Source organism: Cajanus cajan, chromosome 3, assembly GCF_000230855.2.
Source record: "Cajanus cajan strain Asha chromosome 3, NIPB_CcT2T_4, whole genome shotgun sequence".
NCBI classification, from domain to species: domain Eukaryota; kingdom Viridiplantae; phylum Streptophyta; class Magnoliopsida; order Fabales; family Fabaceae; genus Cajanus; species Cajanus cajan.
In genome coordinates, this window is record NC_138519.1 from 70,018,649 (window position 1) to 70,090,737 (window position 72,089).

General features: G+C 31.8%; 4 protein-coding genes across 7 annotated transcripts; 2 read left to right on the forward strand and 2 right to left on the reverse strand.

Moving 5' to 3' along the window:
• Positions 1-7,111: 7,111 nt before the first annotated feature.
• Positions 7,112-11,905, forward strand: LOC109803355 (uncharacterized). The gene is made up of 6 exons (XM_020364893.3): positions 7,112-8,230; positions 8,650-8,724; positions 9,298-9,398; positions 9,493-9,539; positions 9,640-9,713; positions 10,295-11,905. The coding sequence occupies exons 1-6, from the start codon at positions 7,742-7,744 to the stop codon at positions 10,745-10,747; spliced, it is 1,239 nt and encodes a 412-aa protein (XP_020220482.1). The 5' UTR covers positions 7,112-7,741; the 3' UTR covers positions 10,748-11,905.
• Positions 11,906-21,542: 9,637 nt separating this feature from the next.
• On the forward strand, positions 21,543-23,896 carry EMB3113 (Ribosomal protein S5 family protein). Its single transcript, XM_020356072.3, has 2 exons — positions 21,543-22,245; positions 23,470-23,896. Exons 1-2 carry the CDS (start codon positions 21,581-21,583, stop codon positions 23,717-23,719), a joined length of 915 nt encoding a protein of 304 aa, XP_020211661.1. The 5' UTR covers positions 21,543-21,580; the 3' UTR covers positions 23,720-23,896.
• A 1,164-nt stretch (positions 23,897-25,060) lies between these two features.
• Positions 25,061-26,757, reverse strand: LOC109798459 (uncharacterized). The gene is made up of 3 exons (XM_020358769.3): positions 26,546-26,757; positions 26,287-26,444; positions 25,061-25,626 (listed from the first exon to the last, which is right to left on the reverse strand). The coding sequence occupies exons 1-3, from the start codon at positions 26,630-26,632 to the stop codon at positions 25,530-25,532; spliced, it is 342 nt and encodes a 113-aa protein (XP_020214358.1). The 5' UTR covers positions 26,633-26,757; the 3' UTR covers positions 25,061-25,529.
• A 1,760-nt stretch (positions 26,758-28,517) lies between these two features.
• On the reverse strand, positions 28,518-34,343 carry LOC109813486 (nonsense-mediated mRNA decay factor SMG7-like). Of its 4 annotated transcripts, none has more exons than XM_029271161.2 (6): positions 34,063-34,343; positions 32,782-32,904; positions 32,088-32,690; positions 31,596-31,718; positions 31,290-31,498; positions 28,518-30,691 (listed from the first exon to the last, which is right to left on the reverse strand). In XM_029271161.2, the coding sequence occupies exons 2-6, from the start codon at positions 32,839-32,841 to the stop codon at positions 28,678-28,680; spliced, it is 3,009 nt and encodes a 1,002-aa protein (XP_029126994.1). In that variant the 5' UTR covers positions 32,842-32,904; positions 34,063-34,343; the 3' UTR covers positions 28,518-28,677. The 4 variants fall into 4 exon arrangements, with proteins under 4 accessions (XP_029126994.1, XP_029126991.1, XP_020233556.1 ...); XM_029271158.2 differs by having other exon boundaries at positions 32,782-32,909; XM_020377967.3 differs by having other exon boundaries at positions 32,782-32,992; positions 34,063-34,342.
• Positions 34,344-72,089: the final 37,746 nt, after the last annotated feature.

Here is a 72,089-nt window from a genome sequence, read left to right on the forward strand (position 1 = left end):
GTAAGTGACACAAAGAATAGTTTAAGCTCGCTACCAATCTCATGCCAAGTGACCATTTATGATGTCTAATGTCATATAAGAAATTTCATTACTACAAAAATGGGAGAATCACATAATACATTTATGAAACTCAATTTATAAATTTCAATCATAAACATTTTCTAAAGTCTTACTCATACATTAATAACCACTAATTACATACTTTCTCATTCAATGTTAATTATATCTTATTAGCTCTATCCTTAAGGTTCTTATAGGAACCCATAAGCACCGAAAGATTCACAATCACCTAAATTAACACACCAAACACCTATAACTATCAATCATAGTAGAGTGCATAAGAAAAATACATATAATTGTTTACATATCGCAACAAAATTGAGATTTTTGTCTCATCATTTATACGAATAGTCAACAAGGTTGAGGGTCAACCCCACTACATTGCGGATATCCCTCATCCTAAAGTGAGCTACTCACTCCCTTTTACCTCGATAAGCAATTGTGGACAACCACATACCTTTTAGGTGGTCGTTGTAACACCCCAAATTTTCTACTAATACAATGTTGATTATTATTTATTTTCATATATTTATTATAGTTAATTAAAAGGGTTTTTATAAAATATTGTAAAGGTTTTTAATAATTTAAATTATTTATGAAATTCTTTTATAAAATTCTGTTTCTTTAGGTTGGAACGGGCTATTCCAAAAGTGGAATGGGTCGTTCCAAACAATGAAAATATACTGATTTTGAAGTGGCAGAACGGACCGTTCCAAAAGTGGAACGGGCCGTTTCAATCTAGTAAAAAGACTCATTTTGATTTCTCCAGAACGGGCCGTTCCCAAAGGGAAACGGGCCGTTCCGGAATTCTAAAAATGTCTAAAAAGGTTAGTTAGAAAAGGGGCGTTCCAGTAAAGGTCAATGTGTGTAAAATGAACTTCAGAACAAGTCGTTCTACTTTTTGAAACGGGCCGTGCTGCTTTTTAAAACGGGTCGTTCTGCTTTTTGAAACGGGCCGTTCCAGTTAAGAATTTTCCATATGTTTGAAGGATCCGGAACGGGCCGTTCCGAAATCAGTACGGGCCGTTCCGGGTGCGTCAGAAGGCCTATAAATAGGGGCAAGGGGGGGTGAAAAAAATTATACTGAGTGAGAAGTGAAAATCTTAGAGAAAGAAAGAAAGAGAGAGAGAGAGAGAGAAAGAAAGAGAAAGAAAGAAAAAGGGAATCCAGAGGAGGAGGTCCTGCCCAAGTTTCAACTCCGCTTATCCAGGTAAGGGGGGAGTGAGAAACCTCGCTCGGGGGTGTGGGGATAATTGTTGGATAGTTTGATTGTCGGATATGCCCCCAATCCCTTGCCTGTTGTTCTGTTTTTCTGTTTGCTCTACTTTGTTCCTTGTTACTTTGTTCCTTGAAAGTAATAAATGAATATGGAATTAATGCTAAAAATAAATTAGTTTTAATATGAAAAAAAATGTTCTCTGTAAATTCCTGTGCGGACCTTGTGAGGAGTATTGATGACATGACCTTGTGAAATATGGACAAATGACATGAGACCTAAGAATGAACTATTGAGATAAGTTATGATTATGATAATATGAAAAATAATGACATGATGTACTAAATAAAATTATGTAATAAGTTAAATGTTGAGTCAATGAGATTATGAATGTATGACATGCATCATATGCATATATTACTCTAGGTGTGCCGCTGAGGTCGCATACCCACGATGTAACATGCTAATAAGGTGTACCTTATGGTCACCCACGATGTAACATGCTAACAAGGTGTACCTTAGGGTCACTAGTGATATAACCAGGTGTACCTTAGGGTCACCAGTGATGATATGTGAAACTTCCGTATGGCGCCACATGCATGCATTTATGAGTCGAGTTTATGACATCATTGCATGATAAATGAGTGTATATGTAATATTGATGATGTATGTGTATTGTTTACATGTGACTTATATTTGTTGTGTGTGTATGAGTGCTATCTAACCTTTATTTCTTCACCTAAAACTGAGTGAGAAGTTTCTCACTCCCTTGTTGTTCTTGTATATGTTTAAATTATGTTGCAGGTGATCATCATCATGAGGATGTTGGTGATGAGGCTTAAGGGTTCAGTTGGGCATGCTCTGATAGGATGTGACATCGGGCATAGCTAGGCTTAGTTTGGGATATTATTGTTTTAAAAGCCTTTTCTCTTCTTTTGTAATTTTGAACATTTTTTATAAAAGACCAAAATGTACATCTTTGTCATATTATTTTTATTATATGATTTGAAAGTTATAATTTAATTCCTAACTAGGAGGCACTGCCACCTTTGCTGGAATTAATCTTTATTTTCCTTTATATGATTTTTTGAGTTTTGATACTTATATGTTGACTTCTTATGATTTATGAGTTACGAATGTGAATCTTCTACCTTATAATATTTGAGACAAATATTTCATCCATGAAAGAGGTTGTTAATTATGAAAGATTTTATTTACTCAAATAGAAAAAGAATTTTTTTTATTTTACATTTATTGTGTATAAATTTTGGAGTAGAGGGTGTCTCAGTCGTCTTCTAGATCTCTCGACAGCTCCTCAATTTCTTCTAAGCATAGAGGGCAGAGCATAAGTGTTAAATAACAAGTGTAACCCTGATATGTTCACAACCCTAATTTATAAGTTTGTTTGTACCCTTATCTTCTATTTAGATAAAATATTCTCAAATAACCTACAACCTAAATCATATTTTATTTTCCAATACACTTAATTAGATGATTATTTGAAATATATATATATATATATATATATATATATATATATATAATTAAATAAATTAACTGCACTATTTCTCATAAAACTCCCTTAATTAATTAATACTTTTTATTAAGTATTTTTTTAAAAAACTTAGAGTGTTATGCATGATAATTAATCTGGTCAAACCTTGGGTCTCTTATGTTATTTGTTGGGTAACTATATGCTTTTAAACCTATTGATAAGCCTCAAAGGTTATACTCAATAACATAAGAGAAACTTATCTCACAAGCAAATGGCTCCATTATTTCCTAAAATGTAACTTTTGCACAAAAGTCAACAATGTTGGATTTATATGTTGGATCTTTATACTAACATGGCCTAATTCAAACTAAAGTCCAACAACCAATATAGGCTTAATTAAAAAAGAAGTTACAATTACAAATCCTAATATAATATTTGGATTATATGAAGTCATTTTACAAGCATAATATGTTCTTGTTAAGTCAAAAAATGACCTTAAGTTCCTCAAGTTTTAGAGTTTTAATATTAACAAACAAAATATTTTTATAAGAGAAAATATTTTCAAAAACATCTTTGAAAATATCTTTGAAAATGTTTATCAGACGAAGTGTAAGACACAATTATTTATAGAATGATATAAATTAAATGAAATATATAATTTGTCTCTTATACATTAAATGATTATATTTTTTTGAGACTAATGACAAAGCCTGTATTGAATGTTTCATTGCTTAACAAATTGAATCATAAAACCATCTTGAAATTCACAAATCTATTAAAGAGAAAAATCATGCTTTCTATTAGAACAAAGATCCATGAAATCACAGAGAAAAATAGATAAAGTCACCACTACAACTACTATATGTTGAAATTGTTTTTGCAAGTTTTGTTTGGTATGAAAAGTTGATAAATAGCCTCATTGATCAAATAAAAGGTATCATTTGGTGAAATGCATTTAATGTTCGTATTAAATGAGTTAAAAATCACCTTCCACCACAAGGAAAAATAATAAAGACAGATGAAATAAATTTGTGAGCTAGACTCAAAGTGTTACAATTAATAGTATCTTCTTCAAGCTACTATATAAGAAGATTTAAAGCTTAAGAAAAAAGATATATACATACAAATACAGACAAGAGACATATTCAAAAGAGACACACTCTATAAATTATACGTGTGTATATACTTCATTCTTTCTTTTACAAAACTTATTACACCATATTGGTTATATAACGTCTAAGTGAGACAAACACAACATTTGTGTAACCTTCATAATCATTGTTATAAGGTCGAGTCTGAAGATACTTGTTTGTAAAAGAATACTTGTTTTGAGCATAAAGATGTTTGACTGTAATAAAATACTTCTTTTGAGTTTAAAGATGCTTGACCATAAAAGAATATTTGGGTATTAAGCCTAAAGAGATTTGTTGTTAAAAGAATACTTGGGTACTTACTTGAAGAGGCAAATCAAAGAATACTTAAGGTTGAGACAGAAATGACTTGCTATATCTTTGTTTAAAGATAGTGGAACACAATATGATTGAATTAAGAACTGGACGTAGTCTCGGTGGTTAAGACGAATTAGTATAAAAATACCTAATGTTTCATCTGATTGCTCTTCGCATTTCATTTGACTAACATTATTACTTCACTATGAAAAAAATGTGAATTTTTTATACACATTATTCAACCCCATTTCTAGTATTTATCTTTTCTCCACATGTCTTCATGCCCTTTATAAGGGTGAAGTTTCTCTTTTCTTACTCTAGTTATTTGTCCTTTTATCTTAAGCCATCTCTGCTCTCCTATTTATAATAATGTCTCCAAGAGTGGATTTCCATCATTTTCTCCTCATTCCTCGATAAGACACCTTTTCATGATGGTTCTTTTTACTCACATTTGCCACCATTATCCCTTATGACTCATCGAAACCTCTCTCTATAGCAAAAGAATGATGAAAAATTGAACGTGGCAAGAAGGGACTTCTTATAGAGAGATGTTGTGATCCATCAATAGAAGATAGTTAATGTCATTTTTATCTATAATGATTATTATTTTAATTTTTTTTTTATTGATATTAGTGTTAGCAACATACTCCTTCTTATCGATTAAAATTATTTATTGATTATAAAATTAAGATAGATTAATTAAATAGGGTATGAGACCCATATAATTTTTTTTATTTCAAATATGTTCTAACCAATTAGAAGAAATACATTAAAAAAAATATTTTAGAGAATATGTTGCTAGTATTTCTTAAAAAAAAAAGTTTGTTGCTAGTAAATATTAATTCATTAATGATATATTTTTTATAAGATTTTTTAAAATAATTTTATAATAAAATGTTAGAAGAAGAAAATTTAATATTTTTTATTGGGTGTAGGTGATAAACGTGCGCTTACTTAAAGACAAATAAACCTCAATTCAAAGAAATCATATCTTCTACCAAGACATTCATTGGGGAAGCAGAAGACCTTTTGAAGGAAGCTATTCAGGAACATATGGAACTCTTTTTACTCCAGGAACAAGTAGAAAAAAATTGATTAATCATTTAATAACTTTAGAATTTAACTTTCCCATTTTTATAATTAGTATATTTTAATATTGTTTTATTTCATTTGAGTATAATTAATAAAATAAATTCGAATATAAATAGAATAAAAAAATAGAAGAACAGGATATAAATTGTATATATGTAAAAGAAAAATATCTATCCATCTATTTATATAGATAGATGGATTGTTTACTTTGTTTGAATGTGAGAATAAAAATATACGATGAAAAAATAATAAAAATAATGAGTAAATTATTAATTAATTTGATTTGATTATTAAAATAAAAGAAAGGAACGTAGAAAATAATTAAAAATTGAATTCTCTTTTGGATAGAAAAGTGATAGAAAAAAAGTGATATAATAATTTTTTTTATCCTTCATACTTTTAAAATAAGCCAAATAATTTTATAATAAAATGAAACTTTCTTAAGAAATGAGAAAGTCCATCAAGGATAATTAATACATGTATGATAGTTCATATTGAAATGAATATATCCATGTAAAATTATGAACAATAGACAATCATGTCTTGTTGTTTATTAGTGAATTGATCTATTATTGAATCCCTTAGTAATAACATTTTATGATAATGTTAGGACATAATTGCATATCACATATTTCAATTGTCTCTAACCTCTCGATTTTGACCGAAGACTTATGAAGTCATATGATGCACACCATTCAGAACTACCAACAAGTGCATCTTCTCATCCTCTATAGACTGTGAAGACAAGATAACAATTCCTTTTTTATCTTTTAAAATAAAAATTAAGCATAAAAAGATAAAAGTCCTTGTGATTTTTCAAATAAAAGAGTGAGAGTCTTCAATTAAAAATAGAGAATTAGGAGGAAAAGAATAATAAGATATGAAATATCCTAAAAAGTATTTGTACAAAATTAAAATTGCACAAAAATATATACCAAGGAGACTAGAAATTTCAATTTTTCATATTTTGCTACTCAACATTCAAAATTTTTCATGTTTTGTCACTTGATTAATTGAACACTAATGTGATACATTAACAACTATTATGATATGTTGAATGTTGACATAAACTAATGTTGTGACATGCAAACAATGATATGACTATTGACACTATTACTATCACTGTAACAATATTGGTAGTGATTATGGTAAAGATGACTATTTTCAAATTGAATGATAGTATGTTTTTTAAAATTAAAAAATAATTTATAAAAAAATATTGGTTTTGAAAATAAATATAAAAATAATTAAAAATTAAATTAAAAATCATTTTAATCAAATATATTTTATTTTGAAAATCAAATACCGATAAACACCTCAAATGACCCTATACTGGTGATATAACATTAACATGTAATGTTATAATTAAATATTCAAATATCACATTTAATGTTTGCAATGAAAAAAAATATATACTAAAAATAATATAATATTAATGTATAATGTTTATTTACTAATAAAATATTATATTAAAATTTCTAAACATTGAACAAAAACATTAAATATCATATAAAAATGGAAGAATATTAATTGTTAATTTTGAATGAATAACTAATGTTGAATATTTAATTATTATATTTTATGTTGATTGAATATTGAAAAAAATAAATATCATTTATTTTGATAGCAACATCATAATTTTTTTTTATTCTTAAAAATACTAGTACTATTAATTTTGTATCAAGATAAGTTAAAATTAGTTTGGTTTTTAAGTTTCTTTCTCTCAACGGCGCCTCTCATAAAACCACTTTAGTTTCACAGTTGGCAAACAATATACGTTTACAAAACTCACATCCCCATGCATGAATCAAACCATTGCTAATACCTCAGCAATTTTCGCATCACCCGCCGATGATCTTCATTTGTAACTGAATATCAAGTTTTGCACAGTTGTAACTCAGAAACACATGGACAGTGCTATATGATTTGGCTATATTCTCTTCTAGATGAGGACAAGATCAAATTTGCTTACTTTGTAATGCAACTCAAAGTGGGGTGCATGTTAACTTTATGAAACCAAAACGCTCCTTTAAATTATTTTGTTTCACTAGCAATTAATTTTTTCCATTTTGAACCCTTATTCTAAATTGTGTTTGAGTCTTGGCTAAGTTTCATTGATTTCATTTGCACCTTAGATTGCAATCCCAATGCCACAATCATTCATCCACTTGTCACCTTCTTCACCATGTTGTGTCACTCTTCTCCTTCACCTGTTGTTTCACTTTGTCTTTCTTTTTCTTCTTCTTCTTCACATCCGTTTCTTTTTTACGTGTTCGTCATGCCTTATTTGCATTTGTGCTTGCTTGACTGGCATTGGCGTTGTACTTTTATCCTTTTTTTTATAAAAGCCCTATACACTTACTCGCACCTCATTCATTACTTAAGTCTCAGCACCAAAATCTTTAGCATTCTAGCTTGTATCTGGCCATAATGGAAAACTTTTATGATCAATTTTTGACATCAAACACTAGCCTATCAACCACTGCCACCAACTTTGCCTCATCCTCATCAAACCCAAGCCTTACACCACCAAACATGGGTCATCCTCAAAATGTTAACTTGGTTGGTAACAATGACCAATTTGCCTATCTTGACCCTTATTCTGGTCCATATGATCAAAACCAACAGTTTCAACATGTGCAATCACTTGCCCAAGTGAATCATCCTCCTTTGTATCCTTTTCAGATGGGGCAAAGTGATGTAGCAACTACCATGTCAAATCTTGTACCTCGAGGTAGGTCACAGTTGAGTGAAGAGGAGAGGGTTAGGAGTAGGCTTGCTAGGGAGAGAAGGAGGCAAGCAAGGCAAAGGAGTAGAAGTGTTGCTCCTATGGCCCCAGTTGAAGGGACAATAAGGGAAAGACCTCACAATGTCAACCAAGGCAGAAATGCCAATATTTTTGTTACTCCAGATGGGATGGTAATTGGTTTTCTTTTAAATAATACTTTCCTACGTGCATTAAGGCTTGTTTATCGATTTCAAAATCACTTTGTTACATATATATATATATATACATATATATGTATTATATATATCTATATTTTACAATTTCTTACTATTCTAAACATATTTGAAAGTGTTTGTCACTAGTTTACATTTCTATTTTTTAAAAATTTGCCCCTTAAAAAACTTAACGATGAACTTGAAAATAAAGAAGATATGTTTCTATTTTTTAATTTTAAATTTAATAAATTTTGAACAAAATTGATTACTGAACAACGTAGATTTGTTTCAAAAATGGATTTTAAATAAAAAAAATGTGAGAATATGCCTATTTGATGGGTTTCTCTTTTGGGTATTCTAATAGTTTTGTAATTATTGTCATTATTTGAATGTAGGTGCTACTAGAGATACTCACCAAGGTGCTAAAGAATAGTGATGTTGGCCCCTTAGGTCGCATTGTGCTCCCAAAAGTAAGGTTTTTATTTTTCAATTGTTTGATTTTTTTGTCTCTTCACATTCCATCTAGAAAAGATGAAATATTGAAGTAAATGAGCCTAATTGATTGTTCATATTGATCACTAAAATGTTATTTGTGATCTAGACTACTCAATAAATATATATTTTCTTAAAAAAAGAAAAGAAATAATGGTTCTCTTTTTAGTCAAAAACATATTTGTATCACTATTTTGTAAAAAGGCCAACATTTATTGTAATGGAAATTTTCAATTTTCAATATGAATAATTTTAAATCCTTTCATAAGATTTTCTATTAGTTATTTTACTTTTTTGTACTATAAGTATTAAATATTATATATATATATATATATATATATATATATTTAAGACATTAAATATATTTTCATTTAATACATATTTTTGTTTTTAAATTATCAATGAGATTTGTAGGAGAATATAATGTTATTATTTGATTGTATGATGAATCAAAATTATATTTAATGTTGCCAAGAGATTATATACATATGTAAATATGTATGTATCCATTTTACCCATAACCAAGATAATAATACATATATGTTAAATAGAGAGAGGCTGAGATGTATCTTCCAGAACTACGGGACAGGGAAGGAATTGATGTCGTGCTTAAGGATGTGTATGCTGAGCTGAGATGGACTGTGAAATACAAGTAAAATAATTCTTTGTAAATTATACATGCTTTTATATTGGGTATTTTTTTTCTTCTTGTTTTCAAGATACTAAGTGAGTGTTAATTTGCATAGGTATTGGGTTAATGACCAAAGTAGAATGTATGTGCTTGAAAATACAGGTATAATCTCCATTTTTATTTATTGTCAACTAAAACTATAAATGTAGTTATCTTGATTTTGACATAGTAAATAAGTAGTTTTTTTTATTCAATGTAACAGGAGATTTTGTGAACCATTATGAATTACAAAGGGATGACTCCATAACCCTTTATGAAGATGAATCTAAAAATCTGGTTAGTTTTGCCTACTTAATATATAATTTAGTGAACATTTATTGTATACTAAATATAATTGGGGATGGAGGGTTCACACAATATTTATGTTTTTTCATGATCACAATTATATTTGAGATGCATAAAACACTATATTATATTCACTCTCCTTAATATTCTCATATATGTCATTAAATAAATTATTTTTAAATCATTCATATTTTGCACACAATTCACATAATATGTGCATTCATCTTTTTCTTTACGACTTTAGCTAATGGCTTAAACTTTTAAATTTCATGGCTTATTTCCTTTATAACTCATGGAAATATATGTGCCCAAATATTCTAATATAAGTGGATCTAGGTTTTTTCGAGGATCACATGATCTCAAAGAAACACGGGTTATTTAATTCTAAATTTCTTCCTTCTCTTAACCAAAATTTCAAACCTCTTTCTAACAAATAAAAGAAAAAAACATTCATGTCAATATCTATACTAGTGTGTGTGCTTTAGTGTCTAGTTTTATTTACTATATAACTTTATGTAATTTTCACCGTGATATATTTGTCTCCTGTACACCATTTTTATATGAGGAAACAGTATGTGTTGATAAAAAAAGAGGACAATCAAGAAACATCTCAACACCCAACAAACATGCAAAGGCTGCTCACACTCAGTGCTTACAACAATGGCCTCATTCAAGCATCTCATATGCACCAAGCTCAAGGTGAAGAAGAAAATGCTTCTAATAGCCTTTTGCACCAGTCCAATGCTGGAGCACATTTCGATGGTAACATAATGCAACCTCAATTACCGATCATTGCTGATGATGATGTAATGCAACATGAGTTCAATGTTGGTGATAATTTAGTGCAAGGTGAGTTATTGGACAACTTTATAGAAGAGGCACCAACTCAAGAGATGGGAGAAGTCATAATGGCCCCTATGGCTAACCAGATAAACGGTGATCAACAAACCAACTTGGATGATGTCTATGCGAACCTTGACAACATCTTAGAAATTGAGAGAAATTATCGTGGTTTTCACTTTTGATCACTTGGATTACTATAGGGGCCTTGGTCATCTTGTCAAGGTAATATTTTAAGAGTGATGTGAGATATCTTATGGTATGGAAACATGGTTCAAGACTTCAAGCTGTGGAATTGTTGGTATTGTTGTGAGCTTGCTGGGTGGTTTGCATTAAGTATTATTCTAGAGAAGCTAAGTGTAGTTGTTTGGATTCTTGTTTGTTGCTTTTTGTTGTTCCAATAACCTTATCTTAGGATAGTAGACAAGGCTCAAGCTGAATGTTGCATGTTGAATTTTCCTTTCTAAGGACTTGGTGGAGCTTCCTATCCAAAGATGAGTTCATGCATAGTAGTTTGTTTCAGGTTAAAAAAAGTTTGATGTTTTCTTTTGATCAGAAAAAAAAAGGTTTGATGTTAGATTTGTATTCTTTTCTGTTTTTTTTTTTCATTGAAAAAGATGTTACATATATCTTGTGACATGAACCTGTATTCGTGCATGTGATTTCTAGTTATTTTTAAGAATTTGTGTTCTGTAATTTTTATGTAGTATTTCATTAGTGTTATTATTAAGTTTATTTTCCTACATCTTTATCAATATTATTTTGTTATATTAATTAGACTATCTTTTCAATTAATACCACTTTCTTAAAATAAATAAATTATAATTTTTTAATGCTAATTAAGTTAATTATTATTATTCTTAATTTAAGTTTTACTTAACATAAAACTACCACGCTTAATGCCTTTTTTACACTTTGATCATTTTTTGGATTCCTTTTTATATACTTTCTATACTTAGTTCTATATCATTCTTGAATCTTATTTTTTTTTTCTATTCTAGTTAATTATTTTGACATTGTTTTTGTTACGCTTTTGACATGATTTTTAATATTGTATTGGAATATCTACCATTCTATCTTCAACAATTACATTCTTAAAAAGAGTGACTTATATTATGTCTTTAACATGGACCTTTATTTTTTATAAGGGAGGATATTATGATTTGATTATTTTACTGCTTAATGCTTTTTAAGGTGTTGGTTTTTTCCCTAAATAACTAGTATATTTTTCTTTTTAAATGGAATTTAAATTATTTCTTTCATCATAATTTAAAAACCTATCAAAGAATTACTTGTTAACTAAGTGAGTTATGTTATAATGGTCATACTATGTACATATTTGCAACTTAGAGAAAACCTAGCCACATAATATGTATTTCACATGATTGAAATGGTGTTTAGCTACATTAAACCATCATTTGACAACAAGTCAATGTTAAACATATATTAAACTCCCCATTTTGGTGTAAGGTCTTGACAAAACCTATGCTTATTTCGACTTATAACAAGAAATTAACCTTTAAATCTGTGACACACATGTAACCATATATTACACATGCAAGAAATGGAAGCTACCAGAATATAAGGATAATAATACATGTTTGATGTTTCAATTATGCTACACAAACATCAAAATAAATGACCAACATTGTATTGGGAAGCTTTTGAATCCACCATCATTTTCACCTTACTCCTCTTTAGAACACATACATTATTTTTAAATATATTGATATTTGATGTTAGTTTCACTTTTGAATCCTGCAAAGATTTAAAGGGTTAACTAGTTTTTATTTTTAATTTGATGCACATTTTATCGACAAAACACAGTTAAATTTGATAAATAAAAAAGTTGAGCATATATTATATATATTATAAATTAAAGCTTATTAACCCGTCTAATTGTGTAATTTTATTTTAAAATAATATTTTATTTTACAATCATGACTATATTAAAAGAATATGAAGTCTCTATGCAAAAAGCTAAAGTTCCCATACCATATTATAATTACATAAAGTGTACGTTGACCATAAAATTGGTTATAAGACAAATGAAATTGCTAACATATATTCTTTTTATTCATCAAATTCAAGAAATATTATCATAATTACAAATTTGACTTCATATTAACATCAATAATTTCTTTTGTCCTATGGTGTAGAAGTTGTTGCATGTCAATTTAAAATAAGTGACTTTCAAAACAATTTTACTCCCTTAGTTGTCCACCTTATTTTATGTATATAAGGATTTCCTGCTCCAATACGTAAACCACACATATATTTAGCTTTTTCCTTAGAGTTAAATTTGCAAAGATTTTTATTTATAATGCAAAGTTGAACTTTATTTACAATGTATTAAATGAGGTTTCATAAAAATATCTTTTTATGTTGTTTAAAAACATTATGCAAAATATATTTTTGTTAATTCAACCACTAAATTATAATTAATTATTTTTATTATCACTATGTAAATATTACAAATTAAATAAAAATACTTATATTTTTTTATATATTTTAAAAATATATTGTCATATCAACATAACATTAAATAATTTTAATTTATCAATATACATAATTTTTAAAATAACTTTTTTTAATAAAATGTTACATTTTTTTTCTAAAGTACATTAGATTTTTGTCTATATTGATATTTTTCATTTTTAATTTTGTTATTGTCTTGTAAAATTTCTTTATTTTATTTTATTTAAGATAAATATTAGAAACACTCTCTTTGATGCATTTTTTTTAAATATATTATCTTTTATTGATTAAAATTTATTAGAATTTGAAATTTTTAGTGGGTGTCATACCTTAATTTAGGGATAAACAACTTGATTTAGATCGGATTTGTGTTATTCCTTTATCTAATTTAATTAAATTTAATAAAATTTGTTTGAATCATTCTTTTTTTGTAATTTAAACTGAATCAATTTAACTATGATTAGGTTGATTTTGATTGGATTATGAAATTTATCATTTATAATTTTTTTACAATTAGTTAATTAAAATATTAAATATTAAATCAATATTATATTCCTTATCATGCAACATCAGTACCTGTGGCAGGCTAACTCAAATAAGTTTTGAAATGCGTTTAAAAAAAATACACTACAAGAACTATTTTTCATGATATACTTATTTTATTTATTATGTTTAATGTTTATTTTTTATTAAATAATTTAATAACTTTTATGAATTGAATAACTTGTTAAATAAAATATCTATATGAATGCATTTAATTTAGTAGATTGTGATGTTTAATTAATTAATTTATTTTTAAATAACATTAATAATTTAATAACTTGATAAATAAAATACAAGGTGAAAATATTAAACAAATTAAAATATTCATATATAATACATATATGTTGGATACAAAATAATACAACTAAAATAAAAATCCATTGAAACATCATGTAGGAGTCCTTCTCTTCCTTTAGTATATACAACTCATTATGGTGCCTTTGTCTTCCTCTTTTTATATAAGCTTTATTAGCTTTAGAACATTACGTATGTGTGAAACTTGGTTTATGTGATACTTTTTACCCTACATACTCATATTTATAATTAAAAACAAAAAGTTTGAATAAAAATTTAATTACAAGATAAAAAAAAGTTCATAATACGCTTCCATTGGTAGAGAACTCTCTTTTGCTTCATAACACTAAATCAACTTTTTAAGTTAAAATTTTTTGGAAAAAATAACATGAATAAATAATAACTAAAAAATTTAAGAAGCATCAAAGACCATACAAAACTCCAAAAGAACTAACAAAAGATTCTTACTTAGCATAGATGAGTTCTAACATAAATGTCCAAAAAGAAACATAAAACATGAACGATAAATTTCAAATCCCTCGATGTCACATATTATATCATAACATATCCCAACCATAATCAAGGCATCATGCCTCATCATCGACATTATCGTGACCTTTACCAACAAAATACATAACAAAAACAACCAATACAAAACAATGAAGTGAGATACATCTCACTCTGACTCTTTATGTGAAATAACTCTAGGTAGCCATATACATAAACACATATTAAAGGATATTATATCAATTACATAATTATAACCATAATATAATTTAAACAACAACTCACTCGCATATCAGGCACATTCATTCCCATTCACATGTCATACAACAAACACAAATGATATTAAGAATGTAAGCAACATAATATAATTACATGTAATAATAATGTATCACCCAATTCGTAAACATTCACAACTCATGTACTTAATGAATGGTAGTGTTATCTAGATCTATATGCATGTGGAACTATTAAAACTCATGCATAATCCTTGTAAGGACCATAATTTGGTTGAGATTAGACATTAATGATAATAAAAGGTTCAATATGCACTTGACCAAATTAATATGATTTATACTAAATTTTTAACCACTTAATCCAAGAATTTATTGCAACTCGATCGTATAACACAATATATATTTTGTTTCTCTCAATTTTCAATTGGGTGCGGTTTTGTTAATTGCCCTTATATGTAGTTGATACATAATATCTATCAACTTTGCTTGTTGATGAGCCTGATTGATCACTTTCAATGAAATTTTCTCTTTTAGTTATCTTTTTTCTATCATCCGTAAGTTTGACTTTGATTCAAATTCTCTCAAGAATGATTTTAAAAAATTATTCTAAAATAAGCAAATCATAAAATTTTCAAATTGTTGAAAATAATTTTTGATACTTCAAAAGTGTGACACTTGATTTATACAATTTTTTTCCTATTTAAAAAAAAGTTAAGATCAAAATAGGATAAATAATATAATTAAGAATGCCAACTCTTAGAAAAATAAGTAATATATGAACACCAAAAATAACTAGTGGTGATTGGTTACTATGATTATATTTGTTTTTAAATCTAATGAATTTTGATAATATATAGACTTAATTGAAACAAAATTTAAATAGATGAAATGAGTTAATTTACATAGAGATATTTTTTTAAATTTTTTTATAGATATTTAGTCAATAAAATAATTATACAATCAATTAATACTAATGCCATTTTAATTTTTACAAGAGAACCCTAATAACTATAGGCTTAATAAGGCTTATAAAGGAAAAAAGAACAAAAGAAAAGGCTAAAAATATTTTGAAAATTTCTTCTCTAGCAATGGAATAGACATTGATGCTACAATAAGTTATATACAACAACAAATTGATGACATGGATAATGCATCTCTTTTGGCTCCTTTTCAAAAAGAGGAATTTAGGTGTGCATTATTTCAAATGCATAATGACAAATCACTTGGACTTGATGTCTCAATCCCGATTTTTATAAGAATTATTTTTTGGATATTCTCAGTGATGATATTTTTGTTTTTTTAACGCAACAACATGGCTTCACCAAGGCGTGTTTTCCTCTTAATTGAAAAATACTAATATAGTTTAATACCCAAAAAGGATAATCTTATTTTCTTTCTTGAACACGAGGTCTATTTCATTGTGCAATATTTTGTACAAGATCATATCAAAAGTCCTTGATAATAGATTAAAAGGTATTATTTTCAATTGCATTTCTCAACAGCAATCAACTTTTGTGGAAGACTACTCTATTTTAGACAACGTGTTGGTTGCATTGAAATGATCCACCATATGAAATGCAAAGTTAAGAGCAAGATTGGAGATCGATATTAGTAAGACTTTTGATAAGGTGGGATGGAGTTATTGAATTGCTCTCTTGTTGAAAATGGATTTTGACCCTAGCTAGGTAAAATGGATAAAAATGTGTATTGAGATTGTGGATTTCAATGTTATGATAAACTGTGATAGTGTGGAATCTATTACTTCAAGGTAGGGATGACAAAAATACTTGTACCCGCGAGTATCTGCGGGTAAAATTCGTTATGGATAATAAATGGATATGTTAATTGGGTACCCGCAGATAATGGGAACGGATAATTTTTTACCCGTTTATAAATGAGGCAGGGGCGGGTATGATGATATTCATACCCGCGGGTACCCGTTTAATAATATTTCTTAAATATCCTAATTATTCTTGTACCACATAACCCTAAAACTACACTCTCTCATCTTATTTTCTTACAAAAGTGAGGTTGATGAAGTTACCAACATGTGTTAAGCATGTTATAGAATTATGTTGGATTTAATTTGATTATTTTTCTAGCTTTGATTGGACCAATAAGATTTATGTATTTTAAGTTGTTTACTTTCGTTTGGACTTATGAGATTGAATTATAGTAGCTTTGTGATGAGACTTTAACTTACTTGTGAGATTGATGTATTTTAATTTATTGATTATCTTGCATTTTTATTATTATTTCAACAAAATTAATGTTAAATACAGGTTCAAAATTAACATTAAATTTTTATTTTTAATATTTCAATGACATTAAATATAAACTTAAAATTATTTGTAATGTAATTTTTTTAATTTCTTAAAAAATTTATAAATATCCATGGATATCCGTAAGTATTCAATAAATTCATGGATACCCGCTTAATGAATACCCGCACGGATATGGAGTGAGTATGGAACCAATTTTCATCTAGCGGGATGGAGGCGGATTTACTATTACCCGCTCCCATGAGGCCCCATTGCCATCCCTACTTCAAGGTGAGGGCTTATACAAGGTGATCCACTATCACCTTACCTATTTATTCTATGTTGGAAGATCTTACAACTTTTTCGAATAAAGTAGAGGGAAAAGGCAATATTCACGACATTAAAGTGTGTAGAGGAGCTCTTATCCTCTCAGACTTGTTAATTACTAACAATTGTTTCCTTTTCTGTAGGGTTCTTGATAAAAAGGTTGAGACATCGTAGGGTATCCTATCATAAATTTATTTTGGTAGGAATACCCAACAAAACATCAAAGATAATGCTTCCAATATGCTAGGAGTACCTAAATGCCTAGGAACTAAGAAATATCTTAGAATGCCATCCATGATAGGGAGAAATTAGAAGGCCATCTTTACTTATTTGAGAGATATAGTTTGGAAGAAGATCACTAATTGGTCAGAAAATCATTTATCTAAAGCTAGTAAAGAAGTTTTTACAAAGTCTGTCACTCAAGCAATTCCATACATGACTGCTTTTTTTTATTTTTATTTCCTATTATTCTAGGAGATGTGACATAGAAGATGCTTAACACTTTTTGGTGAGGTTCAAATAAAAATTCTAAAAGGCGCATTAATTATTGGCTTAATTGGGATTACTTATCCGTGATAAAAGAAAACAAAGGTATTGGTTTCCTTCATTTATATGCTTTTAATTCATCCATATTAGGGGAGTAAGATTGAAAATTTATTTCTAACCAATTTTTATTTATTTTTTTATTTTTGTTTTACATGTGTTCAAAGCCAAATACTTTGCTAATAAGGATTTTTTGCATGTCCATTTGAGTCGTAATCCAAGCTTCATTTGGATTAGCATGGGTAGTGGTAAAAGAAGGCATTAGATGGAGGGTGGGAGATGGTTCACATATCAATGTATGGAATGAACCTTAGTAATGTGTAGAAGATAACTCATATATTCAAAGTAGCCCTTTTAAATGATCGGAGGATTTGAGGGTCTATAAGCTTATGGATTTTACCTCAAATTCTTGACAGAAAAAATTGGTTCAACAACTCTTTAATGCTCGAGACAACCAACTCATTCTAAACATGCATAACAATAATGATAAATTAATTTGAAAATTTAGGAAGAATGACATTACTTGATTAAGTATTCCTATTATTACATCATTGAATCCTTGACTGATAACAACCATCTTCGTGAGCAAGGTGATTGGAATCTTATTTGGGACCTCAAAATCCCACAAAAAGTAAAACATTTTCTCTGGCGGATGACTAAAACTTGCATACCTACAAGATACAAAATCTATTCAAAAGGAGTACGGTGCCCTATGATTTTCCCATTTGTGAAACTAATCTTGAAACAACATGGCATGCATTCTTTGAATATTCTCACTCCTTAAGGTTTGGTCCGAGACTAATGTATGATCAAGAATGCAGTGGTTGTGAGTGTTGTAACTTTTGTCATGGAATGTATCTTCCTTCTTCTAAAAAATCTAGAAAAAGTGACATCAAGTTCAATTTGATTCAATTCTTTGGTGTTTGTAACATATACATGATGAAAAAAATATGGGATAACTTTGAAAAACTAGTGGCTATTTCATTAAGTCTTACTCATGGTTATATGCATCAAGGGAAAGAAATACACTTTGGACACTCAACGGAAGCTACAATGGGACAAATCACAAACTCATTTCTAACATTGACTAAATCACTTGCATGCTTTTTAAAGTGGAACTTGGTGCCTTTGTTTATGTTGATACTGTAAGTATGGAATTGGAGCGTGCATTCGAGATGAATATGATCATTTTGTCATTACCATGACATTTTGGTACTATGGTAACCTTCTTACTTATGAAGTAGAGGCAAAAGCTTTACTTGATGCCATATATTGAACTATTGAAAATAATTACATATTGTCATTTTTGAATTGGATTGCATATAAGTTGCAAATAAGTTACTGATGGCTTGATTTTGAGTTCTTAAATTTGTGTTTGGTTTCATTTGGTCATTTTGTAAAGAAAAAATTCATTTTATTCACAACTTTTTTTTATGCATTTTATTTGTCGACAAGCTAACTGAGTCACTCATTCATTAGTAATGGTGTCTAAATTTCATGTTGGTCTTCAAAACTTTAATCTTGTCCTAAGTCGTATTAAAGTCATTATTTTGAATGAAATAATATAAACAAGTTGTTGCAATAAAAAAGAAATGGCTAATTTAAAAATGAAAATGCGAAAAAATTTATTTATATTACATAAATTTATTCATATTAAATATAACATGAAAATTGGAATATGAATTAACATGCATTAATTTTAAAATAAAATTTAATTAAATTTTAGTCCTACGATGTTGAAAACCTTATTTTTTAGTTTTGTAATTAAATTATTTTCATTTTAGCTTTTATACATTATACTTTTAGTCTTTATAGTCATATACTTTTTTTTCTTCTTCTTTTAATACCTATAGTTATATAAAATTTCTCCTTTGATCTTTATAATTATACAAACTTGTCACACAAGTCCTATAAAAAAGAACAACAACTAAAAATAAATGAAAATAGTATGTATAAAAATTCAAATATAATATTTTAGGGATTAAATTACATCGGTATAACTTTTATCAACTATTATATTGATTAATAATTTTTAATTAAATTATATTTTCTTAAAATTTCCTTTAGATTGAAATTTTCTTTCAACTTGATAACACATATATAAAAAAATTATATTAATTCAAAATTATTTAATATCTTTGTTATATAAATCAAAATTGAATCATCAAAGATTCAAAATATAATAAAATATAAATAACATGAGTGAGTTGATACAAATGATACATGATTCAATTCTAGCTTACATTTTTCATGACACGAGCTCAACACCCTTTACAATCATAAAATGTTAGTTTGATAGAGATACCTACTCAAGAAGATCCTTTGATATTAAGGTGAAATTCTTCGAGTAAACTTTCATTTTAATAAGTAAAGTTCTAAGTCAAATTAGATACATATTATTTTATTTGTAAAAAATTATAAATAAGTTGATTGGCTTAGTATTGAAGTTGAATTAAACTTGATTAACTTCATTATATAAAGGTAATGAATCATGAAATAAGTGAATAGTTTTTCCATTACTTTTGGGACTTTTTTTTTTTAATAAATCAATTTTTTTATTTATTAAAATAATTTGAGCCCGTTTTTCTTTACCAAAGTAACTCATTTTTGAGGTCCAAGTGAGAAATCGATTACTAGGTAATTTATTTCTCAGAGAGATTTTTTTAAAAATTTTCAAAATCCCTTTGAGAAATCGGTTATTGATTAGTTTTTTATTTTTATATATATATATATATATATATATATATATATAAATTTTTTGGGCTTTTTTTGTTCATATTTTTTTTTTAAAATTCATTTTTCATTTTTTGATTTTCAGATTTTTAAAAAAGTATAATTAATTTTAAAAAAATACAATAAAATTAATATTATATTTATTTATAAATTATAATATTTCTGATTTTAAATTTTTTTAATATAAATATAGTTCATTATAATTTTTAGAATTATATATAAAATTATAAAATTTTGTATAATATTTTAAATTTATGTTAAAAATAAAGAAAATTTTAAAAATTATTTATTATACTAAATTTTAGAATTATAAAATTGATTTTATTATTTAAATTAAATTTATTACATATAAAAAATTGAAAACTGTAATATAATAATAAATATATTGATTTTGTATTAATAATTAAAAATAATTAAATAAATTATTACATAAATAATAATATTATTTTATTAAATATTAATGACGTACACTAATTATAACGGTTACATCATTAAAATGAAAATAACTTAAAAAAGACACAATTTAAACAAACTTCAAACATAATAGATAAATAACATAAAACCTAAACCATATAATATTAGTTATCTAACTTCATTATTTGGTCAACGTATCTTTCAATTGTTCCATCCCATGCAATAATCCAATATATGTCGTGGTAGCATACAATTCGAGAATATTAATTTATTTATGTCATTTATTTAAAATTCTATTTAATATTAATTTTATTCTTTAAATATTATTTTATTTAAATATTAAATAGATTTTTTATAATCTAAAACCAAAAACTAAATAATTTTTTTGAAAATTAATTATAATTTTAAAAAAAAATCTGAATATTAAAAACTGAAAAAAGTAAAAAATAATAAATCTGAAAATAAAAAACCAAAAAAAGAAAAAAAAATATTTTGATAAATAAAAACAGACTCAGGTTATTTTAATAAATAATTTTTTGTATATATTAAAAAAAAAGTCCTACTTTTGGTCGTAGAGAAACGTGGCAGAGTATGATTGGGTTTTAATTACACCGTGACCTCTGAGCATGCCATAGTTTATAGTTTGAGGATCAGGATAAGCTTTGTTCTTCCCTTCGTTCCAGCCATGGCTGCACCTTCACTCTCTTCCGCCCTCAATACCCTCTCCTCTCTCTCCCTCCCCACTTCCTCGCGCTTCTCCCTCCTCCCCCCGCCTCCCCACAAGCTCTCCCTCCTCTCCAAGCCCCTTCACCACGCCGCCCTCGTCTCCGTTCCCAAATCCAAACCCTCCGACGACATCGACACCTCCTTCTTCGACTCCGTCAACCCCAACGCCGACATTGTCTTCACCCCGCCGGAGGCTCCCGAGGGCTTCGTCCCGCCCCCCTCCTTCGACGACGGCCTCCTGGAGACCGACGAGGAGATCGCGTCCGCCTACGAGGAGCTCTACGGCCCCGCCTACAGCGGCGTGTCGGTCCTGGGCAACGACGTGTTCGTGATGGACTCGAAGGTGAAGAAGGACACTGGGTTCGGGTCTGGAGCGAAGAAGGAGAAGGTGCGCGACGGGTTTGAAGAGAGGGTGGTTCAGGTGAGGAGGGTGACCAAGGTGGTTAAGGGAGGGAAGCAGCTGCGCTTCAGGGCTGTTGTTGTTGTTGGTGACAAGAAGGGTCAGGTCGGCGTTGGAGTTGGCAAGGCCAAGGAGGTTATTGCTGCGGTTCAGAAATCTGCCGTTAATGCCAGGAGGAACATTGTTAAGGTGCCTATGACTAAGTACTCCACTTTTCCTCATAGGTATCTATCTATCTATTTCTTTTACATTCTCAATCTTAACTCTATGTTTCACATGTACTACCACTAAACTATTGTTATGCAAAAACACTTAAAGAACATGAAAAATAGAAAGAAAAATCCAGGTAAGATTTCCATTGATAAAACTAAGTCACGCATAAGGGTGTGGCTCCATTGGGGAAATTATTGGAAGAGTAAAATAAGAAGAAAAAAATGAAATTAGCTTAGGGAGAAGAAGCTAACTTATTATTAACTTATGCATTTTAGCTTATAGATCCTAGAAGTGCTTTTGCAGAAACTCATACTCATCTGAACATGACCTAAGTTATCAGTAAGATTTTTGGAAAAGCTAATAGGAGTGAGTTTCTACGTATTAACTTATATATAAGCTAATTTTAGTTTATAAAGAAGTTTATTTCAATTTTTTCTCGTTATTTTTCTTTCCTAGGAGTGGTTATGAAGAAATTTACCCAAACAAATCCTAAATATGGGAAAATTGACATTGCATAGGTGGAAAGTAGTGTGGACATGTAATTGTTACTAAGTTTCCTAGGATTTGTTGGCTTCTGTTTGTACTTTTGATGAATTGAAGTGACTATATTGAGTTGAGGGGCCGTGCAATTCGACTCTGAGCTGATGGTTGTAAACCTGTAGTGATTGTGATTGGAAGAGTGCTTGATTGAGTCCGTTTGGAGTGTCAAAAAATCTTATCGTGTCTGATACTTTAATGATGGTGGATTAAGGGTTTGTTTAGATGAACTTTTCTAGAAGCACTTCTAAGCAGGAAAAAAAAAAAAGTAAGAAGAAAATGTTAAATAAGCTTCTCATGCATTGGAGAGCTTCTAAGATTTGGCTTATGCATTTTGAAGAAACTTATTTCATTTTCTTTCCTACTATATTTTTTGCTAAGTATTTTTGGAAAAGTTTATCCAATCACGTCTTAAGAAATAGAGTATTACGATGAGCACTTTCAGCTAGCAATAGTAACTTGAACCTTATCCCTTTATAGCCAAAGAAGTTTTGTTATGGAAGTTCCTTAATTCGAAAAGGAATGGAAGAGCTTAGTTTCTTCCTGATGAGAATTGGAACCTTTACTCGGAGTAGGAGTATGGTCATGTTTGATGTGTTATTTTACTTATGTATGGGTGATGAGTTAAAAGTTATGAATTGCTCTTATTCTTGATAGCTGCCACTAATTTGGTGTTCTATGTTGTTTTTCTTTTCCAGATCTGATGGAGATTATGGAGCAGCCAAGGTGATGCTTAGACCTGCTTCTCCTGGTACTGGAGTTATTGCAGGTGGGTCTGTGAGAATTGTTCTTGAAATGGCTGGAGTTGAGAATGCTTTGGGAAAGCAAATAGGGAGTAATAATGCCCTCAACAATGCTAGAGCGACTGTTGTTGCTGTGCAGAAAATGAAGCAATTTCGTGAGGTTGCTGAGGAGCGTGGGATTCCAATGGAAGAATTATGGAAGTAACGAAAATTGTGAAGCTAGTGTAATTTTTAGATGTCAATCTTTGTGTTATAGAGCTGATCATAGTTCTTGTTAAGGAAGTGAAACAGTGTTCAATTTTTGTTGAAAGTTTTCTGAAACTGAACAGTTTCTTCAGAAAGCTAACTGTTCAGATTGAATCATATATATTCTTTACCTGCCTGTTTCATTTGTCTTTATGGTCATTCAATTTATGCACGGCTTCATCATAGTGGAGGACTCAATTATTCTTCTCTCTTCTTTATATCAAAGAGACTATTTTCAGTTGCAGAAGGGTTGTGTGAATCTTCAACCAGTAGGGACTCATTGCCTTTGATTAAGGAATCATGGGTGCTCATCGTAAGGAATCATGGCAATTGATTAAGGTTTCTCTGAAGGCGGTGATTGTTGTCAACTCCAATTGTTCCACCATTGTTTGCTTAATGGCTGCTACCTTTCGGTAAAAAAATCCAAGTGAAGAAATACCATTACTTCCAGAGGATAAAAATCAAACGTGATTGAGGATAAACACAATTCATCCCATCTGCAAAATTACTTTTATTAGAAAGTTACAGATTATGTAAATTGTCCAAGATGTTAATGTAAAAGATTTACAAAAATTGGAAGCTAGAGTTTTTACGTGTACATTGAAGTGGATCCTCTTCATTGACTCTAAACTGGGTTGCCCAAGTGACTTTATCATTTAAATTAGAAATCTATGATAAGAAGGCTCGAACTCCAGAGGCACATTTCAAAGCGGAAGACATTGTTAACCGAAATCGAATAATGCAGTCAATGACTTAAACCAATGGACAGATTAATAATATAGTTGAACAAAGATAGAGGATAATATGCTCATATTTTCTTTTAATTATCAACATCACTCCTATGCGTTAATTTAGTGTGTTTATTCTGATAGTTTTCGCTCATGCATGAAGTGTAGTTTATGCCTTTGCTTTTTAAGGTACAGTCGATGTTGCGTTATTCGAAGATGGATACGGAAGGAATCCTTGCTAAAATTTCGGTCATTTATTGGATGGTCCAGGAGGGTTTATATAAGGCACTGCATCAAGTTGTTGGCTTAGAATGGAACGAGGTTCCAGTTATGCATATTTCATCCAAGGTATCCTAAATCCTTTTTGATGGTCATGAAGACTAAAATCAAAATGTGATATATTACAAGGCTAAAACTACATTTAAGCATAAAAATAATTTTGGAAAGACCAAGAGATAACATGCTGAGAAGTCTAAATTGTGATGATTATACTTCGAATTCAGAGTCGGTGATAGAGATAAACACGCCCACAAATATATCCGAGAGAAAAAGCATCAAAAAGCTGCAAGAAGTTTAATTTGAAAAGAAAAGAATAAATTCATTTTATATAAGAAAATCTATACAACTTGCAACAAGGGTACAAGACTACAAGGTTATATCAATCTAGAAGCAACATCAAAGAAAGGGGAAACACGATGAAAAAAAAAATTATGGAACAAAATGATGCCTAATGCACAACATAGACATGTCCTCGTTAGATCACAACAGCAGATCGTGAAAGAAATTAAATTCTTGTTGCAGTTTCCCTGCTGATGCATCTGTTTCATCACCCCCATTAAAAAGAAACATGAGAGGGAAACCAAGGATAGCTGACAGAGACAGTGGATAAACCTTCGGCTAGTTTGTTTCTCTTCGAATGAAATCTGGAACATTTGGTAGCTGTTCAATTCATCACGAAGATCTCAACTGAAGTTACTCTCAGGCATTTCATGTAAGTGCCCTCGGAAATGCTCCCAATCTCAAGCATGTTATAATAAATGGTCATTTGCTCTTTAGGTTCTCTTGATGATCCTTACGCTCTAAGCCCATCTCACGCATTTGATGTTCAATGGAGACTAAACCAGTTTGTTCAAGAAACCTGCAGAAAGAATGTATTCACTACTACGTAGGAAAACCATCACAGAAAATACTAACCAACAACTGACTCAATTAGATGTCAAAAGAAAACCAATGTTTTTCACGAATTTACTAACACATTCAAAAATGATACAATTACACATTTCCTATCTAATCTTCTTTTTGCAATCTTCCACAAGAAGGGAACACAAAACGGCCAACACAATGACAATATGCTGACTAATCATATGAGTACCTACGTGTTCCTTTCCATGCTACCACACGTCCACACCATTCAAAACTAAATAACCATCAATCCAACACATAGCACTTCATATTGCCATGTGAAATGCAGACACACACACTTTTATAAAACAAAAGACACACAAACATGAAACACTGAACTCACAAAAAAGCATAAAAATTGGTCTTGTTACAATTAGAACACTTCATGTTGCGTCATTTAGCAACCTGCATGGGCAAACTTCTCAAATAACATTTGCCTAGCATTAACTCTCAAATAGAATATTACATAACATTCACAAATCATTAGGCCCTAGTTTGAACATGTCCAATTAAGGCTGCACAAGGATGCAAACTGTATAGGAAAGCAAAAATGATGAACGAAATCTAAGTTTCAATTTGAAAGCAATTGCAATACAATAGGGAAGCATGAAAGTACCAGCTGAGAAGAAAGAAGAGAGCAAGGCAAATTAGAACAAGGAATGCAACATGGAACATCAGCCATGAATCACTGGAAGAGAATGCTAAGGCCAGCATAACAGCAAGACAGAGACCCAGCATTAAAAAAGTCGACTTTAAAGTAATCCATGTAGGACCCTGAATCGGAAAAACCACAACAACAACAAAATTACTAAAATCCAATGAAAAAAAGGTATAAAAATTAAAAAAGGAAGAGATCGCAGAGTGAAAATACGGACGTTAACACCAGGAGCTAAAGCTCCAAGGAGAACTGCTTGGGCTGAAGATACATCTCCAGCATCTGATTCTTCATGCCGATGTTCCATCTTCCAACGCAAATTGTAGTTACTTAGGGTTTTAGGAAGCCACAATCGCAAATTGTAAAGCTCACAGATTAACAAACAATAACACGCACTGTTGACTCAAATTCCCCGCTAAAGTCATTTTTTTTAGCCTTTTAGATTTAAGAGGAAAACTTGGTTTGGGTATACATTTGATTGGGCTTCGAACAATTTGGGTTGAAGGGAACCAAACTATTGGGCTTGGTCATTTTTTAATTCTGATTTCAATTCACACTTTTTATTTATTTATTTATACGAAAATTCACTTTATAGAATGTGTTCCGTTGTGAATGTTGTCGAGATACATAATAGAAACTTATTTTTATTACGTACATTGAAATAACAAAATTTTATTTCCGTCGAGAGGTGAAGGTGAGAGGTGCCCAGAGCGGGGAGAAGTTTCGTCTAAGGAAGAAATTTTTTCTTGGACACTTTAATGTGCTGATATACACCCACGAGATTAAAATAAAAGAGGGAAGTGATAAATGTAATAGGTATATATGATGTGAAAGAAAGAGACACAAAAATATGAAATGTAATTGAGATCTTTGAAATATTTAGGTGTACAAATATCGTTATTTTGTCACAAATGTGGTGTGTGAATAAAGGAGGGTGTGGAAATAACATGGCCCTCAATCATTAATTCATTTGACACTTTCTGGCTTTGTAAGTTTTTGTTTTCCTATTTTGGTTTTTTTTAGATGGTAGGTTTCTTTTACTTATAAAACTGTTCATATTTATATATTTAAGATTTAAATTCAAAATCATTAATTAAGTTATAACAATTTCGTATCAATTGATTCTCACGTTCAATAGAGTTTTCCTATCTTATTTTAATTATGTGTTTAAAAATAGTTAGACTTGAAAAATAAATACTTTTATTAAAAATAACTTCCAAAAAGGTTTTACAAGCAAATGGTTATTTTCAAAAAAATTAAATTAAATTAAGAGTTTAATTTTTATGTATTTTGAATGTAAAAAAGTTGTTTTTATATAATGTTTAAAATAATTATTATAAAGATTAACTAGTTTAATATACATCATAATTTGTTATTCAATTATACTAATAAAATATGACATAATTTTTTTTTTGTTCGTCTCTGGAGTATCCACCACCGATAGCAGTGACTAATCTCCTCGCTACGTTGGAGGCACCTCAAAGGGTGGGATAGCTGGCCCCAAGATTTAACACGGCTGCATATAATTAATAAATAATCTTATTTTTAAATATATTATCTTATTTCTTAAACATGTATTCAGATATTAGATTTGAGATTCAAGAATTGCAAAACACAGACATCTACAAATATTTTAATAGGGTGAGTGTTTTTACTTAAGGATTAAGACAGTTCGGACAGTATTTGATTTTAATGCTACGACTAGGATCGCATTCGCAATGTTTTATATGAAACTGGTTTTGAGTGTACTATTGATCGTTACCTGTTAGCAACGACAACACAGTTTGTAATGTTGGCCACAACAGAGCTCAACCATTATCTTTTTAAGTTGTACATTTACATTTTTTTTCAGTTTTAAGACCTTTCGTAATTGGTACCTATATGTCGAAGTAAAGTTCAGTCAATGTCTACTTTTTCATTCCACTAATAATCTGAGACCTTAAGGAATGAATATCCTGATTCCTTAGATCCAATATGAGTTGGTTAACCCCACAAATTTTATCTCACTGCATGTATTTTCTTACTAATTATTATATCAGCTGCCATGACTAGTAGGCAACTTTTCACTAATCGCGTAGGGACATATATTTACACTTCCTCGTAACTTCAACTGCATGCACACAAAACAAAAGTGCACTGCGAAGATTTATGTTTAAACTAGACAAGGGCTGAATGGGAGATATTTCATCCACTTTCTATGAAATTCGTTTTTCATGGAATGGTTAAAAAAATATACTCATTATAAATATATACATACACTGTTGGCTACCCTGTATTGTATGAATCAAAGTGCAAGCAAGGAGTACAATTTTGAGATTATGGAACTAAGTTTCAGATGAGGAGTTTTAAACTTTAATTTCCCATGAAAGTGGGTCCTCTAAGGGTAGGATCTTGCTGGAGTCTCCATTCCCTTTCCTTAAGGTACTCAAGCAGAGGCAGTGGCTCGTTTCTCTGTTCTGTCACAGAACCACACCCATAAGGGCTTGGTCTTTGAAAATTGTGGAAAATATTGGTTAATTGTTCACCGGCACCAAAAGCATAGGAATAACTTGGCTGCAATGGTGGGGGACCTGGTGGCTTCATATATGGTGAGTACTGGTTAGGAGACAAAGCATTACCCCATTGATCAAATTGGTTGAACATGTAGGAGTCATGATGGAGGAAGTTTTCATGATTTCCATGAACATTCAAATGACTAGGCTGCATATGATTGTTGACCCTCTCAGGTGTGGGATTCTCTCTGTACCAACGCAACCATTCTGAAGAAGTTACTCTACCTGGTGGAGGGTATCCACTGGAATAAGATGGGAAGCTAGTGTCATATCCAAGGGGTCCATAAGTAGAACTCCAAGCTGAATAACCATTTATTGGTGATGTGTTGTCTGGCAATAATGGGGCAGACATAGTAGATTGTACAATGACATCAGTATACCAAGGAGCATTATCTGGCAAGAATGGAGCAGAAGGAACTGGAGTAGTATATGTAGCAGAAGAGGAAGAGAAGTTTGGAAACCCATCCTCTGAAATGGTCACTGAATTCTGAGTTTCAATGATGGAAAGATCAGCCAAGTATGAAGAAGCTAGTTCCTCAATGGGGTGCAACATGTTGGTGTTCAACCCTCCTCTATCAAGGACCCATGCATTGAGTGAAGGATGGCCAGAAGAGATAGGACCTTCAGAAATTGTGTGTGAATTTGATTCCTTCATTGAAGGTTCTTGCAGTTTGAATGATTTGTTGATCCTTGAATTCATCATGTCACCATGGAATCCCCAAGTATCAGTTTGAAATGGACTTTGTGTCATAGGCAGAGAAGTAGTACGGTGCAGACAATCATCAGAAGGTAAGATTTTATCATCCTTGACTTTTGGTGATGACATCTGATCAACAGAGGAAAAAAGTGCGTATGATGGTGCTGAATTATACCTCGCTAGAGGTCTGAAGAGAATAACTTCTTCTTCCACAAGAGGATTTTCATTAGTGCTGTGAGTGGAACTACTTGGATTATCCCTTGTGTCACATTTTTCATCTTCTCCAGTGTCTTTGTGAGCTTTCTGATTAGGGTCATCCCCACTCGTCCTTTTGTCTGTGGACTTCACATCTGTTTCTTCCTTCTCATGATTTTCTTCGGATCTTGCAGAATAAAATTTTCTTCCTAGTTCATCACATATAATCCACTTTTGCAAATAATTATGTCTGTTAGCAATCTTCATTGCTGCTTCACTCAAGCGCTGAGCACGCAATTCAGTGCCACTCTCGAAGTTGTCAATGTGTTCCCATCTACCAGAGAAATCTAATGAGACATGTGAAGAAGCTACAGATACAAAGCCCCTCAACTCATAGTCTTCCCAAAGAGGGGTACTACTTGCTACAAGCTTCTTGTCTTCCTTTCTATTCTCATTTAGTTGATTTAGAAGTTCAATAAGCACATCAAAAAAGTAAGAAGTAGCTGTTTCACTCTTTTTATCAGTTGCATATACTTCAATTGCATCAAGCATGCTTGCACACCACTCCAAGAAAACAAGTACAGAAGGCAATAAGGGGCAATAATTCAAAGGACTAGACTTTAGGCATCTTTCAACAAAACGGCCCATGAGAATGAAAGCAGCAGTTAATGCCAGCTGTATCAGAACAAGTTGCTGACAATCATTTCTGTCTTTCGACTCATTTTTGTCGTGTTCATCAATTAGATTCTTTAGGGTAAATACGAGTATAGAAACTATTTGTAAGGCTCGGAAAGGACCCTTTCTGGCTAAATCCATTTGACCATAGGACTCCAAAATGGTCTTTAGTTTTATATCTTTTAGCTCCATCATTTCATCTAAAACTCCAATAGTAGATGCCAATGCAATGGTGAATTCCTCCAAACTGCTTCAGGATGAAAATAACATCATTTCACATGTAGTGGAAATTGAAATTATGCATTAATCTGCATGCATTGTAACAAGATATCTTTTTGGGGTCAAATGCTTTTGCTGGCAAAATGTAACAATATTTTGCTATCTTGACTTGATATTTATTCCCTAACTCGTTACCAATTTATTATAATATGCAATCAAATCTCTATTTCTTGTCCTTGGAAAATTCAATGTTTAATGAATGGGCTTCTTTCAACTTCCAGCAGCTAACAAAAGTGTAGACACTAGTATATGACTATATGCGTTGAGCACCTAAAACTATGGGAGTGCAAATTCATCACAGTGGTAGATACTAGTATATTGCCTTGTTCTAAAGAAATGACAAATGTAACATTGAAAGAATGATATGTTAATTTCAGCGATGTGCTATGTCCTAAAGAATCGCATGAAAAAAAAAGATATGTTATTAATGGCTAACTTAAAAGATATGTACAAATATGAAATGTTATTCAAAGATACATTGAATATATATGACTCAAGTTGGACTAAGGGGGGGGGGGGGGGTGGTGGGAGATTCAAAGAAAAAAACAATTGAATCCAAGATGTACCTTGGTGTTATGAAGAGGAAACTAATTGTTCTGACTACAAGTGACCATAACTTTGTGTCAATAAAATGATTACTTTCACCTTCATACATGTTGCAGTTTGAGCTGTCATAATTTGGTTGCAGTTCAGTCTCTTTGCTGATCTTTTGAGACGGTTTGAAGAAATCAAAGCAGACTTCACTGGAAACATATTGCAGATGTGATGACCTGTTCTGCAAGATCATTAGAGATGTCAGCTTACGAAGCTCAGAAACAAACATAAGGATAAAATAAATTGTAGTTTACTCAAGAACCTAAATATCATCTTACTTTTTCCAACAGTAAGATAAGATTATTCCAGGCATCAGGAAAAGGTTCTTTAACTGCTAAACTTCTCATACAGTGGTACAAAGCAAGAAAATCATCCCCAATATATGTTGCCAATACAGCCAACTGCAAATGAACAAGGTTACTTACTGGCAAGGAAAAGAGTAGAGGAAAAAAGCTTTTCTAAAGCAATAGACCTATTAACCTGTTTGGATAAATTTCTCTAAAGACACTTTTAAAAGAGAAAAATAGGACAGAAAAATAAAATAAACTTCTCTGTAAGCTAAAACCAGTTTATGTATAAATTAAAAATAAGATTTTGGAGAAGTTAAAGGAGAAAAAGAAAACTTCTACAAATAAGCTTATGCTTAAGCTAATTTTAGTTTATGGAGAAGCTTAATTCATTTTCCTTCCTATTTTTCTCTCCTAGAGTGCTTTTTGAGAAGTTTACCCAAACAAGTTCTAAATCTAATTTTAAACCAAGACAAAGTTTACCTGGTTTTGAGGGTTTCCACTATCTGGCCAAATTCTTGTTGCTTCCAAGTAGTGAGTGGCAGCAACTGACCAATTCTGCTTTTGAGTGTCAAGGTTTTCATACTGTTGTTTATACCTGGACAGATCCCCCATACAGACTAAGCAGCGGTGGCATAAATATTGACATTTCAGCATGGATTCTGGTTCAGAAGAAGTTGAAACACAACCCATTTTATGAAACAAAGCCTCTTCTGGTACACCATAATGCTTTCTGAGCTTTACAATCAGAGTTTGGTAAAACTCACTAGCTTCCGAAAGAAATGACTTAAATTCCTTTATATGATTGTCATTGTTTATCTGCACAATACCATCTTGTGCCATTCCTGATTTCTTATTCTCTGCATTACCAGAGCTTCTCTTAATTATTTTGCGAAATTCATCAATATGCTTATAGTGAAGCTTCCACAAGGAATATTCAACATCTTGAAGTTCTGAATAAGTGTGGTTATTCAAGATTGCTCTCTCATAACTTGACCTGATGTTGCGATACAAGACTTGAACATCAGAGTGTAATAGGCCTTTAGAATGGATCAAGGCCCACAACTGCCTTTCAGAATTTCCAATCTGAACATGAACCAAGTTCAAAATTAAGGATATTGAAGAAAATACTTTTTCTAAGCCTTCATAGCTAGTAATGACAGTTTCAGAAAGTCACCTCAAAGAGAATCTGTTTTTCATTATGAACTCCAGAAGGAAGAGATGAATTAGTGGTCATAGTTGAAACTGAAGGGCTTTCTTCAAAGGTAATAATGCATCAGCTTGGCACAAAATGCAGTGCCTGATCTATGAGTATGTTGGTGTCATTCTTGGTGCAAGGACAGAAAAATAATTGGAAAGCTACTCTTCACAGATACGAATATAAACTTCTGCTCAATTTCAACAAGGTAAAAACTCTAGATATAAGGAATTCAGAATCACATTTAATTACATTGTAAGAAAACAGAAGCTTTTTAAGATTGGGAAAACAATCACAAATGAGTCTAAATACTAAGTTCATAATCTACCAGCTAATGGAAAGAAACATTAGAACGTTATAGTAACTATGATATTTCACTTTTAGTAAAAGCAGTTAAATAGGTAGCAATGTTTGGAGATTTGTTTTAAAATCTGAAACTAAGGCAGTTTAAGTTCTTCAACATGCAGTGTACATCAAAAAGGCCTTGGTTCCAATGCCATTTTACAGTAAGTACAAATAATATTTTCTTCATCTTATCTGACTGCCCTTGCAATGTTAAAGTTATACTTGCTAACAGAAGAAAGAGAGAGAAAAAGAACTATATTTCCCAAATTCCCAAACTTGTTTCTACTTTCTACCAAATTCCTCTCATTTTGAGCTCCAAATTTGAGACTAGCAGCCGGAGAGTTCTAATCAGAGAGAAAACTAGCAGATTGACTAAAGCTTAAAGGAAAAGAGTAATAAACAATTAAGCACACAGTACCAAGAGCATGAGTAGCAAAAGCATTCAACCCAAAATACAACTAATAATCAATCCAATCAAGTCCAAGTCAAGATCTCCCTAATTGCAAGTTGAAGAGGAAAAAATGATCTCATTTGAGTACCCAGATCAGACGACTACCATCATCATCTTTATGGACAGGCAAACATAATAGGAAATAGCTGAATAATAAATTAGTAATATCCTTCTGAGATTTAAGGTATCAGTCAGAGTCAGAGTAGAAAAAACAGTTTTCTATCTCTGAAACACATCAACTTGGAGAAAACATGGGACAAGGAAAAAATGTTACAGCACCAAGACTCACATATCAGAGGCTGAATTCTGAAATTATTAATTCACAGAACAAAAACCGCCGAGACCACCCACAATCAAGGGATGACAAGGCACCCCATCAAAGATTTTGTTATCTTAAAGGTCAAAAAGCAAAAAGAATTACATTTCAGAAAGTGAAAGACTAAAAATTTCAGGAAAAAAATTACCTAATGGGGAGGTAAAACTTGAACAAACATGAAGTCCGAGTGCAGTTAGCTGGCTACAGCCATTAGAAGCAGAAAATGAGTCCAAATCATCCAAAGAATAACATTCACGTTGCGAGGAAGGGAAGCAGCAAGGAGAATTGAAACAGGTATGGTGGTGTTTCAGTTGTCAAATGGACAAAGTAAAACCAGGGTTGATCATCAGACTATCTTAATCATTTAATGTCATCAAAACTATCTTAAGCATTTTTTGTCTTTTAATATGTTTGAAGATATTTATGCCATTAAAAAATTCTCAGGAAAAATGTACCAAACGAATAAATTAAAGTGGCCTCATCATCATCCATTTCACTGACTAAGTATGCAGGATCACTTCTAAATCAAGCCAAGTTTATCACTGTACCTTGGGAATTATCCGCTGCTTCACGGTGCACCGTGATCAAATTAAACATGAGTCATTCTCGTCAATTGTTGCCCATTCGCCACTGTACGCTTACATTTTTTTACCATGCAAACGATTGACATAAAATGATCAATATATATATATATATATATATATATATATTTATTTATTTATTTATTTTTTCTTCCAACAATCTCTCTCAATTACAGTATGTCAACTCATAAACCACATGAAATTTTTATTTCTGTAACATTAAATGATCAGTAAATTACTCCCAACTTTTTTTTTATTCTGCATTTTTATATAATTTATTCTGTTACTAAAAACTGCTCAAAACGTTTCTTATTTTATGAATATGATATAATTAAAATCCAGAACCTTGATTTTTAAATAATATTAACAACAACTTTGATTACACTAATTTTATCTTAAATCAATTTTATTTCTTAAAGATTATGCAAAATTCCTTGAAAGAATATTAATAACAAAAATATCAATAACAATTAATTAATAAAAATTATTTTTATTCCATCTTATTAATAAATCACGTGATAAAGTTTTGATTATATTTTTTATTAAAAAATTTAAAATAGTCTTTTTTTTATATATATTTTTTTACTTTTGAATATAAAATGATAATTTATTTTATTATTTTATCTTACTCGAATGTTATTCTAAAAGTTTTGTCATTTAAGAACTTAGTAATCTTAATTTTATTTTAACCAAATCTAATATATATATATATATATATATATATATATATATATATAGTCAATTTTATACCAAAAATAAATATCTGGAAGTTAATGCAGCTTATTATAAAATAGGAAGGACTTTGGGTAGATTACATAAATGGAAGGATTTTTATATAAAAAAAATACAAAATACAAAATTTAAAAGTGGTCAAAGTAATTTAGAGAACGATATTTAAGATTTTTTTTAAAATTTTGAATTTTATAAGTTTATATCTTAACAAAAGTTAGAAAGAAGTTACAGAGATAGATTCTAGAGCGCATGAGATCATTTACTTCCTATGATTTTGCAAGGACATTCTAGATCCTTCCCGTAGTTAAGTAGAGTTGAGAAATTGAAGATTTTAGGCTTGAAGGTTGAGAATCTCAAATGGAGAGAGTTATACGACAACCTTGGAGACTTTTGATTTTTCCTTCCCTTTCTTGATTTTTCGGGTGATTGAAAGTAAGGAAAGTTTGTTGATTGATATTTCATATGTTTAGTAGTTGAATTCTGCACGAGGTTAATCTTTTGATGTCTGAATTTGATTGAATCATAAGAAGAGATTTGTTGTTTTAAGTGATGTTGTGAAGATGTTTGAAAAGAACTTGGTGAATTTTATTCTTGATGGTTGCATGTTGCTTTTTGTGTTGTTTTTTAGTTGTTTATAGTCCATGTATGTTGAATCCTAGATTGCACGTTGGTTTAGATGTGATTCTTGCATGTTTTGAGCCAAATTAGAGATTCTACTATGTGCAAAAATTGCCATCATGTTGGACATCCCTTCATGGTGCTGGGCATTGTTCAAGTAGAGGGCTCTCTGCCCTGACGATGTTGAGTGCAAGAATATTGGTAGCGTTGGATGTGGGTCGGTGGGTATATCTCTGACTTGGTCACGCCATCTATGATTGCTTGAAGGGTTCTCTGACTCGGTGACGTCAAGTGTAGGATTAGTGGTGTCGAGTATGATAAAGTCAATGGCTCTCTACCTAGATGACACTGAATGCAAGCTTTATGGCGCTAGGCGTGAGTCAGATAGAGACTTTTTGCCTTGATAAAGTTGGGTGTAGGTTTAGCTACGTAAGGCATGATTGACATAGGGACTCTTTGCTTCATTCACAATGAGCGCAAGTGGATTGGCGCTAAGCATGGGCGAGCTAGAGGCTCTCTACCTCAATGATGCTAAGTGTTGAGACAATGGCGTCAAACATGGTTTGTTGAATGAAAACTTGTTTATTTAAATAAGTGTTGGAGATATGTTAAGTAGATTGATTACTTACATAATTTATGATGTTGTATGATTCTAGTTCATTAAGCTTTAATCTAGGATGATGTATAATGATGTTTAAGTTGCTTAAGTTGTAAGTTGCTTATGAAAAGTTGACTAAGTTGTAAGTTGTTAGTTGATTTAAGATGTTAAGTTGTATAAACATGTGATGATGTGATGCATGCATGTTTATGTTGAGATCCATAAAAACCAAAGAAGAGTAAAGTTGTTTTAGAAATTAAAATATCCTATTGTATGGATATAAGTTGTGGTGCTTTGAGAGTTTAACGATGAAAACCCTTCAGTGAGTAAGTTTCTTTTTGAATAGAAAGTAATTTTTAAGTTGTATTTTCTAGATTTTATGTGGAATAATATGGAGGTCAGATCGAGTAAAATTGATTATAAAGTGACCAATGTAGAATTGTATGGGGACTATAGGTTGAGCCATATGTGTTATAAGTGACCAAAATCGAATAAGGTATGAAGTCAAGGGATAAAATTGACTGATTATTGAAAGGGTAAGAAGTATTTGAAGGATAGTTAGTAGGTTAATTCCATATGAGACTTAGATATGCATATTAAGGTCGTGGTAGATTCACACCCAAGTTGTTCTACCTTGACAATAATACTAGACTTTCTTAGTTTAAGTCACAAAACCTGATAAATCACACTAGTGAAAAAAAAGCTTTTAAAATCGGTTATTTTCAACTTTTAAAATCGGTTCCGTAACCAATTTTAAAAGAGCCGATTTTAAAAGAGACTTTTAAAATCAGTTAAATAACCGATTTTAAAAGTAAACTTTTAAGATCGGTTGTTTTATAACCAATCTTAAAAGTGCGGGTTAAGAAAAAAAGTTAACTGGAACGGCCCGTTCCAAAACTGGAACGGGCCGTTCCAGATTGTGAAAAGGACTAATTGAAGAAGGTAAATCAGAACGGCCCGTTCTCATTTCAGTACGGGGCGCTCTGCAAGGAGAACGGGTCGTTCTCCATGTAGTATGTCTCGTACTGAAAGGAGAACGGGCCGTTCTCTATGCAGTACGGCCTGTACTGAAAGGAGAATGGGCCGTTCTCCATTCAGTACGGCCCGTACTGAAAGGAGAACGGGCCGTCCTCCATGCAGTACGACCTGCACTCCTTGCAGAACAGACCGTTCCAGATTTGAAATTTACTCAAAATGAACCTACAACGAAAATAGAGAGAAGAGAAGAGCATGAGAAAGTGAAAAGAGATACAAGAAGAGGAAAACGAAAACGAAAACGACAACGAAATTTACCTCTTTAGAAAATGAGAGTGCGAGAGAGTAAAAAAGCGAATGGAGGGAAAGATTAAAGAGAATGAGATTGGAGGGAAATATAAAAGGTTTTTGACGATACTTTTAAAATCGGTTATTTAAGAACCAATTTTTTATACTACATACAAAATCGATTCTGAAATAACCAATTTTAAAAGTAGCACTTTTAAAATCGGTCATAAAATAACTGATCTTAAAAGTTATGTCTGATACAACTTTTAAGATCGATTCTTTTGTAACTGATCTTAAAAGTTGTGTCACTTTTAAGATCGGTTACAAAAGAACCGATCTTAAAAGTACTTTTAAGATTGGTTAAATTTGAACCGATCTTAAAAGTGTTCATATTATTTACAAAATTGCCACCGCGTCACTTTTAAGATCAGTTGCCTTGTAACCGATCTTAAAACTCCAATTTTAAATCCAATTTTTGCACTAGTGTCAATTTAAGTTGTTAAACAAGTGCTTGAGTGAGATGATGTTATATCTACTTGATCTGGATGAGATAAGTCAGATGTAGTGATTTAATAGAATCAAACTACTTAGACTATTCACCTTAGTTGTACGACATCCATAAGTTGATATACATAACAACACATTAATTGTTTAAATTTGTTTAACCTATGATTAAAGTTGTTTATGCTGAGAATGTTGTTCTTGTTGAAAGTTGTGATAAATGTTGCAAGTTGAGGTTATGTTTTAAATTAGAAACTAACCTATTGTTTTAAGTTAAATTTAATTGATGAAGTTGTTATTTTTCTGATGTTGTTATTATGTTGATTCTTTCGTAAGTTTACCCATTTTCCCCTTGTTGTTGGATTGCAATAAACATACTTTGTATGAAAGCAGGACATGATTAGCTTGGATGGTTTGACTTGTTGGTGGAGGGTCATGTTGGGGATGACTTATTTTGAGTATATCATTCTAATACAATATTGTTGAATATAGATATTTGATTGGCGATAGGGTTATTTTATATACAATAGTGTATATTTGATGCATATTGTATATATATGTACAGAGATTATGTGTAATTCCATAAGGAACTTTATGTTTTCCAGTTATATTGATATAAACTATTTTATGTTTTCTACATCTTATACATATATCTTTTACATGAATATCCATATGTTGTTGCTTGAAAATCCTAGTAAAACTTATTTCTTTATGTTTTTTGTTGTGTAATAGTTATGTTAAACTAAATATAATAACTTACAAGTCATTACACTAACATAACAAACTAGTCCAATATTCAAACATGTGTATTATGCTCCATACCAAATAAATAATGTACATTTAAATCTTGTAACCACCAAGTATTTCTCTATTTTTTTTATTATACAATCAAATATTTCTCTAAACATTTTGAGATCAACATTAACATTTGATTAGCATAATTCAATATGGTTATATAAACATATCAAATCGATCATGTAAGTTATGTACAAATTCATTCTTCACCTTTAGATTTCGATCTTTATTGACTTGACCAATGAACCTCTCTCTCATCATTGTAGGCACGTGAAGACCTGTAGTCCTTGATTGCAAACCATCACATTCCTTTACACCTTCTTTGATATGCGATCAAGCCTATTCTCAAGTCATTAAAGAACAAACATCTTTTATATATATACGTAAAGGAAGCTAAAAAGCTACAAATACTAAATTACTAAGAGGAAGGCACACACATTACATTTCACATGGGACTCCACAATTCTTTAAGACCCGACTCCAAACCATGAAATCTACTGATAAATTAATTTGGCACTACATTAACTTTTAACTTTTCGATAAACATATGAGATATGTGCCAAAAATATTACTTAACATTAAGTAAAAAAATAAAAAATCATATAATATATCCTATAACATCACTTATCTTTAACTAAACTAAATAAACAACTATCAATAAGTTGTATGTTGGGGTGATACCAAACTCAATTATTTAAATAAAATATTAAGTAAGGATGTTAAAGATGAAAAAAAAAACATAACTAAGAAAATAGACATTATTAAAAGTAGTCAATTAAGTTTGTACGTAAATTAATGGTTTGGAACAAATCATATTGAAGTAAAATGATGTAGCCTCATTGCAATAGAATTTAAAGGGAAAAAATGCTAACTTAATAGTGTGGGAGCATCTAGTTTAGTGCTTTTTTTACTTTCCCGCATATGAGATAGCTAGGGCAAAGGACTTGACCATATTGTCCACTACATGCATGTATACAGTTGAGTAGATGCTGGTGGGTAGTTAAGACTTCAGGGCTCGTCAATGTTTTCAATTTCCAAATGCTTGCTGATATTTCAACATGCCTTTTTCTGAGCAGTGCTGAGTCACATAAGAATGGAGTCATCTATCTTATATATTTGAATCCCCATTAATTATTTGTTTCAAATCAATTTTATTATTTTTGTCTCTTTCCGTATGAATGACATCAATAAGTAGTCTCTAACAACCAAGGAGAGTTTTTTTTTTCTTTTTTTTTTTTCTAATAAAAACCCATTCTTATCATATAAAAATCCAAGCTGGGTATTGATCATTTCCCTCGCTTGATTTTGCATTCGTCATAATGAGCCATGATGAAAATGATTGGAAAGCTTATGCTCAGACACTTTTCTTTTCTCTATGGGCTAAACAACTTAATTTATTAACCGCAAATTCGGGTAAAGTTCAAACAGCCGCGAGGGGGAACAGAACAAAAAATTGCTTACGCGACATCTACTTATGACTTTTAAGGCACGTAATTTTCATTCACCTCATTGATTAATTAATATTATATTAGGTGGCTATAACCTTGAAAATTCATTGATACTAGTAAAGAAACAGGTTCTCAGTCGACAGGATCAAATTTGTGCCTACTTCAAATGAAACTCTATTCATCTATATACTTTTCTTTCGGATATTACGTGAGTTAATATCAAACACGTTATCCCTGATAATTAAAATTTAATACTAGTTATTTGCCTTTTCCAAAAAAAAAAAATCTAATAATAGCTAGTAAGAAAGACATGGACATTAATTTGGATTAACTAAAGTTTTTAAACACTTGAACTAGCAATTAGATCAAGTTCATGAAATCTTACATATTTGTCCAAGCTATCCGTGCTTATTTGTTTTACTTCAAAATTTATCAATTTATAAATTTTTTAACGTAAAATCTGATTGAGGTTACACATCCCAGTTATATGTCGAAGGTTTATGGATCTCCGTTTGTTTTAAAAAAAATTAAAAATTACTTTTTTCCAATAAAATAAGTATTTTTTTTTGTGTAAATGATTAAAAAAAAAACAGTTTATACTATTTAAGCAACAACTCTTATTTAATTTTTAAGAAAATACTTTTTTTTAAAAACTTTTTGACTTTAAACAAATAGATGCTTATTTTTATCAAAATTAATAACTTTACTCAACTTAAAAAAAATATACACCTAATGAACTTAATTAAATATCTTAATGTTTAAATTAAGGAGATATAGCAACCACCAACCATCTCTCCCTTCTCTATCTCCACCCACTCAATACTCTTACACAATAAACATCCTTAAGCTTATACAAATTCCCACCATGAAAACTAACACACGTAGTTACACTAGTATAAAAATAATTTTTAAAATCGGTCATAAGGTAGTCGATTTTAAAACTGACGCGGTGACAATTTTGTAAATAATGGCATTACTTTTAAAATCGGCTACGTTATGACCGATTTTAAAAGTCTCTGATGCTACTTTTAAAATCGGCTGTTCAACAGCCGATTTTAAAAGTCCACTTTTAAAATCGGCTATTGAAAAGCCGATTTTAAAAGTCTACTTTTAAAATCGGCTACTAAATAGTCGATTTTAAAAGTACCACTTTTAAATTCAGTTATTGAACAACCGATTTTAAAAGTAGCATCAGAGGGTTAATCTATACTATCTCCGCTCCCATTGCTCCATTCTCTACTCTTTGGCTTCAATATCATATATTCTTCTCTTTACTCTCTCGGACTCTCATCTGAAGTGTGCAGCTTCTCATTTTCTCGGAAGAATACAACATCAAGGTAACATTCTCGTCTCATGTCTCTTATTTCGTTGTATCTGGGCAAATTTTGAGTCTGGAACGGCCCCAGAACGGGCCGTTCTGCAAGCAGTACAAGCCGTTCTGCTTGTAGTACAGGCCGTTCTGCTTGTAGAATGGCCCGTTCTAGGCCCGTTCAAGACTAAATTTTAGGCATTGCAAGCAGTTTTAGGCATTTTTCTAAATTAGACCCCTTGTATGTATGTGTTATATATTTGTATTTTATTAATAATTTGTGATATAATCTAGCTAGTAATTTAGTGTTTAGAAAAATTAGGTGCTTTATTTGATTTTTATAAATTAGTATGATGTTATATTTATGCACATATTGAGTGAACCTTAATTTCCCTTTTGAAATTTAATACAAATGATTAAAATAGTGAGATTAACATTCATGGTCTATGTTTTTTTTTATGAAGAACAGAAGTTACGGATAAAAGTTGGTTATTGAATCGAAGTTGGATACATGCATCACGTATAAGTGATGAGTATGAGACTAGAGTAGAATATTTTATTGAATATGTAATACGAAATGCTAATGATGACATGAATGGAAGGTTTTTTTGTCCTTGTGTTAATTGTTGTAATGCGACTCGCCTAGAACTTGATGTTATAAGAGAACATCTTTTGTGTGATGGATTTCTTAAGAATTATACACATTGGATATGGCATGGTGAAAATGTTGACATTCAAAGTGTATCAGTCGAAACTCAAACTCAAACATTTACACAAGAGATAGATATGGATGATCGGTTAGAGGAGATGCTTCGTGATGTGGATCCAGAATCATTCAAGCGTGCACATATGTATGAAACTATTTGCAACGATTTGGAGAAGCCGTTGTATCCAAACTGTACAAAATTCACAAGACTTTCAGCGATATTAAGATTGTTCAATTTAAAGGTAAGAAATGGATGGAGTGATAAAAGCTTCACAGAATTGTTAGAGCTACTGAAAGAAATGCTTCCAGAGGGTAACACATTGCCTAATCGTAACTACGAGGCAAAAAAGGTATTGTGTCCTATGGGTTTGGAGTATAAGAAGATACATGCGTGCCCAAATGACTGTGTGTTATATCATGGTGAGTTTGAAGGGTTGCATCAATGTCCAAGATGTGGGTTGTCACGATATAAAAAGAAACAAGGTGATTCTGATTATGATGTGAGCACTAAGGGTCCTCCAGCGAAAGTTTTATGGTATTTGTCAATTGTTCCGAGATTAAAACGTTTGTTTGCTAATGCGGATGAAGCAAAGCTAATGAGATGGCATGAAGATGAAAGGAAGCGTGATGGAAGTCTTAGGCATCCAGCAGATTGTTTGCAATGGAAAAAAATTGATTCTATGTTTCCAAATTTTGGCAAGGAGCCAAGAAATGTGAGGCTTGGACTAGCTACGGATGGAATGAATCCGTTTGGTAACTTAAGTATTAAGCATAGTTCATGGCCTGTTTTGTTGACAATTTACAATTTACCTTTGTGGTTGTGCATGAAACGCAAATATTTAATGCTATCTATGATGATTTCTGGTCCAAGGCAACCACAAACAACATTGATGTTTATTTAAGTCCATTGGTGGAAGACTTAAAGATGTTGTTCATATGATGCTAATTAACATATTGATTGATAAGAATTTTTTAAATTGTTTATGTGTCATATATTGTAGGATATATTAGATCAGTAGGCGAAAGAGGGATCTTTTGTTTCCCATGGACGACAGGATATACTCACTGTTGCCATTGGGAAGCCCGAGCACACAGGTCGAGTTCGGGCAGCAGGTAGAGGTCATACCTTGCAAACTTACTTTGGACCACAGTCATCTTCACATTCATCTGGGTCAGTGGACCAGTTGCTAGAATTGAAGGTCTCTCAAGTTGTAGCAACTTATGAGGATAAATTAAGCCAATTAAAAGAGGAGATGCAATGTAACACCCAAATTTTTATTATTATTATTTTTGTTAATGGCATTTTCGTAATTTTAATAAAGTTATAAGGATATTTTGGGTTTCGGAACGGGCCGTTCCAAAAGTGGAACGGGCCGTTCCAAATGTTGAAAATGTGAGGTTTTTGTAGTCCCAGAACGGGCCTGGAACGGGCCGTTCTGGTATGGAGAACGGGCCGTTCCGGATGGAGAACGAGCCGTTCTGCTGAGATTAAGAACGGGCCGTTCTGGTTTTAGAACGGGTCGTTCTGCTTTTTGGGAACGGGCCGTTCCGATTTTGGAACGGGCCGTTCCAGTTGAGAAATTTGCACAAATTCGAAGGATCCGGAACGGGCCGTTCCGAATTCAATACGGGCCGTTCCGGGTACACCAGTTTGCCTATAAATAGGGCAGGGGGGGTGAAAATTTTTATACAGAGGAAGAAAGTGAAATTTTAGAGAGAGAAAGAGAAGAGAGAGAGAGAGAGAGAGAGAGAGAGAGAGAGAAAGAAAGAGAAAGAAAGAAAGAAAGAAAGAGAGGGAAGAAAGAGATAATCCAGAGGAGGAGACCCTGCCCAAGTTCCAGCTCCTGCTTATCCAGGTAAAGGGGGGAGTGAGAACCTCGCTCAGGGGTGTGGGGATAATTGTTGGATAGTTGTTTGTCGGATTGGCCCCCAATCCCTTGCCGTTGTTCTGTCTAAATTTCTATTTACTCTACTTTGCTTTTTTGTTGAAGGTGTCGTTGTTCTGTCCGATTTTCTATTTATTCTACTTTGTTTTTGTTGAAAGTGCCGTTGTTCTGTCTGATTTTCTATTTACTCTATTTTGTTCTTTGTTGAAGATGCCGTTGTTCTGTTTGATTTTCTATTTACTTTACTTTGTTCTTTGTTGAAGGTGCCGTTGTTCTGTTTGATTTTCTATTTATTATACTTTGTTCTTTGTTGAAAGTAATAAATGAGTATGAAATTAATGTTAATAATAAATGAGTTTTAATATGAACAAGAATGCTCTCTATGAATACCTATGCGGACCTTATGAGGAGTATTGATGACATGACCATGTGAAATATGGACAAATGACATGAGACCTAAGAATGGACTATTGAGACAAACTATGATTATGATACTATGACAAATAATGATATGATGTACTAAATGAAATTATGTAATAAGTTAAATGTTGAGTCCATGAGATTATGAATGTATGACATGCATCATATGCATATATTACTCCAGGTGTGCCGCTGAGGCCGCATACCCACGACTAACAAGGTGTACTTTATGGTCACCCACGATGTAACATGCTAACAAGGTGTACCTTATGGCCACCCACGACTAACAAGGTGTACCTTAGGGTCACCCACGATGTAACATGCTAACAAGGTGTACCTTAGGGTCACCAGTGATGTAACCAGGTGTACCTTAGGGTCACCAACGATGAATTGTGAATCTTCCGTATGGCGCCACATGCATGCATTTATGAGTTGAGTCCATGACATCATAAGCATGATAAATGAGTATATATATGTGATATTGACTATTTATGTATTGTTTACATGTGACTTATATATGTTGTGTGTGTGTGTGCTATCTAGCAGTTATTTCTGCACCTGAAACTGAGTGAGATGTTTCTCACTCCCTTGTTGTTTTTGTATATGTTTTAAATTGTGTTGCAGATGATCAGCATCATGGGGATGTTGGTGATGAGGCTTAAGGCTTCAGTGGGGCATGCTCTGATAGGATGTGACATCGGGCATAGCTAGGCTTGTTTTTTTTAGGGATGTTATTGTTTTAAAAGCTTTAATTTTCTCTTCTTATGTAATTTTGAACGTTCTTGAGAAAAGACCAAATTGTACATCTTTGTTATATTTATTATTATATGATTTGAGAGTATAAATTAATCCCTAACTAGGAGGCACTGCCACCTTTACTGGAGTTAATTTATATTTCCTTTATTATTATTTGTATATATATGATTTCTTGAGTTTAATACTTATATTTGACTTTTTATGATTGATGAGTTACGAATGTGAATCTTCTACCTTGTTATATTTGAAATATTTGTCAACTATGAAAGATTTTATTTACCCAAAAAGAAGAAAAGAAATATTTTATTGTTGTATTTGTTGTATATTAATAATGGGGTAGAGGGTGTCACATTTAGTGGTATCAGAGCAGGTCGATCTAATCGACCGTGAGTTATGAGTTTACTATGCTTACTTGATTTATTATGTTTATTTGGTACATGAATGATGGACTAAACTGATTGTTAAACTTGTTGGTATGCTAGTATGATGATTGATTATGTTTATTGATTGTATTATTTTCTTAGACTATGGCTGGTAGAAATGATCGTGCGATTGCCGATGCTCTTCAAGCATTAGCACAAGCTATGAATAATAACAATAGGACTGAAGTTACTCCTAACTGGTTGGAGCAATTTCAACGAAATCACCCACCTACCTTTAAAGGAGGATATGACCCTGATGCTGCTATGAATTGGCTAACAGAAATAGAGAAAATTTTCAATGTTATGGATTGTCCCATCGCTCAGAAGGTGAAGTTGGCCACATTCATGTTGACTGCTGATGCTCACTTTTGGTGGGAAGGAGCACTTCGGAGGATGATTGATGGAGGGGTGCACTTGAATTGGGACAACTTCAAGAAGGTCTTTCTTGAGAAGTATTTCCCGGATGATGTGAGAAGTCGGAAAGAAATGGAATTCCTTGAGCTGAATCAAGGGAACGACACAGTGGCTGTGTATGCTGCCAAATTTGATGCTTTGGTTCGTTATTGCACACACTACCATGGTGAGGGTGGTGAAAGAGCTAAATGCATAAAATTTGTAAATGGTCTGCGTCCTGAAGTGAAAACTGCAATTAACTATCAGGAGATATATCACTTTCCCACTCTGGTCAATAAGTGCAGCATTTATGATCATGACAACCGTGCTCGTGCTGCTTTTTATAAAGGAGTTGGAGGTCCTATCCGTGCTGTGAGTTCTAGTACTTCGGGAAGGAGTAAGCCTTACTTCGCTTCTAATAGATTTCAAGGGAGTAAAGCTGCTGCTAATAAAAGTAAGTTGTTTACTAGAGGATCCACTGTTAGTGCTACTGGAAGTGTTGGAGGGTCTGTGTCCACTCCTTCAGGAAGATGTGGGAAGTGTGGACGTGTTGGTCATAATCAGTCTGAGTGTCTTGACAAGGAGATTACCTGCTTCAATTGCAGTGGCAAGGGTCACATCAGCACCCAATGTCCTGAACCACGAAGAACACGTGTTATTGGATCGGGTTCGCAAACTGAGCGTCCAAAGACTGTGGGGAGAGTATTTGCTCTTAGTGGTACTGAAGCTTCTCGGTCAGAAAATTTGATACAAGGTACTTGTTTCATAGCTGAGACTCCTTTTGTTGTACTATTTGATTCTGGTGCAACTCATTCCTTTATTTCTGTCTCTTGTGTCCAAAAATTGAATTTGCCTGTGTCTTTGTTAGATTTTGATCTAGTTGTTGAAACCCCTACTAATGGTCCTGTGACTACATCCCTAGTGTGTTTGAAATGTCCTTTGACAGTTTCTGATAAGAAGTTTCTAGTTGACTTAATTTGTTTGCCTCTTAGTCAATTAGATGTAATTCTTGGCATGGATTGGTTATCTTCTCACCATGTCCTTTTAAACTGCTTTGAGAAATCTATTTCCTTTGGTGAATGTAAGAGTACGGAATTTCTTAGTGCTGCTGACATTAAAACTTGTTTAAAAGACAATGAAAGAGTGTACATGATCTTAGCTTCTTTAACACTTGAGACTGATAGTAAGCTAGACGAGATTCCCTTAGTGAGAGAATTTCCAGAAGTATTTCCTAAGGATGTGTCTAGTTTACCACCTGAGAGAGAGATTGAGTTTAGCATAGACTTAGTACCAGGTACCCCACCTATATCTATAGCACCCTATAGGATGTCCCCAACAGAGTTAGTTGAGCTTAAGAAACAAATAGAGGAATTACAAGGAAAACAATTCATTAGGCCTAGTGTCTCGCCTTGGGGAGCGCCTGTTTTATTGGTTAAGAAGAAAGATGGGAGCATGAGGTTGTGCGTAGACTATAGGCAACTGAATAAAGTGACCATTAAGAATAAGTATCCTTTGCCTAGGATAGATGACCTTATGGATCAACTAGTTGGAGCTTGTGTGTTCAGTAAGATAGATTTAAGGTCAGGATACCATCAGATTAGAGTGAGAGCTGAGGATGTTCCTAAGACTGCCTTTAGAACCCGCTATGGGCACTATGAGTATTTAGTTATGCCTTTTGGTGTGACTAATGCACCTGGTGTTTTTATGGACTACATGAATAGGATCTTTCACCCTTACTTGGATAGATTTGTAGTGGTCTTCATAGATGATATCCTAGTGTATTCCAAGACTAGGGAAGAGCATGTTGAGCACCTTAGGATCGTTCTTCAAACCCTTAAGGAGAAACAGTTGTATGCTAAATTGTCAAAATGTGAATTTTGGTTGGATAGTGTGAACTTTCTAGGACATGTGATATCCAAGGGTGGAATAGCTGTAGATCCTGCTAAGGTAGAAGCTGTGTTAGAGTGGAGAACACCTAAATCAGTATTTGAGATTAGGAGTTTCCTAGGACTAGCTGGTTATTACAGAAGGTTCATAGAGAATTTCTCTAGGCTAGCTCTTCCTTTGACTAAGCTGACGAAGAAAGACCAACCTTTTGTGTGGGATTCTAGGTGTCAGGAGAGTTTTCAAGAGCTTAAGAGGAGATTAACTAGTGCTCCTGTGTTAGTGTTACCTGATCCTAGTAAGACTTTTGAGGTATTTTGTGATGCTTCTAAATTGGGTTTAGGAGGAGTGCTTATGCAGGAGGGTAAGGTAGTAGCCTATGCTTCAAGACAACTTAAAATTCATGAGCAAAACTATCCTACCCATGACCTTGAGTTAGCTGCAATAGTTTTTGTGCTCAAGTTGTGGAGACATTACTTGTTTGGGTCTAGATTTGAGGTTTTTAGTGACCATAAAAGCCTTAAGTACTTGTTTGACCAAAAGGAATTGAATATGAGGCAGAGGAGATGGTTAGAGTTTCTTAAGGATTATGACTTTCAATTGAATTATCACCCTGGCAAGGCTAATGTTGTAGCTGATGCTTTGAGTAGAAAATCTTTGAGAATGTCTTCCTTGATGATTAGGGAAATGCAAATGATTGAGGAGTTTAGGGATATGAGCTTAGGGTGTGAGTTGACCTCTAAGAGTATTAAGTTGGGAGCTTTAAGAGTGACTAATAGCTTGATAGATGAGATTAGAGAAGGTCAGAAGATGGATCCTTTCTTATTGAGTCGGGTAGAGAAGTTGAATCAAGGTGTGAAAAGTGAGTTTAGAATTGGAGTGGATGGAGTTTTGAGACTTAAGGATAGGTTGTGTATTCCTAATGTGTCAGAACTTAAGAGAGCAATCCTGGAAGAAGGTCATAAGAGTATCCTTAGTATCCATCCAGGAGCCACTAAGATGTACCAAGACCTTAAGAAGATGTTTTGGTGGCCTAAGATGAAGAGGGAAGTGGAGGAATTTGTGTATGCTTGCTTAGTATGTCAGAAAGCTAAGGTAGAACACCAAAAACCTTCAGGTTTGATGCAACCTCTAGATGTGCCTGTGTGGAAGTGGGATAGCATCTCTATGGATTTTGTAGTTGGGTTACCTAAGACTGTGAAGAACTTGGATGCTATATGGGTCATTGTGGATAGATTGACTAAGTCTGCCCATTTTATTCCCATTAATATTAGGTACTCTTTGGAGAGGTTAACCAAGTTGTACATCAGTGAGATCGTGAGGTTGCATGGAGTTCCTACTAGTATTGTGTCTGATAGAGATCCTAGGTTCACCTCTAGATTTTGGGAGAGTTTGCATAAGGCTTTAGGCACTAAGCTTAGATTGAGTTCAGCTTACCATCCCCAAACAGATGGCCAAACTGAGAGAACCATACAATCTTTGGAAGACTTGTTGAGGGCTTGCATCTTAGAACGTGGGGGTAGTTGGGATAGTTTCCTACCTTTGATAGAATTTACCTACAATAATAGCTACCATTCTAGTATTGGGATGGCACCATATGAGGCTCTGTATGGTAGGAGATGTAGAACACCTTTATGTTGGGTAGAACCTGGAGAGAATGTCATGTTAGGACCTGAGATAGTTCAACAAACTACTGAACAGGTTAAGATGATCCAAGAGAAGATGAGAGCAACTCAGAGTAGGCAAAAGAGTTATAATGACAAGAGGAGAAAAGACCTTAAGTTTAAAGAAGGTGATCATGTATTCCTTAAAGTCACTCCTTGGACAGGAGTAGGCAGAGCACTGAAATCCCGTAAGCTTACTCCACGTTTCATTGGTCCTTATCAAATTCTTAAAAGAATCGGTGAAGTGGCCTATCAAATTGCTTTGCCTCCATCTCTTTCAAATCTCCATAGTGTCTTTCATGTTTCCCAACTCAGAAAGTATGTCCATGATCCTTCCCATATCATTGAGTCTGACAACATTCAGTTGAAGGATAATCTTACTTATGAAACGGTTCCTCTAAGGATTGATGACACGAGAGTGAAACAACTAAGAGGAAAGGAAATCCCTTTGGTTAAGGTCGTTTGGGGAGGAAATATTGAAGAAAGTGCTACATGGGAATTAGAAAGCAAGATGCGAGAAGCTCATCCATTTCTGTTTTCAGGTAAATTTCGGGGACGAAATTTCTAAAAGGAGGGGAGAATTGTAACACCCAAATTTTTATTATTATTATTTTTGTTAATGGCATTTTCGTAATTTTAATAAAGTTATAGGGATATTTTGGGTTTCGGAACGGGCCGTTCCAAAAGTGGAACGGGCCGTTCCAAATGTTGAAAATGTGAGGTTTTTGTAGTCCCAGAACGGGCCTGGAACGGGCCGTTCTGGTATGGAGAACGGGCCGTTCCGGATGGAGAACGAGCCGTTCTGCTGAGATTAAGAACGGGCCGTTCTGGTTTTAGAACGGGCCGTTCTGCTTTTTGGGAACGGGCCGTTCCGATTTGGGAACGGGCCGTTCCAGTTGAGAAATTTGCACAAATTCGAAGGATCCGGAACGGGCCGTTCCGAATTCAATACGGGCCGTTCCGGGTACACCAGTTTGCCTATAAATAGGGCAGGGGGGGTGAAAATTTTTATACAGAGGAAGAAAGTGAAATTTTAGAGAGAGAAAGAGAAGAGAGAGAGAGAGAGAGAGAGAGAAAGAAAGAGAAAGAAAGGAAGAAAGAAAGAGAGGGAAGAAAGAGATAATCCAGAGGAGGAGACCCTGCCCAAGTTCCAGCTCCTGCTTATCTAGGTAAAGGGGGGAGTGAGAACCTCGCTCAGGGGTGTGGGGATAATTGTTGGATAGTTGTTTGTCGGATTGGCCCCCAATCCCTTGCCGTTGTTCTGTCTAAATTTCTATTTACTCTACTTTGCTTTTTTGTTGAAGGTGCCGTTGTTCTGTCCGATTTTCTATTTATTCTACTTTGTTTTTGTTGAAAGTGCCGTTGTTCTGTCTGATTTTCTATTTACTCTATTTTGTTCTTTGTTGAAGATGCCGTTGTTCTGTTTGATTTTCTATTTACTTTACTTTGTTCTTTGTTGAAGGTGTCGTTGTTCTGTTTGATTTTCTATTTATTATACTTTGTTCTTTGTTGAAAGTAATAAATGAGTATGAAATTAATGTTAATAATAAATGAGTTTTAATATGAACAAGAATGCTCTCTATGAATACCTATGCGGACCTTATGAGGAGTATTGATGACATGACCATGTGAAATATGGACAAATGACATGAGACCTAAGAATGGACTATTGAGACAAACTATGATTATGATACTATGACAAATAATGATATGATGTACTAAATGAAATTATGTAATAAGTTAAATGTTGAGTCCATGAGATTATGAATGTATGACATGCATCATATGCATATATTACTCCAGGTGTGCCGCTGAGGCCGCATACCCACGACTAACAAGGTGTACTTTATGGTCACCCACGATGTAACATGCTAACAAGGTGTACCTTATGGTCACCCACGACTAACAAGGTGTACCTTAGGGTCACCCACGATGTAACATGCTAACAAGGTGTACCTTAGGGTCACCAGTGATGTAACCAGGTGTACCTTAGGGTCACCAACGATGAATTGTGAATCTTCCGTATGGCGCCACATGCATGCATTTATGAGTTGAGTCCATGACATCATAAGCATGATAAATGAGTATATATATGTGATATTGACTATTTATGTATTGTTTACATGTGACTTATATATGTTGTGTGTGTGTGTGCTATCTAGCAGTTATTTCTGCACCTGAAACTGAGTGAGATGTTTCTCACTCCCTTGTTGTTTTTGTATATGTTTTAAATTGTGTTGCAGATGATCAGCATCATGGGGATGTTGGTGATGAGGCTTAAGGCTTCAGTGGGGCATGCTCTGATAGGATGTGACATCGGGCATAGCTAGGCTTGTTTTTTTTAGGGATGTTATTGTTTTAAAAGCTTTAATTTTCTCTTCTTATGTAATTTTGAACGTTCTTGAGAAAAGACCAAATTGTACATCTTTGTTATATTTATTATTATATGATTTGGGAGTATAAATTAATCCCTAACTAGGAGGCACTGCCACCTTTACTGGAGTTAATTTATATTTCCTTTATTATTATTTGTATATATATGATTTCTTGAGTTTAATACTTATATTTGACTTTTTATGATTGATGAGTTACGAATGTGAATCTTCTACCTTGTTATATTTGAAATATTTGTCAACTATGAAAGATTTTATTTACCCAAAAAGAAGAAAAGAAATATTTTATTGTTGTATTTGTTGTATATTAATAATGGGGTAGAGGGTGTCACATGCAAAGGCAACGAAAAGATGAGAATAGGCGATTGAAAGATGACATGCAAAGGCAATTGCAAGAGTACATGCAGTCACTTAGCCAACAATTTCAACAAAAAACTCCACCAATTGAACCAGTTGTTGCACATGTGAGTACAAAAGGTTCATGTGCAACTACAAATCCCTCTACTTCTGTCACTGACCATGGTACATCTAATAAGTGTGAGTTATTCGTTGATGGATCACTCGATGTTGTGGGCATAGGGAGGATTCACATGTTGGGGTCTGTTGTGCACCATCAGACCATGGGAAATGATATGGTAAGGGTTTCAGTGTTGGATGTTAGAAACCCAAAGGCTAGAGTTCATGTGCCCACACAAGAGGTTCAAACGATGGAAACAAGCCCTAAATACCTTCCTTCAATGGCCTTATAAGTTGGTAAAAGTGATATCTACGGAGGTAAGTTATTTAACTATTTAATTTTAACTTGGTGCTATTTTATTATAATGTAGTATAACATTATTTGTGTACTTTATTTAATAGGATGTTGTTGCCCCACCAAAGGCTATGCTTAACCATTCTAGAAATCTAACTCCGATGAAAAAGCTATGGAGATTGGTTGCAGATATGGAAGATGACAATCGACCCAAACAGGTCCCTTGGGCTCCTGAAGTGTTTGGCTTCTGTAGTAATGTCCCCTTGTATATAAGCCAGAGCGACATATCAGAGATTACAAACGGGCACTGCATGCTGAACATATCAATTTTGCAATTGTGGTTATTGTAAGTATTTGAATTAATTTGAATTATGTTTTGTTGCTTTTTTCTAACTTTATTTCTAATCTTGTAGATTTATCCATAAATTGAGTGTGGATAAAGGGAATGATCACATTTATGGATTTTTGGAACCTGAGTTAATCCAAAAAATTGGGAACAAGACAGAAGAATTTCAAGCTTACATCCAAAATTGGATGTCTAACTCAAATAAAAAAGTTTACTTAGTTCCTTACTTTTCTAAGTAAGTCTATTTGTATATAATTGATTATAAATTTTTAAAAAATGTATTGTCTATTACTGATAGTTTCTCAATGCAGTGCTCATTAGAAACTTCTGATTATTTGTCCTATGGACAATATATCTGTATGCATTTGTTCGATGCACAAACCTCCTCCTGCAGACTTTAAACAATTATTAGATAAGTAAGTTATTTTAAAAAAACTACTTTATTTTATTTATCATTACATTTTATTTTAAAATATAATAATGATATCCTTTTATTATTATGGCTATGGAAGGATACCATATACTTAAAGGTTCAAAGTTGAAGAAAAAAATGCTTTGGATCTCTCTTAAAGTAAGTTATTTTAGTAATGATATTTTTTCTAAGGTATTTTCTTTTGAATTATCATTACTACTAAAATTGATTTTTATATTCTTTTTGTAGTCTCATAAGCAAAAAAGAAACTATGAGTGCGGATACTATGTAATGAAGGCAATGCATACTATTGTTGATTCACAAATAGTATCTGGGTGGACTGAAGTACGTTTTAGAATTTTAAAATTTTTTATTTTAAGTTTGCATTTTATCATGTTTTAAGAGTTACTTCTAATTATTCTAATTTTTCTTAACAGATATTTATAGATCGATCACCATTGTCGCTAGAAGATATAAACACCATTAAGGAGCAATGGGCTACATTTTTCATTGAAACATTAGCTAGCTACGAGTTATGTTTATAGTTTTACTCAATTTGTAGTTTAGGATGCATCATAATTTGTAAGTTACTTTGATTACACATATGGTTGACATTTACCAACTCTTGTCATTTGTATGTAATTTGGTATATTAAAACATATGAATTGTCTGCTATTTTATTAATTTGCAGGTTATATTCAGGTTATATTCAACAGTGATCGATTTTAAAAGTCCCACTTTTAAAATCGGTCAACGACCGATGTTAAAAGTCCCACTTTTTAAAATCGGCTCTTTTAAAATCGGTCAGGGAACCAATTTTAAAAGTAAAAAATGATCGATTTTAAAAGTATTTTTTCCACTAGTGTTATTAGAACTCACTCACAGTCAACAATTGTAGTAAGGAATTGAGCGCAGATGCAACCACTTTCTTTTATTTGATTCACCATAAAAATCATGACATCAAACTTTTGCAAATTCCCACCTAGAGCTAAAATATATATATGGAGTCACCTTTAAATTACGATCACCAATATATTGATACCACCCAAAAATTATATCATCAAGACTATATTACACGTCATCATATCACACTTTAGTATTAGAGATCACTATTCACATTAATACTACAATAATCAACATGATTCAATCACCCATGACATCCACTAGAGGGATCCAAAACTATATACTAGGACGTGTTTCACAGAACCACGTTAAGTTGTAATGGTGCTAGCAAGAAGCCTCCCTAAAATTTTTGTTGGGAATTTGTTCCCTTATCAACATTGGAGTTTTAGCATAAAAATGAGGCTTATATCAGTTAGAGTAGAATCTGTTGAGTAGTATATAAATGAGAAAAATTTACCTACCCAATGTCTTAATTAAGATTTTGATTATGATGTGGTGTTAAACTCACTTATACGATTTACTTAATACCCATAGATAGAGTTCTCCCCAAAGTTTAACTCCCTGACCCAATAGTGGAGTGTGTGAATAAACTCATCTCCATCATCTACTCATGAAAACTCTTTTAGCAACAGGCTCATATAGCTTGTGTACCCTTTGGATTCCTCACTAACACCTAGCAACACACAAATGAAACTCTTGTTATCAAGCTTTGTTCTCCTTACATTTAGGACATGTATGTGGGCCAAACAACCAAAAATTTGAAAATGATATCAATGGAGGGATTCACTCCACTCCAAGCCTCCTCTAAAGTAATATCCTTGACTACAAAGGTAGGATAGCTATTTAGAACATAGATAGTTCAATTTATCGTCTCTAGCCAAAAATTCTTAGGAACTTTCTTGTTTGAGAGCATTGAATAAACCATATTCATCACAATTCTATTATTTATTTTGGTCACACCATTTTGTTGTAGTGTATAAATAGTGGTTAACTGTTTCTTGATATTGCTCATTTGTAGGAACTTTCTTGATACCACTCATTCTTGTCTTAGAGCATTAAACAAACCATATTCATCACAATTCTCATTCTTTCTTTTAGTCTCACCATTTTTTTTGCAGCGTATCCACAACGGTTAATTGTCTTTTGATGCCAATTTACCATCTCTAGCCAAAAATTCTTAGAAACTTTCTTGTCTAAAAGCATTGAACAAACCATATTTATCAGAATTCTATTCTTTATTTCGACCACACCATTTTGTTGTGGTGTATACGTAGTGATTAACTATCTCTTAATGCTACTTATTCTATAGAACACATTGTTTACATTTGTAGGCTTTAGTTCTTAACATTTTGGCATCAGAGCCTTTATTAGGCATGAAGTAGAAAGTCACAACTTTCAAAGTGTTTTAAAAAAAACTGAAATAGGAAAGCAAAAGTTATGATGAGTGAAGGGAATTTCATGCAACCAACAATTCCTTAGTTCAATGGTTATTACAATCATTGGGCAATATTGATGGAGAACTTCTTGCATTCCAAGGAATATTGGAACCTCATGGAAATTGGTTACACTTTATTAAAAGCCGAGACAATAATGTTAAATGTCAGAGTAGGGGAGGCTTGATGAGTTGAAGTTGAAGGACCTGAAAGTAAAAAATTACTTATTTTAAGTAATTGATCAAATAATCTTGCAGAGGATCTTGAAAAAGAATATATCGAAGTAGATATGGGATTCCATGAAAAGGAAATATGAAGGAAATGTTATGGTGAAGCGTTCAATTCTTCAAGCATTTAGAAAAGAGTTTGAAACTCTTGAAATGAAATAGGTGAAATTGTCTTTGATTACTTTGCTTGTGTCATGATTGCAGCCAATAAAATGAGGGTGCATAGGGAGAAAATTAATGACTAATGTTACAATAGTTGAAAAGATCCTTGAATGAAAAGTTCAATTACATTGTTTGTTCTATTAAATAATTTAAGGATATAAATAAACTATCACTTGATAAATTGCAAATTTCATTGATTGTACATGAGCAAAAGTTCCACAAGAGAAATAGAGAGGAACAAGCCTTAAAGGTGACATCTAAGGATATATTTGGAGGCAGATGATGTGGAATAAATGCTTATAGAGGAATAGAGCGAGGTCAAGGACGTTAAAGTGGTTTTGATAAATCCACAATTGAATGTTATAAGTGTTATAAGCTTGGTCATTTTCAATGTGAATGTCTTGTTTTGAATAAGGAAAAGAATTATGTAGCATCCAATGAAGAAAAAAGAAATGTTATTGATGTCTTATGTGGAGTTGTATGAAGTCAAACAAAAGGATGCATGGTTTTTTTGGATTAGGGGTGTTCTAATCACATGTGTAGAGATCGAGATATGTTCAACGAGTTGGATAATAGGTTTAAACATCTAGTAAATTTAGAGAACAATATGGTGATGAATGTGGTAGGAAAAGGAATAGTGAAGCTACTGTTAAATAGAGTTAATCATATTGTCATAAAAGTTTACTATGTTCCAATAATTAAAAAATAATAATCTGTTAAGCATAGGACAATTGCAAGAAAAAGGTTTGTCCATTCTAATCAAGGAAGGGTATTGTAAAATTTATCATCCAGAGAAAAGGTTTGATTATTCAAACCCACATGACTGCCAATAGATAGTTCATTATATTAGCTCATTCACAAACACTCTTATAGGAATAAGAGAATAAATATTTTTATACCCTTAAGATCTTTCCCATATTTAGCATTAAAGGTATGAACATTTAGGCTAAAAGGGTTTAGGGAAGGTATGAACATTTAGGCTAAAAGGGTTTAGGGACTTTGCAATACAAGAAAATGGTACATGGACTCCCTAAACTCTCTACCTGGAATGAGCCATGCCTTGATTGTATCTATGGGATCTTATCAAAAGAAGTATTCAAAAATTGGAGCTCATTCATGTAGATATTTATGGTGCCATCATTCCCTCGTCTAATAACAAGAAAAGGTATTTTTTTTTGTGCTATATTGATGATTTTAGTGGAAAAACCTGAGTGTATTTCTTAGTGGTATCAGAGCAATTGGTTCAACCAGGTGATCGATTACTAGGCATGTATGATGGTTGGTAGGCGGATTTGAGTATAGAATCCCTTATATCAAAGTCTTTCTAACAGTGAGTCCATATATGGAAGAAAGTATTCCTTGTAGCATGAGGGTCACTATCATGAGTTAACGATGAAGTATCGATGCAAGTATTTAGAGTATGAATGATCTCTATAGGCATCATTAGATATACTCGTGGACTAGCTTTTGCTACAAATGAGAGTAAACCATAGTCTTTTATTTGAGGAAGATTGTTTAGAATGATCCCAATTTTTAACTCCCCGACCTAATAGTGATATCAAAGCTAGGTTCGACCAAGTGACTGGTAACTGACTTAGATGAGTGAGATTTGTTAGAAAAGATGGCTAATCCAAGATGAGCGGTGAATTGAATTTTCAAAAAATCTTATTGAAATTTTCTTGGATAAAAACTTTTTTTAAGTATTTCCAATTAAACCAATTGATTTAAGCCAAGGTGAGATGAATGTATTGAAAACCTTATTAATGCAAGCCTTAATTTACTTACCTTACACATTATGCTTATGATACAAATACATATTAATCAACATGTAATAAGATTAAACAAGAAAGTAAATTCAAATAAAGGGTAAGAGAAGCTAGCACGAGAATCTATATTAGTTCAGTCACTGCCACTTGTGACCTACATCCAGTTTCCGATCAACCTAATTGAGTATTTTCACTATTCTTTAATTTTAAGAAGTTTTACAATCACAAATCACATGCAATACATTTTAGCAAAATTAAAATCACTTCTTGAACCCCAAGAAGTACCCCACTACAAGAAACCTTTCATTCTTGTGAAACCTACTCGAGAACCTTTCTACATTGAGAAACCTACTTAAGAAATAAAAAACATTAAGGAAAGATATCACCAAATGTACAAAGCAACATGAATTGGTGTAACAAGACTAAACCAAGCAGTCACAATTCTCCAAGTAGATGATGATGACAATTCAACTTTCTTAATTTAGGCTAGAGTTTCCCACAAAGGGTTGCAAACCTCTCTTTAAGAAAAACTTTGCTTAGAGCTCACTCAATGATTAGAATTCATACATTTTTAGTTCTCTTTAAGTTATGAGAATGAAAAATGTTATATAAAGTTTCTTGTCTGAAATAATTGGTTATTTTGATGAATAATCGATTATTTTATTCTTCACAAATTTGAAAACCTATCAAGAACAATTTAATTGATTATTTATGAGGTTAACTGATTATTCTAAAAGATACTTCTGAAATAATCAATTATTTAGCTAGATAATCGATTATTACAACCATTGTTTCTCAAGCTACTAAAAAATAAAACAAATAATCGATTATTATTAAAGATAATTAATTATTTTAAATAAAAAATAATACTTTGATTTCTCATACTAAATCCTTTTCAAATCAATTTTGAAGCTCACATTTATCATAAATCATCAACTTGAATAAAGAATTATAAACCAAGCAATGATTTAACATCTATCTAAGCATAAAGCAAAACATGCACAAAACAAAGAAATTATAACTTGCACTCTTATTTATCAAGAGACTACCTATAATATATTTGTAATCATCAAAAGATAAGATATTTATTTTGAGCTTGATCAACAAGATCATCTCTTATATCAAGGTCTTCTTAAAGTGTGGAGGACATGTCGTGTTAAAGTGTGCTAATAGGAATGTAAGTAAGCCATCATTGAATACTCTTGAATAAAAAATAAAAAAAAAAGAATTTCGCTTGAGGAGGAAGCATGACCATTTGGAAGAGACTCACACTTGAAGGGAAGTGTTGGAGTTTAATTGTGAAGTGAGTCTTATATCACTTATAATTGAGCATGTTGAGTAGTGTATAAGTGAGAAAAATTTACTTACCTAATGCCTTAAGATTTTGAGTTATGATGTAGTGTTAAGCTAATTTATATGGTTTACTTAATACCCTTAAAAATGTTTAACTTCCCAACCCAACAATCAGATAGAGTTACATGTGGTTGGGTTGCATCCTTACATATGAGCTAATATTGATTATCTTTTTTGGAAGTTGTGGAGGGTAGAAGTTTTCTTAACTAACCAATTTAAAAGGAAGTAGAAAACATGGAGGAAGAGAGAAGGAAAATGGAAAATAAGATAAAAAGGTGCTAGTAAATGTGAAAATAATCTAATTTGACATATTAGCTTACTTAAAGACCTATATAAGGGTGAAATTAAAGTTAAGTAATTTAGGGCTCAAACTTTCAAATAGACTCAGTCAAATCAATTCTTCATCCAAGTTAAACTAGCTAGGTCTTAAAATTGGCCTTTTATTACTAGTAAATAGGTCGGATTCAAGATTTGTAGTTATGAACAAGATTAGACTAAAGTTTAGCGAAGTTTGACCCTACATCATTATCATATTAAAGTTTTTAGATAAGTTTATTTCATATTTAAGCATTTATTTAATTTCAGACTTAAATATATATTTTTGTCTATGTAAATATGTTACCTTTTCTCTTTAAGTCTTTATAAATTATATTTTTACAAGAAAATAATATATACACTAGTGGTGTAAATATATTTTGTAATATCATCTAATTATTAACTACATAGTAGGTTATGATAAGTTTATTGATTTTTATAATAATTACTTTAAAATCATACATATCAAGATTTTTAACTAGTTGATAGTGTAAAACATTTACATTTACAATACATAAAAATTAAAAAATATTTTTTTATTTGTAGTTCATGTAAATTATATTATTTTGATTTCTTAAGATCCAGAAATGTAGTATTAAAAATATTATTTTATCAATAAAAATCACGACATGCGAGTGTCGATTAACTTTTAATTGTCAACTTTAAAATATTATGTGAATTATGTTCATAAACAAAAAAAATTGTAATTACACCAATGACTTCTACCAGCTACGACCAACAAATCAAACAAAATATGCATGAACTTTTATTCGTTTTAAAATTATAACAATCAAAGTTGGGTAAATTATAGGAAATAATTTTTTTATTCATATTTACTTAATTTTTTTTTATGATTTATCAAGTTATATTTAAGTTTACTCTTTATTGTGAATTGAAATTTATTAGAAATCACCAAATTTTGCAAGTCTTTCTATTTGAATGAGACTCACTTATAATGTTGTAAATTTTAATAAATATTAACTGATAATAAAAAAATATTATAGAAAAATTAAACAAACAAGGTAGGATCACTACAAGGAAATTGCCATATAATGACATACATCCTATAGTGACATAATATGTGCCATTAAAAACCACTTTTACCTATATAATAAATATAATATATGTTGTTATATTGTTAAAAAGTGTGGGTATAAGTTATAGTGACACACAAAATATGTTATTAAATCTCATTCAAAATCAACACTAAAATTTTGTGTAACTATATACCAAATAAATATATATCTACATATATTATATTTATAGTGACACTTTTTGTATGTCACTATATGTAATATTTATTGTAGTGGATACACGTATTGTAGAGATGTAACAAACTAAGATTTAAATTCCTCCTTAAAAATATTAGTTATATTTAACTTCCATAATATATACCTCAAACAAAAGCGTCTTAAAAAATTGACACCTACATACGATAAAAAAAAATGTTAGAACACTTGTTTGTGTAAAGGACACTAACTTCACTGACAAATATACATGAATTAATTGATATAGAATTATTTTAGAATTATACTCAGTTTGAGTTTGAATCTCAATTTTGTAATATCAGTTCTAACATAATTATTTTCGATGCTAGATGATACTTGTATGCTATTCAAATAATAATAAAAAAAAGACAGTAATTACGTGGGTAAGTTAAAGAAAGAGGCACTTTAATTGATATTGATTATTGAGTCCCAACTTCTAGATGATAGAAGATTGAGTAGTACCAACTATAACTATTATGATAGATTGGTCAAAAACGGGAAAGGTGGACGTGGGTCTACGTAGTTGTTGTTAGGTTAGTGATTGATGTCGATTTTGTGCCAAAATTCAAACCTCATTATTCACGAAATCTGTTACACAGTCTCGCATGTGACATCCACAATTTCCCATCCTATAACACTTGCTTATTGTGAGTGATGAATGATGATCTTCATTCTGCGCTGAAAAACTTGTAAGTTGTAAGGATAACTATTTTGATTCTGAATGGCTGAATGCGATGGTTCTAAAGGAGAAGGACTAAGCTAAGAAGGTAGAGACAAATATTTTCCTAGTTTCTAGTTATATGTTGTTCCATTCCCCGTATAGATCGATGCATTGGCCTTTGGCCAGATCCCAGTCATACAATTTGAGGGCTACCCTTTTAATAAATTCCAATTGAAATGATTGACAAGCACTATATATGGGAACGTTGGGAAAGAAATTTTGGACGAAACTTCTTGGGACGACCAAGTGTAAATGCAAACTTGGGTCTAGTTGGAATTCTGTGTCACATGCATATAGAAAGATCTTTCACTGTTAAATTCAGGAAGTCATGATTGATGTGTTGCATTATTATAGACAAGAGTATGAGATTATGAATATTTTTTAGAATGCGTATTTAACTTTTAAATGTGAAAAGGGATAACATTTCTATTTGCTTTGTGGAAAATTCCCTTGTTTGGATCATAGAGTCTACCCATTTATTAATTTTAATGAGAAAATGATAGATAACACTACAATATTCTTACAAGGTTAACCAATTTCTCAAGCATGATCAAAAAAAAAAAAAACAAAGTTTCTGAATTTTAGTTGAAAGTGAAAATTTTCGTTTCGGTAAATGTATATAACTTCTAAAACACAATCGATTATACTGTTGTTACAGCAACATATTTTTAAGTTGATATTAAATAAATGAGTTTTAATTTTAATTTCTGCAAAGAAATTCTTTGTTTCTTATTTTATTTTTAAATTTATAAACTATTTTTTATTTTTATAAAATGAGTAAATTTTAATTTTGATTCTTATATAATATTTTTTTTTCTAAAATCTAAAACTACTACATTTAATTTCTAATGATAATTTTAAAATAAATAAATAATATTTATTTTAAGGATTTATAATTTTCTTTTAAGTATCACACAGATCACTATAAAAGTTGTCTCCTATGACAAACTATTGCAAATTGTGCCACACAATATCCACCGTGAAAGTTGTCGCCTACAACAAACCAGTGTGAAGCCACCACAAACAATTGCAGATTAGGAGCGAAACTCACTGCAAACAACAACAAATTCCCTCATGCAAAAAATACCCTCATGATATGTTTGGATGGGGAATTTATATAGGGTAATTCATTTATTTGAAAAATTTTAAATTCTTTGAGGTGAAATGCTTTGTTTGGATGAAGAATTTACAAAGAATTTGAAATCCAAGCATTTGTGAAATTCCTTCAAGTAGTAGAATTTCAAATTCTCCCAAAAATGGGAGAATTTTAAATTCCTCATATTTGTTTTCTTATTTTACCTATATATTTGATCTTATCTCTTCATTCTTTTAATTATTGGATATTCAAAAATATTTTTAAAATTATTAAATATTATCTAATATTAATTTTTAAAATTTTTAAATATTTAAAAATGGATTAATATTTATTTTTATAAAATTTAATTTTAAAATCTCAACATATAAATATGTTTTTAAAATCAATTTTATTATGGTGAAATCAAATTATCATATTCAACCTAACAATTTAAAATTTAAAAAATTTGAATTGACTCATCCAAACAAAATATTTTAAGAATGATAGAAATTGAAATCAAAGTAATTCAAATACCAAGAATTTAAAATTCCTTGAATTTGTAAAATTCCTCATCTAAACACACCATCAAGATTTGCCGCCATTTGTGAAAGCAAAGAGTGGGTAAGGTTCCTTGCACGAGCATGGCGGCAACAAACATAATAAATATAGGGAAAGTGCTTGTGTGGAATGGTGTCGTCGACCTTGGTGTCTCCATCAACAGAGATATTACAATCTGAAATGGAAGAGAAGAGGACAGGGAAAGACAAAGAAAAAGAAGGGAAAATAATTAAAGAATCTCATCGCTTTCACTTAAAAATTATAATAAATCTAATAGTGGGAAGTTAGTTTTCCCCGCGAGACTTTACTAATCATATATAAAGAAATGAGAGATACTAAAAAGGAAGTTAAATAGTATTTATAAAAAATTGAACACTTTTTAAAAATAGGAAAGTAGTTATATATATAGATGATCAAATGAGTGAAAAGAAAATAGAATAAAGAATACAAGACATTTTTATATTGGTTCATCTCAATTTAGTTCTTAATCAATTTGAACAAGTTTCATTATTCACTAGTATAAAGGAGGTTTTTTACGTCGGCTATTTTAAGGATTTTACGTCGGAAAAGACTCCGACGTTAATGCGGGAGACGTAAATTTACGTCGCATGTGAGAGACGACATAAATTTACGTCAGACATGCCATATGCCCGACGTAAAAAAGGGCCTCAAATGTTAACAAACTGACGCCAGATTTTACGTCGGACTACACCATGTCCGACGTAAATTTACGTCGGACATGGTGTAGTCCGACGTAAAATCTGGCATTTTTTTTAAATTTTTTTTTGATTTTTGATATACCCAAACTAAAACCTGTATATATAAACCAGGCAGTCCAGAATACAAATTCAAATTATATTTCAAAATTGAATAACAAAAAGAAAATAATATATAAATCTTTAAAAGCATAAATTATGACAATGTAAATCTTATTATCCTAAAAAAGCTATAAAACATATGTTTGTCCATCAAACTAACTAAACTTAATATCTCACTAACTAAACTTAGAAATCTAACTAGAAACATAATATCTAACTAACTAAACTTAGAAATCTAACTATTGTATACTTTGAAGAAAAAAAGTTGCCCATTGTTCTCTTATCTTGATGATCTCATCTTCAGACAATGGAGATGGATCTTGAAAGACCTGAAACATTAATTTAAGTGTCATTAATATGCAATGTTAATTATCGTAAAGGTAAATATACTTAAATAAATTTTGATATGAATTACCTGCACCCAAGAATCAGTAATACCCGTAGAAACTATGGCTCTCATCCAATACATGATGTAATAGCCACATTCAAACGAGTCTTGTTGCTTATTACACTAAAATGAGAAACAAATAACTATTATTTCCAAAGTCAATAAATTTAAATATTATTGCGTGTATTAATTAATTTGCTAACCTTAGGGTATATGAAGTGCAATGTCTTTGATGATCTGCTTCTTCCACTTAAAATATTAGCTCCAGACACGATTCTAAGTATTTGAAATAAAATCAGATGTTAGCCAATATATATAATTACAGTTTTAAAACATAATAAAAAATTTTAGTTACCCTTGTAATTGGCATTTAATTTTGTGGCTTGGTTTTCGATGTAGTGAACAAAACCACACCACGATGTATTCCTTAGGAATGATTACCTTTAACTGCCAATGGGACCTACATTGTATGACAAACAAATTAGTTATAAAATTACCATGATTTAAAAACTAACCCGTCAATGTATGGAGCCATGTATATATCTCTTCCTGATTCACTCATCCATGTTTGCATATATTGTTGGATGTGAACCTGAGTGTTTCCTGATTTTTGGATGGATTGAGGCTCAATAAATCCATATACTTGTGCTTGTGCTTGCTCTACACTCAATTTTTCCACGTACCTAACATAAATAATTATTATAAGTTAAATGTAATTATTGTAAATTTAGACTCATAAAAGAAAATATGACTTACATGGCCCACAGTTGTATGATAGATATATTTAACATGGAGTTTCCCCCAACAATCTCTAATGCATCAGGCAGGGATATGTATAGTGGAACATCAGAGCTATCAACTCCAAAAACTCTAATGTCCCATTGCAATTGAATTGGTCTCTTCCTTAATCGTGGTAATATGGATAGAAGCGTAGATATGGGATCATCCTCAGCTTCTACGATATTAGCATGATCAACATGAGGTTCTCTCGTGACCTCCTTACCACGATTGATAAAATCCTAAAGAAATAATCAAAATTAGTTAAACAATAATAGAATTATAAGAATATAAAAGAGCAATAATAGAATTACCTTTGCCCGTGCTGTAAGCGGCATCACCAAACGTTTTGGCCAAGCTAAGAATGTGCCAGTTGCCTGCCCCACTAGTTGAACCTCTGTATTGGGCAAAGGCACTGGAGCAGCAGCATCTTGAACTTGGTCAACCACAACCCGTGTCCAATTTGGGTATAGAGGGACATCATCGATGGTTGAGCCACCCTCAAATACTCGGCCAATAGTCACTAACCGTGGGGGGCAATCCTCAACATATAACTCACACTGGTTTGGTAGATCAGTGTGAGTCTATTCCCTTGAGGGATCTGGAGTAGCACAACTCCCTTTAGTGCTGACTCGAACACCATCATGAGCAACTGCAGTCTGTTGCTGAGAACGAGCCAAAAGTTCAAACTTCTGTTCAAACTCTTCTCGAATGTTCTTCAATTTCTCTTCAAACTGCATCTTCATTCTCTGCATAGCCTCTTGACTGCAAGAGTCAACAGTACTGCTCCTCGATGATCGTGCACCAAAGAAATCTCGGTGGCTCCAAGAACCCCCAACACCACGCACACGGCCTGCGTGCTCTGGCCTTCCTATGGCCGTTGTGAGAATATCATCCCGACCATGGGAAACAAATGAGCCCTGGGTGGTCTACTCAACTAAACCCTCCTGCAACATATTAACAATAAGTATACCTTAAACTACACTTATGAATTAAATGAGTTGAAATGAAGAGTCTTAGTTTATATATTTTTACTTACTATTTTATCAGCAACGACCCTTGCAAACTCAGAATTCATTTGCCCATCTGGTTTTGTTCGGGCTGCTACCCACATCTCATGGCGGGGAGGTGACTCCACATGGTCAGCAGACTCAATCCCTGCTGCCTCTGCCCTAGCCTTCATCATTTTTTTTTAACTCATATCCCCCTCTTGACAATAGATGGGGTGCATCATTCTTGCTCTGCCGTTCTTGGGCAGTTATTCTTTTGGCCTGCAATAATACAAAAAAGAAAATGAGATTAATTAAAATATACCTTAAGTATTTGTGTTAATGTAAGAGTTATCAATAACTAACTTGCCAAGAAGGGTCCAATCGAGTGGCACGAAACTGCATCCACTCCTCATCAGTGATCTGGTACTTTAGACAGAGAGTCTCATTTTGTCGCTCTCCAAATACATACTCTTGTGTCAAGAAAGTCTTGAAGTCTCTCCACCTGGTAGCAAGGACAGATAACATCTTCCTCCTCATGACCTCAGTGTTGGAAATGTCAAAATTTTGCTATGAAAATAACAACAAATAATAAATAATGTATTTAAGTTATATAATATTGAAGGGATGTGAAAGTATATACCTGAATATCCTGCCACATGAGTTTCTTGTCAACCTCCTGAACGTCATCCCATGATGGAATGATAATAGAAACATGTCGTCGAGCTATGACTCCCAAATAGCTCTTAAACTTGGCAGCATTTCGGCCTGACGCCTTGCCAGAACGAGGATCCACCTCAACCGGTGTCCTCTCCTTGGCAATGGATCCAGCTGTCAACCTAGACAATCGGGTGACAGATCTACCTTCCCTCCTTCCACTGCCAGACCCCGAATCCTCCATAATCCTGAAAAAATTAAACTCTCATTATTAAAACAACGAATTAACTGAATAGACAAATAAAGTAAAAAAGATAATAACAATATAACAAAACAACTAATAAAAAAACAAATAATACACAATTAATGCATCTGGAACGGCCCGTACTGAAACCAGAACGGGTTGTTCCAGATACACAATTAACACAGATTTATGCGTCTAGAACGACCCAATCTAAAATCAGAATGGCCCGTTCCAGCTACAAAACTTCTGTGTTAATTGTTTATCTGGAACGGCCCGTTCCAGATTAACATTTAACAAACAAAAAAATAAGCAGAACGGGCCATTTCAGATGAACATATAACAGAAAATAAACAAAATAATGCGTAGACGAAAGTTACCTCAAATGTGGAATGTGCAGACTCTTAGAAGACTTAGACAAACGAGAAATGTGTGCAAACAAACGAACTTCGACACTTAGAGTAGAGAATAACTTAGAGATTCTTTCGTAAACAAGGGGCGCACGAGAATGAGAATGAAAGGCAGGGCCAATATAGAGGCTAATTTACGTCGGACAGTGGGGTTCCGATGTAAATTAACCAATCTACGTCGGCTAAAAGAACCCTCCGACGTAGATTGGCTAATTTATGTCGGATCCCCATCTGTCTGACGTAAATTAGTCTTTCTATATTTACGATACTGCCACCGCGTTTATGACGTTGGGTTTTCCTGTTTTCGACGTAAATTAGGTGACGTAAAAGCCTATTTTTGCACTAGTGATTTTTTTTACAAAGTATTAAGATGGGATGAACTTTTAAGAACAAAGAATGAATAAATTAATGTGTTTCCAAGTTTGCTTCTTCTTTTTTTTCTTTAAGATGTTCGAGCTTCTTTATATAGGTAGATGTAAAAGATGACTACCGCAAATCTTCAAGTTACACTCGTAGGCTTACTTCATATTGTTTCCTTGTAGAATAAGGTATTTGTTGGTGCATTAAATATGTTTCACCGAATGAACATTTCTTATCTAATCAAAAAAGTTACTTGTCACATTTAGGGTACAAAGGGAAAGAAATTTTTGTATGTGTTAGTTGAGAATGACTATTAGTTGACTTTACATACTTTAAGATATCTATTTATCATTTTTTTAACAAAAAATAAAACCTCATTCCTTTATACGTTGTGAGTACCAAATAAATTTTATTCCTTCGATCCGTTAAAGAATACTACATGAAAGTAAATAATAAGAAATTAGATATATTAAATTTGATATTTAAAGTATTTGTCATAAATCGACCAAGTGTTCAATATCTAAAGAATTATCATGTATTTTCAATTTTCAATCATATCATCTTTGCTTATGATTTATACTAATGCCTTTGATATTTGATCTTTTAATACATTTGGAAAAGCATTCATGTTTGTTAATATTAAAACATAAATTTTTAGAGGTCTTAGATTGCTTTTTGTATTAAAATCATTTCACCCTACCATTCGCAATAGTAGAGAGAGAACTTTTAAAAACATGTTTTCTATGATTGTAGACTCAGGCTAGGGTGCGAGAGCTAAATAAGTCTCTCGCGATGGGAATCCTTTTTCAGCCATTAGATATGGTCCAATTTAATCTCAAATAGCTAAAATGTTGTAGGCATATCCATGTGAGAAAATATTTATAAAAAAAAATAAAAATTTCAGGTTCCAATGCTATTCATTTGATTAAATTAGATCATAACTACTGACTTAAAAACAAAATGGCTATCTACATAAATCCCCAGCATGGCAAGGATGTCTGCACATACGTTAGTTTCCCGAAAAGAGTGTTGCAAAGTACACTCCTATTCCATTCATAGGAGCTCTCCAATGAGGGCAAGTTCATTGCATAAATGGTGGTTGAACAAAATAGGTGTTTTCAACATATTCACCACCAACAAAGAGTCTGAATAACAAATCACCTTTCTATAACCCCTATTCTAGCAAAGTTGCAGTCCATGCAACAGGGCCATAATTTCCACAAATAAGATATCTACTTTTTGAGCTCGACCACAAAAATCGAACTAGAAATTCCCTTGCCAATCCCGACCTCGGCCTCCATAAGCAGCTGCTAATGGATCACCATGCAACCTACCATCTACGTTCAGTGCAATTCCATCAAGTGAGGGCCTCTACCACGCAATCCAATGCTAAATCCTAGGTCGGGGGGCCTACACCCCAAAAGCTTGATCTGTACTGTATTTCAAGGCTTTCATTTTACAGTAGACCTCCATGTACGACCTCTCCTTCCAGCGGAAAATAAGGGAATTTTTAGTGATCACCATTGTTGTAACAGATCTTCATAAGTTGATATGGGTGATAAACGTATCAATTGTTTGTGTTGTCCAGTTGTGTTTTGGAGATGATCAATTGTTTGTCATGCATTATGAGTTGTTTATATGTCGATAAGTTTATGTTTTTGAGTCTTAATTATAAGCAATAATTATTTTAAGTTTTTTGCACCCTTTATATATATCTATTGCATGAATTTCCAAGTGACTATTGCATGAGAATTAAGTATTTATTTTATGTTTTAGTTACATAGTAATTATGTTATATTAAGTATAGTGATTTATTATATCGTTACACCTTAATTAAATAGCACAAGCTGAAAATTGAATCACTTATACTAATAACATTAAGTTATAATGATTTTTTTAACAAGGTTAAGTTAAATATAATAAATTATACATTGTACAATGATTGCAATTTTAATATTTTAAAATAAGTGATGTTTTCACTTTTCAATGTAATATTAATAACATTTTCTTAATATGTCTCTTCATAAATTATTCAGCTATCACAATTTAAAATAATGCATTTATTGGGAGAATAGGTTATTTTAGAAAAATTTTATCAAAAGTAATATATTCACTACAACAAAATTTAGTATTACTGACAATTATTTAATAACAATAAATTAATTGTCCCTATTTTATTATGTAATAAAAATATTAATGACTATTATAATGGCCACTAAAAATATATTTACATCACATCAAAATTTACTATTAGCAATAATTATTTGTTAGAAAAAACTTAAGTCTCACATCGACTATAAATAAAATAATTAAAGAGTATATAAATGAATGATAACTCTTACCTTACAAGTATGTTTTATAAAGTTGAGTTAAGCCTATAACTTATTATTCTAAGTTAGTATTTAGGAGATAAGATAATTAAATTTTTTTAAAAATATATACTTAGAAGATAACATTCATCTTCTAAGTCTCACATCAATTAAAAATAAGATAACTAAAGAGTATTTGTACTCATCTTACAAGTCCTGCATCGACTAGAAATAAGATAATTAAATAGTATTATAAATCTTTTCTTAAATTTTTAGCGGCAATTTTAAATGCTAATAACAAATTATACAAAAAGTTATACATTTTTCCCGACTATTATGAAGGTTTTTACCAGCATATAGAATAATTACTGATAAATGTTTTAGCGACACTGCATACAATGACTAATGTATGAAATGTTGGTAAAAGATTTTGTAGCAATTTTTATTGCCACTAAAAATCATATTAAATACCACTAAAAGTTCATTTTATTGTAGTTATTTATTTTCTTCTTAATCTATGTATAGAAACTTTAAAATGTATAATTATATATATATATATATATATATATATATATATATATATATATATATATATATATATACGAGATGGATGAAATATATCTTAATATAATAGAAGGATAATACTCATTTTGTGTATATTTACTATTCTTAACAATATTTACTATTCTTAACAAACATTAGTCACTATTTTTAATAATAAATATATTGTATTAATATTATAATTATTAATATATATATATATATATATATATATATATATATATAGAGGAGGGTTCAAACGACACCGGTGTAACTTTAACTAAATGTTACACCGCTCAATAATTTTATATTAAATGTGAATTTTGTAAATCCAACCGTTAGATTAAAAGTTCATATCTCTTAGATCATATATATCAAATTTTATATTAATTTAAGATAATTTGATACTTTATTCTCATAAAACAAAATTGACGTAATATATACATTTCAAAATATACTAAAATATGAACACTTTGATTACCTTCAAGTTGTTGTTTAATTTTAACAAAATTTGACATATATGATCTAAGAGATATGAACTTTCTATCTAATAGTTGGATTTACAAAATTCACATTTAATATAAAGTTATTGAGCGGTGTAACACTTAGTAAAAGTTACACCGGTGTCATTTGAACCCTCCTCATATATATATATATATATATATATATATAATCGAAGGGCCCCAACGCAATACTTACATATTTTAAGAAGAAGAAAAATATATTATTTTAACAAAATAAAAAAAATAGATCAAATTAAATTATATATTTTAACGTAAACGGATGTAATACTCCAGAGAGGAATGGTAACGTAAATATTTTATTTCTTGGTCAATTTTTGTCCATAAATATGAACATGAGAACTCATGTGCAACCTAAAAGGATACAGCCTATTAATAAGATAAATAGAAAGGATACAGCCTATTAATAAGATTAAAAAAAAAATACAGCCTACTCTATTGGTAAGGCTTTTAGAAGACTTACAAGAAGGTTCATGATATATACACCTCCTTTTTTCTATAAGTAC

What these genes read in the sequence shown, in the direction of transcription:
- LOC109813486 (XM_029271161.2), bottom strand. Translation starts at nt 32,841, where the DNA reads ATGACCACTAATTCATCTCTTCCTTCTGGAGTTCATAATGAAAAACAG. An exon ending in GTGGAAACCCTCAAAACCAG is followed by an intron (nt 31,719 to 32,087) that starts GTAAACTTTGTC and finishes GTTCATTTGCAG; the next exon opens with TTGGCTGTATTGGCAACATA. An exon ending in TTCCTCTTCATAACACCAAG is followed by an intron (nt 30,692 to 31,289) that starts GTACATCTTGGA and finishes ATCCTGAAGCAG; the next exon opens with TTTGGAGGAATTCACCATTG.
- LOC109803355 (XM_020364893.3), top strand. Translation starts at nt 7,742, where the DNA reads ATGGAAAACTTTTATGATCAATTTTTGACATCAAACACTAGCCTATCA. An exon ending in TTGTTACTCCAGATGGGATG is followed by an intron (nt 8,231 to 8,649) that starts GTAATTGGTTTT and finishes ATTTGAATGTAG; the next exon opens with GTGCTACTAGAGATACTCAC. An exon ending in AGATGGACTGTGAAATACAA is followed by an intron (nt 9,399 to 9,492) that starts GTAAAATAATTC and finishes TAATTTGCATAG; the next exon opens with GTATTGGGTTAATGACCAAA.
- EMB3113 (XM_020356072.3), top strand. Translation starts at nt 21,581, where the DNA reads ATGGCTGCACCTTCACTCTCTTCCGCCCTCAATACCCTCTCCTCTCTC. An exon ending in TACTCCACTTTTCCTCATAG is followed by an intron (nt 22,246 to 23,469) that starts GTATCTATCTAT and finishes TTTCTTTTCCAG; the next exon opens with ATCTGATGGAGATTATGGAG.
- LOC109798459 (XM_020358769.3), bottom strand. Translation starts at nt 26,632, where the DNA reads ATGGAACATCGGCATGAAGAATCAGATGCTGGAGATGTATCTTCAGCC. An exon ending in CTTTAGCTCCTGGTGTTAAC is followed by an intron (nt 26,445 to 26,545) that starts GTCCGTATTTTC and finishes TTTCCGATTCAG; the next exon opens with GGTCCTACATGGATTACTTT. An exon ending in CTCTTCTTTCTTCTCAGCTG is followed by an intron (nt 25,627 to 26,286) that starts GTACTTTCATGC and finishes TTCTTTCTGCAG; the next exon opens with GTTTCTTGAACAAACTGGTT.